We start from the raw sequence: 58,980 nt of genomic DNA on the forward strand, positions 1-58,980 counted from the left end.
ATTCCTCCGCTCTAGGTCTGGCCGACACCCGACTCCCTCTTCTCTCTGTGCTCACGACCCGCCGCACCTCTGCACAGTGCCGACGCCACTGCTTAGTGCTTTCTGCCCTTGTCGACTAAGCCTCAACCCTAGCATCGGTTGCCATGAGTACTAGCTGAGTGTTGCTGTTCATTGGTCCTGGCTGTCGGAAATTTTGGGTTGTTGAGAGTCATCAGTAGACACTTAGGGGTAAGTGTGGATTCGATCTCTTGTGTGATCATTTTAACGTCACTAGAATCCTTATGCTGGCTGGAATATTTGCAGGTGTTGGCGATACAGACAGAACCTAGAGAGCAGTGAAAGGTAAGGTTCTTGTTTAACGGTTGGGTGGATCTAGGTTTTTATGTGGACAAGTTAATTGATGATCAATTAAGGTTAATCGACAATTAGGGTTTCCTAATTGAATTAAGAGTCTGATTTAGTTATTTGATACAGGTTGAGTAACTAAAATTATTTGTGTTTAATTAGGTAGGTTAATGATTATGACTTAGGGTTTTGTCCTAAGTTGTGTTGGGAATTTTATTTAGCAATTCATTAGAATTTTTAGCTAAATAAAATATCTGTGTATTGGTATTTCAGGACTTTGACGCGAGACGAGTATCTCGATGTCGGATTTGGACATTTCTATTGGAGGCGGGTACTTTTGACTTTTGTTGTCTTTGATATGCTTAGTAATGGAATTAACATGTTTCATTAATTATGTTTCTTATCTATTTCGGTTAATCACTACCCAAATCTTACATGCTTGATTGATTGATTGGTTTTGCATCTCAGGTATATTTTACCTGTTTATACATGCTTATAGGGGGTAGTGATATGCCATGCTTGACCATGTTCAGGACCTAGGTTTTTATACCTTCTTTGTACCTTGATTTGATATGATTCTTTGACCCAGGGTGCACATTTCTATATATATGGATTAGGTCAGGATGTTTATATGGTTATTGCCATGCATCATTTGCATGATTGCATGCTGTGCGATAGTCCGCTCCATTATTGCTGAGCACATCGCCAGTTACATGGATCTGCACACACCACCACTCATGGGTTAGTGGTCGATTCAGGCTGAGTGTGTCGCAGCAGGGACTCTGTTAGGCACCGTTGGTCCGCTCATGGGTAGTGTGACACAACGAGTTATCCGACAGGATTCCTCCCTCTTTGAGTACCGGAGTTGAGAGCATTGCGCTCCCCATCTATGATTTGGGGTAGGAGGATAGGTGTACTCGACAACATCCCGTCCACTCGGTCACTCATCGGGAGTAGTGACGACAGAGTGCACGTTACAGCCCTACCCACTCGGCCTCACTTTGGTATGAGATGATCGATGGCGTCGGGTGACCAGACGCATCATTGGCATCATATGCATGATGCATTTATTGCTGTGTTTGTGTTTTTGCATTTATATGCTGCATATTGTTTGGATGCCTATGTTTGACATGCATACTGAGTCTTATACTTTTGGACTGGACCTTATACTCGGGACACAGGTTAGTACAAAGATTCTCCCTGCTTACTTGATGCATATTTATATCTTTCTTATAGCAGGAGACTGTACGCATGATTAGTGTTAGGTGTTATTTCTTTACTTTGCATATCAATTGTACCTGCTGAGTGTTGGACTCACCCCGCCTCCATTGTTGATATTTTCAGGTTGATGCTGTCAGGAGAGAGTTCCAGTTGCTGGTCCCTGCAGACCTCGAGGATAGGATTTGGTTTCCGTTTTGGTTTCTTTTCTGTTCTAGACTATTTAAAACTTGTTATGTTTTAGATTTATTCCACCTATGGACGTTGTATGGATTTTATGATGTCGATGAAATTGGATTTGGTTTTATTCTACTACATGCCTGCCTGAACGGCAGAAGAGGTAAGAAAAATCGGATTTGGGCTTTACGAGTGTAGTTGAGTAGGGTGGATTTCGAGTCAGAGTATTATTACTGCGTGGTTGTGTCAGCCAGAGGCTGAATATATATATAAACTGCGTGGTGATTGATTTTATTTATTGTTATGATTCCAGCCGCCTGTGGCTGAGTATTTAGTGCTTGTAGAAATTTTTGATTGTCCGTCGTACAGGGGAGATGCTGCCGAAATTTTCTCGGACAGGGACTCCTCTGGGGGCGTGACAGACATCGGATGTATTTTAGAATTTGCCTTAAATGAAAATTCCACTTGTTGCATTTAACAGCAGATATACAATGTAAATCCTTTTCCCCTCTTGTCTTTCTAGGAAGAAAATTGGCCCCGGGGCTATGGTGCATAGATAAGAGCGCTCAGTTGTCTCTCAAGCACCCACAGTTTGATTCCCAGCTATGATGTATTTATAAAAAATTTTCCTCCAAATGGGACTTCTTGTTAGGATCGTTGGCAGCCGACTAGAGGGGGATGAATAGCTCCCTCACAAATTAAACAAACAGAAAGAACTTTCTCGGATTTACAACTTGATTAAAAGAACACTTGCATAAGTAAGAATAAAGAAGAAACTAAAAAGAAAAAGATACCGAGATTTTACTTGGTTACAACCGGAGAGGTTGTTAATCCAAGGAAGTTAAACCATACTAATTTCTCCTTCCGACGGAGAAACCTCTTGTAGTATTCAAAGATCACAAAACAAAGCTAAACAAGAACTAGGAAGTGTATAAGTGTTGTTTCAGACTATTCAGTTGTTCTCCTTAGTTTTTGGGAGCAGTGCTGCTTATATATCCCTGCTCGGGGTGCCTGGAATGGGATAGAAATCTATCCCCAACGCAACATTCAAATGGCATGTTGAATTGGATAAAAATCGGGTTCCGGCTGCCCCGGACTGGTTCGGGCTCCCTGAACTGGTCCGAGCACCCCAAGGCCAAAAATCAGCAATTTTTGGTCCCGGCCTCCTGCTTCGGTTCCGCTCGCATCAATCCGGATCTTCCGCTCTGGTTCCTCTCATTTAGGTGATTTCTGTCATCCGGAATAGGGCTCGCCCGAACCTAACTTCCGGCCTTCTCGAGCAAGCTTTCGCTCCGGCTTCTCGTCTCTCAAAAATGTCGCGCACCTCCTCATCTGCCCACGTACTTTTCCGCAGCACCTCGTACCTCAGACGCACCGAACCCGTCGGCTCTCTCCAGTGTCATCCTTCTCACTAGTTGCGTCTTTTGCTTGACATCCTGTGCTCCTAAGTTTCTACACACTTAGACATGGGGTTAACCATAATAAGACCTAACCTAACTTGGTTGATCACATCAAAACTACCTTGGGGTACCAACAATCTCTCACTTTTTTATGTGAGCAATCCAAATTAAGTTAGGGTATGTCAACATAAAGTAAAAGCAATAAATTTTGCAATTAAGTGCAAAAAGTAAAAGAATTTAAGCTACCTCCCCTAAACTTAATCTTTCCTTCTCCTCCTTTAATCACATAAAAAATGGGGTACCTCAAAAGTCTAAGGGTTAAGTTTCTTAACAAAAACTCTGAATTGTTAAAAAAACTTTAAAAAAGATTTTGGTAAAGCACAGATAAATTTAAAAAACTTTAAATTTTGTTAAAATTTCTAAGTTAAGTTAAAAAAAAAATATTTGAGTAACTTTTTAACGTATTATTTAATCACAATAACATACTTTATCATTTAATTAATTAAATATTTTATTTCATTAATTAGCTTCCAGGTTGTGGCGAGGCACTAGGCCTTCTTAGTTATTAGAGCAACAATCACTTTATAGGCAAAGCCTTTTAAGGAAATCAAACATTTAATCTACTCTCTGAAAGCCCTAAGTTCAATTTAAACTTAATTTATACAGGTTTTTTGGAACCCAATATAGGTTCCTACCAATTGGATTAATCAGAAATTTCTTTTGGAACATATTTTCTAGATAGTTTTCTGATTTAGCCCTTATGAAATCTAAAATGTCAGCTTAGTCTATTATAATTTTGGGTTTAAACATTTAGGCATGCTCGTTTTGTCAAGTCTTCTACTTGTATTTTTAATTTATCATTTCTAATTTTAATTTATCAAAATCTTATACTGAATAAGATTTTTCTAAAATCAATTTCAATTCATTGTTTTCTTTTTCCAACATGCAACAGTTTTTCGATAGTAATTTAACAAACTTGAATAATTTTTCGGGAGGAAGAGATCGTACCTGACTTACCTTGTCGATCCCATTATCCGTAGCTCCCCCTGAACTGCTGCTTTCTTCCAATGTAGATCTCCTTCATCGATGCTCTCAATACTCATTTTGGACGAGCTTGCTTCATGTTCATCTACTTGATGGCTTGCGATTAACACAAGTCAAGAGAAAGCCTCAATTTCTGATTCAGACGACGTTTTGTCCCACATTGCCTTCAGGTTTTTGTGCTTGTTTGTTTGGACGAGCTTCTTGTTCTTGCCCTTGCCCTTGTTCTTCAATTTAGGACAGTTGTCTTTAATGTATCCTTCTTCATTACAGTGGTAGCATCTGATTTTTCTTCTCTTCTACCCTGTAGATGGTTAGATTTTATAGATTTGAATAACTTTTTAAATTGATTTACCATCAATGTCGTTTCTTCGTTATCGAGAGAGGATTCTGAATCTAGTTCATCCATCTTCGCCCTGAGGGCAATATTGTGCTTCGGCTCCTTCTTTGAATTTGCACATTTCGTTTCATAGATATCAAATGTTGAAAACATTTCTTCTAAGGTGACAGATTCTAAATCTTTAGATATATCGTAAGCACCAATTAATGATGCCCACTCGGTAGTTCTAGAAATGCATTAAGTGCGTACCTTAACAAATCTCGGTCGCTTACCTTTTCTCCGAGATTCGTGAGTCCGGTGATTAGTTCTTTCATTCTCAAGTGAAGATGTGCAACGGTTTCTTCTGCTTCCAATTTTATGTTACTTAGCTGGTTTTTTAGCAGATCCCGTCTCACGAGATTGGCTTCGGGTGTCCCTTCGTGTAGCTCAAAGAACTTCTCCCAAACCTCGTTTGCTTAGTTGTAAGCGTCGATCCGGTTGACTTCTTGTGGCGGTAGGACGCTCAACAGATGAAACTCTGCTTTGTCGTTTGCCACGAAGTCGGCCTGTTCCTTCTTCGTCCACTGGTATTCTTCCTTACCTTCAGGTGCTACAAAATCGAATTTCATTATTAAAAGCAATTTAAAATCAATTTTAAAGAATACCTCTATTTTCTTTTTCCAGCTCACGAATTCCCCCTCGAACTTCGGTGGATGGATGCTCGATCCGACCATCTCGTGTGCTTCGTTCGACGGTTAGTCCTCCTGAAGTGAACCCGCTCTGATACCACTTATTAGGACCGTTGGCGGCTGGCTAGAGGGGGGGGATAGCCCATGCACAAATTAAACAAACAGAAAGACCTTTCTCGGATTTATGGCTTGATTAAAAGAACACTTGCATAAGTAAGAATAAAGAAGAAACTAAAAAGAAAGAGACACCGAAATTTTACTTGGTTACAACTAGGGAGATTGTTAATCCAAGGAAGTTAAAGCGCACTAATTTTTCCTTCAGACAGAGAAGACTCTTACAACATGCAAATCTCATAAAACAAAGCTAGATAAGAACTAGGAAGTGTACAAGTGTTGTTTCAGACTATTCAGTTGTTCTCCTTAGTTTTTGGGAGCAAGGCTGTTTATATAGTCTTGCTCGGGGCGACTGGAAGGGTTCCAAGCACCTGAAATGAGATAGAAATCTATAACCAATGCAATGTTCAAATGCAACGTTGAACTGGATAAAAATTGGGTTTCGGGTGCCCCGGACTGGTCCTGGCTCCCCGACCTGCTCCGGGCGCCCCGAACTGGTCCTGGCTCCCCGGACTGGTCCTGGCTCCCCGACCTGCTCCGGGCGCCCCGAACTGGTCCTGGCTCCCCGGACTGGTCCGAGTGCCCAAAGGCCAAAAATCATCTCTTTGCTGATTTTTGGTCTCGGACTCCTGCTTCAGTTCCGCTCGCATCAGTCTGGGTCTTCCGCTCGTTTGGGTGATTTCTGTGATCTTGAATAGGGTTCACCTGAACCCAACTTTTGCTCCGGCTTCTCGTCCCTCGGAAACGCACTACAAAAAAATAGGTGTTTTTGAATCGATCTTTTTGAAGCGTTTGAATAATTGCATCGAATGAGTAAAGGTTTAGAAGCGGTTACGTACTTTCCACTGCGATAGATCTTCCGTAGAAGCGGTTATGATATATCGCTTCTATTTAGTACATTTAGATGTGGTTTTACATTCTGCTTCTAAAAGACTCCTTTTGAAGCAGTTGAAACCACTCCTAAAAGTAATAGGTTTTATTTTAAGCAAATATAAATAGAAGAGTTCACGCTCATTTAGACATTAACAACTCACCTATTTTATTGCTTCAATCGGTCGACCACCAAGTCCATTGTAAGAAGAAATTGTTTTTCTAATTTTTAGATAATTTCTCAACTTATTTTTTAGATCAATTATTTTATTTCGAAAAACTTGAGATGATATTCAAATCGATTTCCCTTCATCTACCGATTTTTTTGATTTTATTGTGTCCCATTGTTAGATTAATTGGGAGTGAGGTTGATAGATATCTTTAGAGTTTTGGCACGTATTGTAATTGTTGATGCTTTATATTATTAAATTTTTTATATAAATGATTTCAGTACATGTTCAAAATAAATATAAACATTTGTATCTAATATGTTTGTTTAAATGACTAAAAGAAGTGTTTGAAATTTTTATTTCTTCGCATACCTATGTTGTACCGTTTTAGTGTTTTAGGACTGTACAATAGTGAAATTGATTGTGAATGATTTATATTACACTTTAAATAGTGAATGTGTATGAAACTTGAATGAGTTGATAGACTGACTCATGCTTAGTCATGTAAACATCTTCCAAAGTGATTTTATACTAGAGTGAGTTCTAATGCTTAAATAAAGGTATACATGCTTTATATTAAGGTAGTGCCCTCTGTTCTAAACAGTTGCTAATTAAAATAATTATGTATAAATCATGGTGTTTGGATATTGTAAATGATAATAATTGTACTACAAACTACAAGGATATGATAGAATATTTAAGTAGATGTAAGAAATAGAACAACTGTACAGGATATATGGTGATTGAAATTATGAATAGGGCATCCATAACATATGCATTTCATTTAAAAATTAACAAAGTTATTTATTATATTAATTTCTTCATGAATTCTTTCTAGTCAAATAAATTCTTAAATTTTGTAAATAATTGAATAGGTTCAAATAATGAAGGCATGGATAGATTCTCCCCGTGGTAGTCTGGAGTATCAGGTTGAAATTCAAAATTTTTTACGTTATGCATTTGCTAACACGACTAATGAAGTGACGAAACCATGTCCTTGTCGTAAATGCATCAACTCATTGAATCATGACTATGAGACAATATATGAACATTTGATGATAAACAGTATTTTACAAGATTATCATATTTAGAATTTCTATGGAGAAAAGTTGATCGTACAATCTCATGATACCATGAGAGATGAGCTTCATGCCTTACCAGAAGTTTATGAGACAATTAACCATGAATCAATGGTCCAAGATGTTGGTGCAGGAAGCATCCGACAAATGAACCTTAGTTTTGATAATGACAAAGGATTCAAGGTTAAGTTGGTTTGTGATCTAGCATGCTTGACTGAGTGTTTCAGGAAAGTCCTAACTGCGGTTAGGCAGGTGAAAATCCTAAGGGGTGGTAACCTTAGGTCCTAGGGGACGATAACCCTAGGTGGAGGAAAACCCTAGGGGGTGGTAACCCTAGGTCATAGGGGGTGGTAACCCTATACGGAAAGTCTTGGTGGGTTGAGTGCTTCAGGCAAAACTCCTAGGGGATGGTAACCCTAAGTGGAAAGTCCTGATGTCGCGAACCAGGTGAAAGACTGGACCAGCCGGGAAGCGGAAGTCTAGCAGAAAGTCCGGGAGCATCAAGCGCCAAGCAAAAGTCCAGTCGATCTAGAGGATCGCACTGGCATCAGGTAATCTCTCCTGAGGGGAGTAGGTGAGGACGCGTTCCCCGCTAAGGGAACAGTAGGCGTCGGGTCGACTTAGGATTTTCGGTCGGAAATCCGAAGTCAGACCCGGATAGTCTGATGACTATCGATAATATTTTGTTACTTTATTTATTGCTTTATGTGCTAACTTTGTGTTGCAGGATATTGTTTGGGACTAACATGTCTTGCAGGTACAAAATAATGAAGTCTTCCCTCGGATGAACAGTGTCCGAGGCGCCTCGGGTGCAAAAGCTGAGCTGGCCGTGAAACAGGGCTGAAGGCGCCTCGGAGGGTTATGGAGGCACCTTGGAAGGCGCCTTGAAGACTCATGAAGGCGCCCTCTAGCAGATAGGTTTCGACCAGTTCGTCACTGATCCACGCATGCAACTTGGGCGAACTGGAGGCACCTCGGACGAGCTTGGAGGCGTCTCCAGCATGCTTTAAAAGCAGGTTTCGAGCAGCACCTCCAATCAACAATTCTAAGCCTTCTCTCATTCACGTGCTGCTCCAAAAGACGCTTCGAAGTGCTCCTACTCGTGCCCGACGACCCAGAGCTCCGAGATTTCATTTTCCGTCGTTGGTATAGATTTATTTATTGCACTTATTGTAATACTTAATTTGTAATAATCGTGCTTATAGTTGTTGCCCACCGAAAGCGATCAAGGATCGCGGGCCTTCGAGTAGGAGTCGATCTAGGCTCCGAACGAAGTAAATCGTTGTGTTCCTTCTTTGCATTTATTTCATTTCCGCTGCATTTGCTCTTAATTTACGATTCCGATAATCGATAAAACGGAAATAGCCACAAGCGCTATTCACCCCCCCCCCCCCTCTAGCGCTTCTCGATCCAACAGTTGGTATCAGAGCGGGGTCATTTTGAATTGGTGCAACCACCATTCAAAACAATTTTTCGTGGTAGTTTCAGATTTTCGGAGTCAATTAGAATTTAGCTTTATAGCTATATTCTAATTCTTTTCTCGAATCGGTTTTTGCTCGAGGTTGGTGCAACACCACCCGAGTTCGTGTTCTATTTTTAAATACTTCCCGCACTATTAATCCAGGACCAAGTCCTGGAATTTTCTTGTCATTTATTTTCTTCGTAGTTAATCTAAAATGGCCCAACAAGAGGGTTATAGCACTGTCCGTCCCCCGCTCTTCACCGGAGAGGACTTTGGTTACTGGAAGGGCAGAATGAGAACTTCTTGAAGATCCAGTTCGAAACCTGGATGATCATCAAGACTGGTTTGGATCTGCCAACAGATAAAGACGACAATCCTACACCCTGCGAAGATTGGGAACCTGCATTAATCAAGAAGGTGGAGGCAAACGCCAGAGCAACTTGTACCCTCCAGTGCGGACTAACAAAGGAGGAGCTAAACCGCGTCGGTCCATTCTCAAGCGCCAAGGAGCTATGGGAGAAGCTGATCGAGCTTCACGAAGGGACCTCCGATACCAAAGTAAGTAAGCGTGATTTACTATTCAATAAATTGTATAACTTAGAAATACAGGAAAATGAGACGGCAAGCCAGCTACACGCGTGAATTCAAGACATCCTTAACTCCCTTCACGGAATCGGACAGAAGGTAGAAAATAGGGATATAATAAGGTACGCTCTTAACTCGTTTCCAAGGAGTACATTGTGGGCATCAATGGTAGATGCCTACAAAGTCTCCAAGGATTTGTCTTCTTTAAAGTTAGATGAATTATTTAGTGAATTTGAACTTCATGAACAGACTAATGCACAGCCAACCGAGAAGGGTATTGCTTTGGTTGTAGGTACCAATCGAACCCGCGATCCGAGATCACGGCGAAGAACTGAACCGGAGTCGGAAAATGAACCCGACTCAGAAGATGAAGAAGACGAACTGACAACCGAGCTCGTGAATCTCGTGAAGAAGCTCTACAAAAAGAAGAAAGGCTTCAACAAGAAGGACGCAAAGAAGCAGAGGAAGAAGAAGGTGCTGAAAGCTGTTGGTGCAACATCCCTCAGGTCAAGGTTGACCTGGTTGACCAAGCTTGAGTCTTGGTTTGGGTTTCGATGTTTGACAATGCAAGGTTGATTGAAGAAGAGTCAAGTAGGTCAAGGATGACCGGATACTTGACTGGGAAGTCCTAACTGGGATGTTAGGCAGAAGGAAAGACCTAGTGAGTGAAGCTAGGCAGTGAGGAAAATCCTAGTAAGTGAAGCTAGGTGAAAGTCCTGGTGAGTGAAGTCAGGCAGAAGAAAATCCTGGTGAGTGAAGCCAGGTGAAAATCCTAGTGAGTGAAGCTAGGTGAAAGTCCTGGTGAGTGAAGCCAGGCAGAAGAAAATCCTGGTGAGTGAAGCCAGGTGAAAATCCTAGTGAGTGAAGCTAGGTGAAAGACCTGGTGAGTGAAGCCAGGCAGAAGAGAAGTCCTAGTGAGTGAAGCTAGGTATATTGGAAGTCCTGGTGAGTGAAACCAGGCAGAAGAAAATCCTGGTGAGTGAAGCCAGGTGAAAATCCTAGTGAGTGAAGCTAGGTGAAAGACCTGGTGAGTGAAGTCAGGCAGAAGAGAAGTCCTAGTGAGTGAAGCTAGGCAGATTGGAAGTCCTGGTGAGTGAAGCCAGGCACGGGGAAATCCAGATGGGTCAAGATTGACCAGACATCTGGTGAAAGTCCAAGTAGGTCAAGGGAGTGACCGGATACTTGGCATGATGAAGGAAAGTCCAAGTAGGTCAAAGGATTTGACAGGATACTTGGCAAGAGGAGAAAAGTCCAAGTAGGTCAAAGGGATTGACCGGACACTTGGTGAGGGAGTCCTAGCAGGTCAAGGAAGTGACTAGATGCTAGGCATGACGTACCAACAGGTTAAGGTTGACCGAATGTTGGTTTTGGGTAAAAACCAAGAGCTGGATCAATCAGTGGATCAATCAGTGGATTGATCAGTGGATCGATCAGTGGATCGATCCAGGCAGTTTCCCAGCGCACAGAAAGCCTGTGGATCGATCAGTGGATCGATCCAGAGGTCTCAATCGATCAGTGGATCGATTGGGACACTGCTGCTTCACACGATAAGCGCTGGATCGATCTGTGGATCGATCCAGGTGTTTTTCCAGAGCACAGAGGCGCTCTGGATCGATCCGTGGATCGATCCAAAGCCTCCCCGATCGATTGGGAGCATTCCAATCGATCGGGATTCGACCGTTAGCGTCGATTTAAGTCGCAGGCGTTCATTTCCTTCGGCATTACTTCACGATTTCATCTTAGATCAACACAGTGACTTCTCCACACTTCTCTCAAGCTCAGATCGCCAGTTCTTGAAGGTTCTTGGAGGTTTCCCAAGTCAAGAGGCGGATCAAAAGCAAGAAGAAGAAGTTAGGGTTAGGGTTTTTATTGCACATCTTGTAAGCTTTTGCTTATCTTGTATTTCCCTTTCTTCTTCTTGTATTGAGAGTGTTGTAGGGCTTCTCCCCTTTGGTAGTTACCATAAAGGAGTGTTATTCATAGTGGAGGGTGCGTGAGTAGGTGTGGATCCTTGGACTAGTCACCTCTTGTGAGGTGGATACCAAGTAAACCATCCTTGTTAGCGTTGTATGCTTTTGTTTCTTATATTTCCGCTGTATATCTCTGAAGAAACTAGCAACGCCGACGACGAGGACGCGAAGAGCTATTCACCCCCCCCCCCCTCTAGCTACTTTTCGGTCCCAACAAAAGCAACTTGGGACGAATCCTCAGAAGAGGACACCGACGACGAACTCGATCAAACAAGTTTACTTATGCTGATGGCCCGGGACCAGATCAACCTATCCGAGAGCGAGAGCGAGTCGGAAGCCGAGTCCGAGTGAAGCCACGGATCCGTATCCGTTTCCGAAGGGCCCGATCCCTCTGTAAGTATTCCTAGACTTAATAACTTAGTTAATTATTTACTTCGCAAATTAGCTAAATCAAACCTTAAACTAAAGTCACTTCTAAAGGAAATAGCAGTCCTTAAAGAAGTGACTAACTCCAAATTCTTGCCTGACCCAGTTCAAACTGGAGATTCAACTCAGGTCCAAAAACTTGAGGAAGAAAATTCCAGTCTGAAAAATCAGATCAAGGATTTAAAGTTAACATTAGAACGGTTTTCTTTAGGATCCAAGAATCTCGACCTAATTCTTGGGTCACAAAGAGTCGTCTACAATAAAACTGGGCTAGGATATAAAACCAAAAAGAAATATAAATCTTATTTATCTTTAATAAACAAACCAAATAGTAAATCAGTCCAAGCATGGGTCCCCAAGTCCAAATTGGTCAATCAAGTTGGACTTGGTCAATACTGGATCCCGAAGGATCAAATATACTACCTCGATAGACCATATCGAGGCTATGATCCAAGAGGAGCAAAAAGAAAAACGATCTTAATAAAACGAAATTCAAAATTCAAAATCAAATTAAAAATTCAAAATTAAATTATAAATTCAAAATTCAAAATTCAAAATTCAAAATTCAAAATTCAAAATTCAAAATCAAATTAGAAATTCGAAATTAAATTAAAAACTCAATTAAAAATTTGAAATTAAATTAAAAATTTGAAATTAAATTAAAAATTCAAAATAATTTGAATTCAAATCAAATAAAATATAGATGGAGGATCCAGAATAGCTGGCACCCCCAATTAAACTACCCGACTGGGTAACCGAACTTAATCTACCCGAAATGGGTAAAACAAGAGTAGACTACTCGGTAGGGTAATTAAGGATAGATTAAAATGGACTAGGTTTAACTTGACTCATAGTACTGGTGAAGTTTTTAGATGATAGTACATTAGGGAAGCTTGGGCATCGCATGTCTAGGAAGATATGGTTTCGACCTGGTGCATTTGGCCAAGTGGAACTGACCGAAGCTACCCTTAAATGGATCCTAACCAGTTAGACCAAGGTTTAGTATTAAGTTCAATGGGTAGGACTATTTGGAAAACCTCGAAGGCATGGTTACTTTAATGAGTTCCTTGTGACTCACCATAGTCCAGAAGTTTATCCAAAGAATGCTTACTTGTTGAACTCAAAGCTAAACCTGAATCTAACACAAAGTTAAACCAAACCCTTAAATTGAACCTCAATTCATCTCACAAAAATTATAGGATTCCCTGATTGAAAATTTAGATCGGGTGAGATGACCAAGGAATTCAAAATTGAAATTCAAAATTAAACTCATAACTATAATTAATTCAAATTCTATAATCAATTAATCAATTTTAAAAACTTATTTTAAAAACCCTTTCAAAAACTCTCTTAAATCTTTTAAAAACTTAATTTCAAAATTCCTTTAAAAAATCTCTTAAAAATTATTTTATAAATCTTTAAAACTTAATTTCAAAATTCCTTTAAAAATCTTTTAAAAATTATTTTAAAAATCTTTAAAACTTAATTTCAAAATACTTTTTAAAATCTTTACAAAATTATTTTATAAATCTTTAAAACTTAATTTCAAAATTATTTTAAAAATCTTTAAATTCTTTTTAAAATCTTTTCAAAATTATTTTAAAAATATTTAAAACTTATTTTCAAAATTATTTTAAAAAACTTAATTTCAAAATTCCTTTAAAAATATTTTCAAAATTATTTTAGAAAAAACTTTTAAAAACTTAATTTCAAAATTCCTTTAAAAATCTTTAAATTCATTTAAAAATCTTTTCAAAATTATTTTAAAAATCTTTAAATTCTTTTAAAAATCTTTTCAAAATTATTTTAAATCTTTAAAACTTAATTTCAAAATTCTTGTAAAAATCTTTTCAAAATTATTTTAAAAAACTTTAAATTCTTTTAAAAATCTTTTCAAAATTATTTTAAAAATATTCAAAACTTAATTTCAAAATTATTTCAAAAAACTTTTAAAACTTAATTTCAAAATTATTTGAAAAATCTTTTAAAATAATTTCAAAACTTAAATTCAAAATTATTTCAAAAATCTTTTAAAACTTAAATTCAAAATTATTTGAAAAATATTTTAAAATCATTTCAAAACTTTATTTCAAAATTATTTCAAAAATCTTTTAAAACTTAATTTCAAAATTATTTAAAAAATCTTTTAAAATCATTTCAAAACTTAATTTCAAAATTATTTCAAAATTATTTCAAAAATATTTTAAAACTTAAATTCAAAATTATTTGAAAAATCTTTTAAAATCATTTCAAAACTTAATTTCATAATTATTTTAAAAATCTTTTAAAAACTTAATTTCAAAATTCCTTTAAAAAATCTCTTAAAAATTATTTTATAAATCTTTAAAACTTAATTTCAAAATTCCTTTAAAAATATTTTCAAAATTATTTTATAAATCTTTAAAACTTAATTTCAAAATTATTTTAAAAATCTTTAAATTCTTTTAAAAATCTTTTCAAAATTATTTTAAAAATCTTCTTAAAAACTTAATTTCAAAATTCCTTTAAAAATCTTTTAAAAAATATTTTATAAATCTTTAAAATTGAATTTCAAAATTCCTTTAAAAATCTTTTAAAAAATTATTTTAAAAATCTTTAAAACTTAATTTCAAAATTCCTTTAAAAATCTCTTAAAAATTATTTTATAAATCTTTAAAACTTAATTTCAAAATTCCTTTAAAAATGTTTTAAAAATTATTTTATAAATCTTTAAAACTTAAATTTAAAATTCCTTTAAAAATCTTTTCAAAATCTTTAAAACTTAATTTCAGAACCAAGTGAAAACTGTTGCTCTCTAGGCAAACTGCTAGTAACTAATGGTTAGACATGTGGACAAAAAGTTAAGTGCTTGATTTTTTTTAGGGCTTACTCATGCTTGGACTTTCGGGCTCTGATACTTTACTAAAACAAAATTTGCAATCTATTGGACATTAAGGTTATTGCTTCTCCTTTGCCTTAAGTATTTTGAAATTCATTTTCTTTAAGCAGTTTTTCAAAAACTTTTTCAAATTTAAGACTTTCAAATCTTTTCTATTTAAGGTGAAAAATTCTTGAAGTTGGAAAATTTTTGGAAACTCCTCAAAATTTAATAAGTATTCTTATAAATTTTTGAAAACTTAGCTAAGTATCTTTCCAACAATTTTTTAAAATTCACCTAAGACTCTAACACAAATAGTACGTTGGTAAGTGAAAATTAAAATAAAAACTTAGCTAAGAATCTTTTCAGTGACAAACAATTATAAAAAGCTAAGTGTAAAATGTTCTTATCCCTCTTTAAAAACCTAAGTTTTCAAAATTGACTAAATTAAAAAGAGTTGCTTAATACTAAAAGTTTTTTTTGCTATATTACAAAGAAAAATCTTTTTTAGCAAAATTAATTGATAAAATTTTGCACTTAAACTATGTTCCTTAGCAAATTTTCTTCTCAAAAAATGTTGCTATTAAAACCAATTTTAAGTGTTGGTTTTCACTTACTCTTTTTGGTCTTGCCTAAGTTAAGATTTTAAAACAAATTTTACTAAATTTTGTTTTGAAAAAATAAGTTTTTCAAACTAGTTTATTTTGATATATGGCAAAGGAGGAGAGTAGAGAAATTCAAAGTGAATCAACCCAATTTAAACTTAAAAGGGGAATTTATATTAAGGGGAAGCTATAAAAGGGGAACTTATATTAAGGGGGAGCTATGCTTATGCTTATCTTGCTTAGTCTCACACTTGATGTGTCTATCATGCTTATGATTATCTTCCTTGTGCTTATACTTAATTGCATATTTTTACTTAACTTTGAATTTCGGTTGCCATTATCAAAAAGGGGGAGATTGTTGGTGCGGGAAGCATCCGACGATCGAACCTTAGTTTTGATAATGGCAAAGGATTCAAGGTTAAGTTGGTTTGTGATCTAACATGCTTGACTGAGTGTTTCAGGAAAGTCCTAACTGCGGTTAGGCAGGTGAAAATCCTAAGGGGTGGTAACCTTAGGTCCTAGGGGGCGATAACCCTAGGTGGAGGAAACCCCTAGGGGGTGGTAATCCTAGGTCATAGGGAGTGGTAACCCTATGCGGAAAGTCTTGGTGGGTTGAGTGCTTCAGGCAAAACTCCTAGGGGGTGGTAACCCTAGGTGGAAAGTCCTGGTGTCGCGAACCAGGTGAAAGACTGGACCAGCCGGGAAGCGGAAGTCCAGCAGAAAGTCCGAGAGCATCAAGCGCCGAGCAAAAGTCTAGTCGATCTGGAGGATCGCACTGGCATCAGATAATCTCTCCTGAGGGGAGTAGGTGAGGACGCGTTCCCCGCTAAGGGAACAATAGGCGTCGGGTCGACCTAGGATTTCCGGTCGGAAATTCGAAGTCAGACCCGGATAGTCTGATGACTATCGATAATATTTTGTTACTTTATTTATTGCTTTATGTGCTAACTTTGTGTTGCAGGATATTGTTTGGGACTAACATGTCTTGCAGGTACAAAATAATGAAGTCTTCCCTCGGATGAACAGTGTCTGAGGCGCCTCCATGGAGCTTGGAGGCGCCTCGGGTGCAAAAGCTGAGCTGGCCGCGAAACAGGGCTGAAGGTGCCTTGGAAGGTGCCTTGAAGACCCATGAAGGCGCCCTCTAGCAGATAGGTTTCGACCAGTTCGTCACTGATCCACGCATGCGACTTGGGCGAACTGGAGGCGCCTCGGACGAGCTTGGAGGCGTCTCCAGCATGCTTTAAAAGCAGGTTTCGAGCAGCACCTCCAATCAACAATTCTAAGCCTTCTCTCATTAACGTGCTGCTCCAAAAGACGCTTCGAAGTGCTGCTACTCGTGCTCGACGACCCAGAGCTCCGAGATTTCATTTTCCGTCGTTGGTATAGATTTATTTATTGCACTTATTGTAATACTTAGTTTGTAATAATCGTGTTTATAGTTGTTGCCCACCGAAAGTGATCAAGGATCGCGGGCCTTCGAGTAGGAGTCGATCTAGGCTCCGAACGAAGTAAATAGTTGTATTCCTTCTTTGCATTTATTTCATTTCTGCTGCGTTTGCTCTTAATTTACGATTCCGATAATCGATAAAATGGAAATAGCCACAAGCGCTATAACGACCCAATTTTCCTCATTAGGAGTTTTAAAAGTTCTTAAAAATATTTAGAAATGCTATAAAAATATTTTAGAGATTTTTAGAGTATTTTTATGTAATTTTTGGAGTTCGTTTGGTATTTTTACCAAGAGGAAGAAGTTTAAAAAAAAAAAGTGTTGAAGCCGGGTTTTGAACCCAAGACCTCGGACTTGGCCCGAGTCTAAACCGTATCCAATCAGCCAACTGATTTGTGACCTGTTTGTGAACATATATGGGATGAAATATATATAAGCAGTATTTAGGAACGTTTAAATAAATTGGAAATAAAAAGTGCGCGGTTGAGGAATCGAAGCTGCGACCTGGGATTTGGTTAAAACCGAGCTGACCAAGTGTGCTAGCGATCGTTTGTTATTAAAGAAGGAGAAAAAAATTCTATTTAAGCAGTAGTTAGGAAACAGAGAATAAATAGGAAATAAAATGGTTGCAGCCGAGACTCGAACCCAAGAACCAAGTTTTAAGCAGAACGCAGCCAACCAACTGGCCCGCAGATATTTCGTGAAAAAGTAAGGCACGAAATATTCTTAAGCAATAGTTGATAACGGAAATTACCTTAGGTTATAAAAAGAGGGCTTAAGTGATTTTCGAAAAAACCTAACGTTTCCTTTCTCCTCTCCTCGCGTCTCTCTTCTGCGCGCGACGGTCATGCTCGGGCGGAAGGCAAGGAAGGTTAGGGCTTCACTCCGGCGGCCGATTGAGGGAGTTTTCCGAGAGTTCTCCACCTCCTCACGATCCTTTCGTCGAGGAGAGCTTGTGGGCACAAAGAGGAGCCGAATTGTTGAGTTCTCCAGAAGCCCTAGAAGCATTAGAAGCCTTCTTCTCGATTGTAAGTCCAAGAACGCTAGGTAAGTAGCTTCTCACCTGCGGTAGGAGTGGTTTTCGGATTGTACCTTTCCTTGTTTTGAATCTGCCGTGAGTTTTCCTTGATTGGATTATTGCTGCGGTGTAGATTTTATTTACATGAATAAAGATGAAACCCTTAGATACATGGTTTTCTCTGTTTTAGATGATTGCTGCCACTTTTTTTTTTCTACCGTGAATTGATGGTTAGGTAATTGTTGTCCATGTGTTTCTATGGGCAGACAGTGAGCACAAAGAAGAGCATGACTAGTTTGTGGGTTCTTTGTGGACACTGCAATGGATAGCAACATGTAGCACTTAGGTCTCTTTCGTTTATTTTTCCTGCCGTGCCACTAAACCGAAAGAAACCTTTCAGATTTTGGGTAGCAAATCAAACTTTCTGCGTACTTAGATTTTATGCTACTATTATGTCTACTTACACAGTTTCTGTTCCAGATTCTTACCACAAATGTTTGGTCACTGATCTAAGGGTTAGGACAATTTCCTAATTTAATTAGGGGCACTTTGATCATGTATAGTTTAGAGTAACAATGTAAATTTAGTAATATGATCTTCCATCTCATGTAACAGATAAGAAAAATTGATGTTACACCTTCTTAGTGGTAGAGGATAACTCGTACATTGGTTCAGTTAATGTTTCACATGTACTTAGTTTAATGTTTTCCTTGTTAATGTTTAAAGGTTTGCTAGTAATGAATTATTTTACATGTACCACAAGTAGGAGTAGCCATGACCGAACTATGCTAACATGTATATGTATACAAGTTCTAAATGCCTTGATGGAAACATGCCATTGCACCTTGTTTGAATATAAGGCTATGATTGATAAACAAGATTAGTTTCACATAGGTTTTAATTCCAGCAAGGTTTAGATTTAGTTTGAGTTTGTATGTAGATTTCTTAGAGCTTAAATGCAGATTTTTAATTAAGCTTATAGTGCATATTTTTATGTAGGCTTATAGTGCATACTTTTATTAAGAAGAGTAGTGTAGATTTTTATTGAGTAGAGTAGTGCTGATTTTATTGAGTAGAGCATGTGCAGATTTTTGTTAAGTAGTGCATGTGCAGATTTTTAATATGCATTGCAATGTAGATTTTTCATTAAGCATTTCAGTTACAAATTTTGAGTTTAAGAAAAGTATAAGAAAGATAAAGAAAAGAAAGAAAAGGCCAAGGCCTTAAATAGATCCCAAAGTCAAGACTTTAGGGATTTTGGCACACGAGGTGCTAAAGAAAATGCCGAGGCATTATATATTAGAAGTATTAAAAGATAACAAGTATTTTACTTTTATCAGTGGCACTGTACTGGACTCTCAGTTGTCCTTGGGTTGGGCTCCCATAGTCGTCCCTAGGTTTAGATAACCTAGTAGTAACGGCACGGCCGACGGTCGACGGTCGACGACCCGAGGGTCGCCAAATGGGTCGGGTCGTTACAAAAGTAAAAGCAAGTACAGTTGTCGGGCCCAAGAGAAGTTGATTACTATTTTGAAGTATTATAAGTATAAGTTTTTGAACAAGTAAAGTAAGTTTTACATAAGTATAAAAGTATTAAAGAAGAAGTTTTTAAACAAGTGAAATAAAAGAATAAGTTTAGAACAAATGAAATAAGTTTCATTTTGTTTTAAAAGCAGCAAGTTGAGTTTTCTTTTATGCTAGCATGTTATTTAGATTAGCTTACTGTTCTTTGCTATTTTCTGAGCATGAGTAGCTTTACATGTTTAGCATTTCAGCCTGTTTGATTCCTTTATTATTAGATGAGCATGAGTAGTCTTCAGTAAGTAATCAGTTAGATCATGTTATAGATATATGTACATGCATATCGAGATTTTGTGAGTTAGATAGCGCTTACTAAGCATTTTGCTTATAGTTTGCATTTCCTCTTACTGCAGATACAGGAAAAGAAAAGTGTTAGCAAAGGAAGGCGACAAGGAGGTGCGGATGGTGTTGGAGTGTATACTGAAAGCCTAAGCTTTTGTAAACATTTATGTTAAATAAAGAATTACATTTGGTTAATTTATTTACATTTGTTTGTAGTTGTTCAATTAATTTATATTGTAGATAACATAGTATGTGGTGTCACATATAGAAGATGATGTTATCAGTACCTTATAAATTATAAACAGTAGCTCACGACCAAAATGGAAAGGAACAAACCATTGGAAGGTCGTAGTGTAAATAGGAATTAGTTTATCTTGACTATATAATTACACTAGTACACTTAGAGTGTATTGAGTAGGACCATTTGAGGTCGTTTCTTTTATACTGACTTTATAAAGAAACAAAGACCTCGGTTATTATGGAAGTGTGTGCTCTTAATCCTAATATAATAACAAGCACATATATTTGATATTTATTTCTTTAATTTATCAATGGGTGAGATTTAGTTCGATAAATCAATAAGCCCGATAAGTTGGGAAATGGTATCACTTATAGTGTGTGTTGTTGATTATAGAAGGAAACTGTGTCCTAGAAATAGTAGGTTGATAATGTCCTCAAGAGGAGCTCATAAGGATTGTCATGTTAAACCCTGCAGGTGGACTTAGTCCGACATGACGATAAGGTTGAGTGGTACTACTCTTGGACTAAGATATTAATTAAATGAGTTGTCAGTAACTCACTTAATTAGTGGACATTCAATATCTTAAACACAGGGAGACTAACACACTCATAATAAGAAGGAGCCCAAAAATGTAATTTGGGATTGGTGCGGTAGTTCAATAATAGTTCTCTAGTGGAATGAATTATTATTGATAAAATTAAGTTGTGTGTTCGGGGCGAACACGGGATGCTTAATTTTATCGGGAGACCAAAACCAATTCCTCCTCTCGGTCCCTATCGTAGCCTCTTATTTATAGAGTACTATACCCACCTATACCCACCTTCTATACCCACCCAAAGGGGGTCGGCCAAGCTAGCTTGGGAACCAAGCTAGGGCCGGCCTAGGTATAAATTGGGGTGGCCGGCCCTAGCTTGAACCCAAGATAGAGGGGCCGGCCAAATTAAATTAAAAAGGAATTTTAATTTTTATTTTTATTATGTGGAAGATATAATTAAAGATAATTAAAATTAAAATATCTCTCTTGTAAAAGATCTACAAAAGATTAAAGAAAGAGATTAAATCTCTTTCCTTATTTGTAGATTGGTGAGATATTTTATTTTCTCTTTAAAAATTATTCACATGTTGTTAAATTAAAATTATAGAAATTTCCTTTTATCAACCATGAAGAGATTTTTGAAGAGAAATTTTATTTTTAAAATTTCCGGAAACAAATTAGGAAGTTTTAATTTGTTGATTAAAACTTGTCTAATTTATTTGTTTGATGTGGCCGGCCATTAGAGATTAATTGGGAAAATTTTATTTTATTTTTCTCAATTAAATCATGTCAAGGGAATTAAGGAAATTTTATTGTAAATAAATTTCCTAATTTGCCTAGGCCAAGGAATATAAAAAAAGGGGTGAGGGTGCCTTCATGAGACACAACCTCTATTATTTCTCTCCCTCTTTTATTCCTTGGAGTGGCCGGCCATTATCATCATCATCATCCTCTCCCTCTCTTCCTCTTGTGGTGGTCGAACCTCTCTTTCCCCTTGGAGCTCTTGCGGTGGCCGGATACTACTTGGAGAAGAAGAAGAAGAAGGAGAGAAAGCTTGCATCTCTTGGAGCTTGGTTGGTGTTTTGTTCTTCATCCTTGGTAAAGCTTCTTTGTGGCCGAACCTAGCTAGGAGGAGAAGAAGGTGGTTGGTGGTTTCTCATCTCGGAAGATCGTTGCCCACACAACGTCTGAGGTTAGAAGAGGAATACGGTAGAAGATCAAGAGGTCTTTCTAGAAGGTATAACTAGTAGTTTTTCCTTTTCCGCATCATGCTAGTTATTTATGGAAATAATACCAAATACAAGAGGCTTACGATTCTAGAATTTCGAATATGTTTTTCGATGTTGTGTTCTTTTATTTTTTCTTTTCCTTGTGATTTGATTGTTCTTTTCGGTTAACCTAAAGTTATTTTAGGAAATTAAATATTAGCTTTCTATAAAAGGTTTTGTCTAGTTGGTGGTGGTTGCTCCCATATCCAAGAAGGTCATGTGCCTCGCCACGTCAGTACTGGGAACCAATTATGGAAATTAATATTTAATGGAAATTAATATTTAATGGAATTAATAACTTAAGGTGATTTGGGTCGAACGTGTTAAGTTCCGCAGGAGACCCAAGTCAAAAACTAAAAGAACGAATAGATTAAGTTTTGGATCAAACGTGTTAAGTTCCGCAGGCGATCCAAAATTTAATTTAAAAGAACACATGGTAGCTAGGAAAAGGTTCAGACCTTTGTACAAAATTTTTGTACAGTGGAACCTCTAGGTTTTCCGAGTAGCAACCAACAGATGGATGTGTGATGCCAGGACTATGGAGAGACCTGGGAAGTTTTGAGTTTTCATGTTTAGTGGATAGAAATAGTTGAGTTGTATCTTATGGTTTATGTCCTTTTTAGATTATATTTTCATTCCGCATTGTTAGTTTGGTTATTTTCCACTGTTAGAGTTTTATTCATTTGTTATTGCTAGAATAGTTATTTTTTTTAGTTGTTGTGTCTTATAATCTGCGTGGTTGTTTGATAAATGTTCCAGCCGACTGTGGTTGTGTATATTATGTTATGTATTAATGATTATGGCCACCAGTACAGGGGAGACTCTGCCGAAATTTTTCGGTAGGGATTCCATGTGGTTTTTAATTATACCGGTTAAATAGAGTTAGTAGTTAAGTAACGATCACTCTTAGAGAGTAGTAGAGTATTAAGAAGGGTGGTCGTTACAGTTGGTATCAGAGCAGTTCCCATTCTCCAGCATCACACATCAGCACCATCCTTGTCGTCTTCAAGTAAGAAAATATTTAATTTTTTTCTTTTATGCTTTCTTTATTATTTGCACTATAGAGTAATTGCTTATATGTGCTTTAGTAAGATAGAAGTTTTGTTTCTTTTTTATTCATATACATAAGTATGTTTAGAAAGGATAGAGAAGATATCAAGTCTTCCAAGGACCACTAATGGATACGATGCAATATGAATAATAGAGAACCGAGAAGTTAAGAGACTAAAGAGCAAAAAGTACCATTAGTGAAAGTCATTTAGAACCAGAAGCACGAGGAAGTTACTTGGGAGTGTAAGGACAGTATAAGACAGAGATGTCCATAATTATTCTAAGTTCGAGGACGAACTTTTTATAAGATATGGGGGATTATAACGACCCAATTTTCCTCATTAGGAGTTTTAAAAGTTCTTAAAAATATTTATAAATGCTATAAAATATTCTAGAGTTTTTTAGAAATTTTTAGAGTATTTTTATGTAATTTTTGGAGTTCGTTTGGTATTTTTACCAAGAGGAAGAAGTTTAAAAAAAAAAGTGTTGAAGCCGGATTTTGAACCCAAGACCTCGGACTTGGCCCGAGTCTTAACCGTATCCAACCAGCCAACTGGTCTGCAACCTGTTTGTGAACATATATGGGATGAAATATATATAAGCAGTATTTAGGAACGTTTAAATAAATTGGAAATAAAAAGTGTGTGGCTGAGGAATCAAAACTGCGACCTGAGATTTGGTTAAAACCGGGCTGACCAAGAGTGCTAGCGATCGTTTGCTATTAAAGAAGGAGAAAAAATTCTATTTAAGCAGTAGTTAGGAAACAGAGAATAAATAAGAAATAAAATGGTTGCAGCCGAGACTCGAACCCACGAACCAAGTTTTAAGCGGAACGCAGCCAACCAACTGGCCCGCAGATATTTCGTGAAAAAGTAAGGCACGAAATATTCTTAAGCAATAGTTGATAACGGAAATTACCTTAGGTTATAAAAAGAGGGCTTAAGTGATTTTCGAAAAAACCTAACTTTTCCTTTCTCCTCTCCTCGCGTCTCTCTTCTGCGCGCGACGATCGTGCTCGGGCGGAAGGCAAGGAAGGTTAGGGCTTCACTCCGGCGGCCGATTGAGGGAGTTTTCCGAGAGTTCTCCACCTCCTCACGATCCTTTCGTCGAGGAGAGCTTGTGGGCACGAAGAGGAGCCGAATTGTTGAGTTCTCCGCAAGCCCTAGAAGCATTAGAAGCCTTCTTCTCGGTTGTAAGTCAAAGAACGCTAGGTAAGTAGCTTCTCACCTGCGGTAGGAGTGGTTTTCGGATTGTACCTTTCCTTGTTTTGAATCTGCAGTGAGTTTTCCTTGATTGGATTATTGCTGCGGTGTAGATTTTATTTACATGAATAAAGATGAAACCCTTAGATAAGTGGTTTTCTCTGTTTAAGATGATTGCTGCCACTTTTTTTTTTCTACCGTGAATTGATGGTTAGGTAATTGATGTCCATGTGTTTCTGTGGGCAGACAGTGAGCACAAAGAAGAGCATGACTAGTTTGTGGGTTCTTTGTGGACACTGCAATGGATAGCAACATGTAGCACTTAGGTCTCTTTCGTTTATTTTTCCTGCCGTGCCACTAAACCGAAAGAAACCTTTCAGATTTTGGGTAGCAAATCAAACTTTCTGCGTACTTAGATTTTATGCTACTATTATGTCTACTTACACAGTTTCTGTTCCAGATTCTTACCACAAATGTTTGGTCACTGATCTAAGGGTTAGGACAATTTCCTAATTTAATTAGGGGCACTTTGATCATGTATAGTTTAGAGTAACAATGTGAATTTTGTAATATGATCTTCCATCTCATGTAACAGATAAGAAAAATTAATGTTACACCTTCTTAGTGGTAGAGGATAGCTCGTACATTGGTTCAGTTAATGTTTCACATGTGCTTAGTTTAATGTTTTCCTTGTTAATGTTTAAAGGTTTGCTAGTAATGAATTATTTTGCATGTACCATAAGTAGGAGTAGCCATGACCGAACTATGCTAACATGTATATGTATACAAGTTCTAAATGCCATGATAGAAACATGCCATTGCACCTTGTTTGAATATAAGGCTATGATTGATAAACAAGATTAGTTTCACATAGGTTTTAATTCCAGCAAGGTTTAGATTTAGTTTGAGTTTGTATGTAGATTTCTTAGAGCTTAATGCAGATTTTTAATTAAGCTTATAGTGCATATTTTTATGTAGGCTTATAGTGCAGATTTTTATTAAGAAGAGTAGTGCAGATTTTTATTGAGTAGAGTAGTGCTGATTTTATTGAGTAGAGCATGTGCAGATTTTTGTTAAGTAGTGCATGTGCAGATTTTTAATATGCATTGCAATGTAGATTTTTCATTAAGCATTTCAGTTACAAATTTTGAGTTTAAGAAAAGTATAAGAAAGATAAAGAAAAGAAAGAAAAGGCCAAGGCCTTAAGTAGATCTCAAAGTCAAGACTTTAGGGATTTTAGCACACGAGGTGCTAAAGAAAATGCCGAGGCATTATATATTAGAAGTATTAAAAGATAACAAGTATTTTACTTTTATCAGTGGCATTGTACTGGACTCTCAGTTGTCCTTGGGTTGGGCTCCTATAGTCGTCCCTAGGTTTAGATAACCTAGTAGTAATGGCACGGCCGACGATCTACAGTCGATGACCCGAGGGTCGCCAAAAGGGTCGGGTCGTTACAAAAGTAAAAGCAAGTACAGCTGTCGAGCCCAAGAGAAGTTGATTACTATTTTGAAATATTATAAGTATAAGTTTTTGAACAAGTAAAATAAGTTTTACATAAGTATAAAAGTATTAAAGAAGAAGTTTTTAAACAAGTGAAATAAAAGAATAAGTTTAGAACAAATGAAATAAGTTTCATTTTGTTTTAAAAGCAGCAAGTTGAGTTTTCTTTTATGCTAGCATGTTATTTAGATTAGCTTACTGTTCTTTGCTATTTTCTGAGCATGAGTAGCTTTACATGTTTAGCATTTCAGCCTGTTTGATTCCTTTATTATTAGATGAGCATGAGTAGTCTTCAGTAAGTAATCAGTTAGATCATGTTATAGATATATGTATATGCATATCGAGATTTTGTGAGTTAGATAGCGCTTACTAAGCATTTTGCTTATAGTTTGCATTTCCTCTTACTGCAGATACAGGAAAAGAAAAGTGTTAGCAAAGGAAGGCGACAAGGAGGTGCGAATGGATGTGTGATGCCAGGACTATGGAGAGACCTGGGAAGTTTTGAGTTTTCATGTTTAGTGGATAAAAATAGTTGAGTTGTATCTTATGGTTTATGTCCTTTTTAGATTGTATTTTCATTCCGCATTGTTAGTTTGGTTATTTTCCACTGTTAGAGTTTTATTCATTTGTTATTGCTAGAATAGTTAATTTTTTTTAGTTGTTGTGTCTTATAAACTGCGTGGTTGTTTGATAAATGTTCCAGCCGACTGTGGTTGTGTATATTATGTTATGTATTAATGATTATGGCCACCAGTACAGGGGAGACTCTGCCGAAATTTTTCGGTAGGGATTCCATGTGATTTTTAATTATACCGGTTAAGTAGAGTTAGTAGTTAAGTAACGATCACTCTTAGAGAGTAGTAGAGTATTAAGAAGGGTGGTCGTTACAAGCGCTATTCACCCCCCCCCCTCTAGCGCTTCTCGATCCAACACAAGAAGCGTTACATGAAGTATTTGGGATATCTGAAGGATCACCTATGAGGAATGAAAACTACACTGGTGCATTAACTAGTCATACATCGATGGAGTCTAATGTGAAAGATTTCTATAGATTGGTAGAAGAAGGAAAAAAAACCATTATATGCTGGATGCACTGAGTTTTCTAAATTGACATTTCTTGTTGAGTTATTTCAATTGAAAGTGAGTGGAAAATGGAGTGATAAGTTCTTCACAACATTTTTGAATTTTCTTCGACGAGTACTTCCACCTAAAGCACAAGTACCAAATTCTTTTTATGAAGTGAAGAAACTAATTTCTAATTTGGGACTTCACTATGAAAAACTACATGCTTGTCCAAATGATTGCATGATTTATTGGGGTGAGGATGCGAATGAACAAGCTTCTAGAGTATGTAATCTTTCAAGATGGAAAAACATGTAGAAACAACAAAAGAAGTCACGCAAAGGTGGAAAAAAAATCCTTCAGATGAAAACTCCAGCCAAGGTTTTATGGTATTTTCCATTAAAACTGAGATTACAACGATTATTTATGTCATCTCAGACGTCTGAAAATATGCAATGGCATTCTAAGAAACAGGTTTCAGATGGAATTTTAAGGCATCCGGCTAATTCGCCAGCATGGAAGGCATTTGATGAGTGACACGCTGAATTTGGAGTAGATCTTAGAAATGTACGTTTAGGACTCGCCACTGATGGATTTAATCCATTTTAAAATCAAAGTACGTCACACAGTACATGGCATGTTGTTCTAGTGCCTTACAATTTGCCACCTTGGGAATCTATGAAGCCTCATTCAATTATTTTATCCACCTTAATTTCAGGACCTAAAGCACCTGGAAATGATATTGATGTATATTTACGTCCCTTGTTGGCTGAATTGAAGGACTTATGGGAAAATGTGATTACCACTTATGATGTTTGCAACAAAGAAATGTTTCAAATGCGGGTTGTATTGCTTTGGACCATTAGTGATTTTCCAGGTTTGGAATGTTTGTCTGGGTGGAACACATATGCCAAGAATGCTTGTCCAACATGTGCTGATAAGACAGATGCAGTGTACTTGAATAATGGAAGAAAATGGTCATTTAAAGGGCATCGCCGCCTCTTATCGACAGATTCAAAAATACGAACTATGACAAGTTGTGGCAAGCCAGAGAAACGTGAATTAGATTTGATACCATTGTCTGTATCTGACGTTCTACAAATGACCCAAAACCGAAATGTGGTATTTGGTAAGAGTAACATATTGAAACCATTGGTGCGAGCAAAAACAGGTTCCACTAAACAAATGTGGAGGAAACAAAGTATTTTTTTCACTTTGCCTTATTGGGAGTTTAATTTGATAAGACATAATTTGGATCCTATGCATATTGGGAAAAATGTTTGTGATAATATCCTTGGAACACTTTTAGATGATTCTAGCAAGAGCAAAGATAACGCTATTGCACGTGGAGATTTGAAAATATTGGAAATTATGAAGCAATTATGGTCACAGCCACAATCAAATCGTACAAAATATTTGCCACCAGCATGTTATTGTTTGAACAAAGCTGAAAAAAGTTGTTTTGTTCAGTGTTGAAAGATATTTGTGTCCCTGATGGTATGTCATCTAATATTTCAAAATGTGTAGATGTTGGACGTTGTAAGATTTTGGGTCTGAAAAGTCATGATTGTCATGTCATAATGGAGCAATTTCTTCCAATAGCTCTTCGTCATATGTTATCAAAAAAGGTAACTGCACCATTAATTATTTTATATGAGTATTTCAGAGCAGTGTGTGCAAAGTCACTACGAGAAGATGAATTAAAAAGGGCTGAAGAAGGAGTTGTATTGGTCTTATGTCAATTAGAAAGAATTTTCCCCCATCATTTTTCACAATAATAGTGCATTTGGCGGTGCATTTGGCGTATGAAGCAAGAGTAGTCGGGCTTGTACTTTTAATATTAACTTTTTATATATATCTCGTAAATTTCATTATTTCTTCAAAATCATAAAATATTATATTTTTGGAATCATGTACAATAAATTTACAATTTTTGGAATCATATAGCTAAAATTCTGCATATACTATTGCCATATTTTCTCATATCTAATTTAATAATCTAATATTTTATAATGTTAAAAATCATATGCCTTAATTAAAAAGAGAATTTGGAAAACGAAAAGGCTCTTATTTGTCTGCTAAAAGAACTTGGGAAAATGAAAGGGCTCTTATTTTTCTCCTAAACCCTAAAACTGCCACCTTATTTTAGAATCCCACGTTAGTATTTGATATTCCCGCTTGTAAGTTCCTTTTTTTGAGAAAATCCACCTATAACGTAAATCTACCTCACGATTGATTTTTCCCATCTTGTGTAAACAAAATCTATGTTTTACCGTAAATTACAATTCGTTTCCAGATTTTGGAGGTAAATTCTCTTAACATTATGTTTTAAACAAATTTGGTGTTCAGATAGCTTAGAATGGACTTTTGTAAATCTTCCATAAAATTTCTTTTATGTTGTGAAGGATTATGAGCAGTGATTATTTTAATATTGTGTTTGTTCTTTATTTGGTTGCAAATATTTTTCGTTTGAGATTGGAATGTAGAATTTGTTCGCTATGAGAGAAATTATCATATGTGTTATTATCCATCCAAATTCATGACCAATGTTGATAGAAACAAACAACCTGTTCATCATGATCTTTTTCTATATCATGTATAATTAAAATAAAGAACTCCACCATATCAGATATATCTATCATACTGGTCCAAAAAGTCTTCTTTATCTCTATAATTGTCTACTTGTTTATTGTTTCTATAATTATTTGTTATGTATCTTTACCATCTTGCTTAATGTTGTAATTTTATATTATTATTATTATTATTATTATTATTATTATTATTAGTAGTAGTAGTAGTAGTAGTATTATTATTCTCAGGTACATATGAAAAATGACAAACAAAATATTTCAAAAGTTGATTAAGAATATCAGAAGGAATAATAGGTGTGACGATGAAGTTGAATCACAAGACACAACATCACATTCACCATCAGAAACCCAAAACAATGCACTAGAATCACAACAACATGATGAGGAGTTCCATGAGGAAGGTTGGAAATATATTTTTAATATATTTAATTAAGTTTAAAGCATGACAAAACAATCATATTTTGCATATATATATTTATCAGGCGAAGATGCAGTGTTGCGTTCGCAAAGGCAGGCGAATAGATGTGGGAGGACTATAATGAAGGATGTTCATGCATTGCATCACGATGATTTGCTACATGTCACATTTAATGAAAGAGGTCAGCCTTATCACCAATATATGTGGGAGGACTATAATGAAGGATGTTCATGCATTGCATCACGATGATTTGCTACATGTCACATTTAATGAAAGAGGTCAGCCTTATGGTGATTTACAGTCGGTACTAGCAAATTATGGGGGGGCAATAGCTCGGAATAGAGTTTTGTTGCCCCTTGATTATTTAGACTGGTGAAAAATTCCAAAGCATCGGTTGGAGGAGGCATGGAAACTTGTTATTGTAAGTTGAGAAGTACTTAATATCACACATGAATTTCAAACATTAACATATTTAATTTTATGCTTATAGGCACGATTCATAATCTCCGATCAACACCGAGATTTTGTGATGCAAATGATGGGAGTTGCATAGAGGCAATGAAGGACCCAAGTTAAAGCTACGTCTTCTGACTCAAATATCCCATTAGAGGAGCTTGTGTCTATTTGTCCTATTCCTCATGGTCTGCCTACAGAAGTCTGGGAAAGATTATGTGAGCACTAGAAGGTTACTGAGGTAATCACGAGTATTGATAATTTTTTATATATAGTTATGGGTATTCCTAGTAAAACTTAAACTTTTTTTTTCAGAAAAGTTCAAAAATAAATCGAGAAAATGGAAAAAAATAAAAAAGGAACTCATGCAAGGGACGAATAAGTATTGCTTCTCTGGAAGACAAATTTGTAAGTATCAAATCATAATTTTTTTCTTTGCAACAAGTTTCATATTACCTATTTGTTGTTTAAACTTTGATGTTATAAATAGCTGGTGTTATATGCTTCCATGGTGTTGTAAAGTAACTATAGATTAACAATGATATAGAATGTAGTTAAACTTTAAAGATATGTTGTTAACGATTGCTTCTACTTTTTCTTTTCATTTATTTTGTAATTTGTGAATGTGTGAATTAAGAGTATAAGTTTTGTTTGCAAAATTTCAGCTGTCACATTTGTTGTATATGTGTTATTGTTCTTCTATTAGTTGAAAGAAAATGGTAGGAAGCCGACTCGTATCGAAATAATGCATTTGAGTCAAAGAAGTAAAAAGAAAGGAGGTGCTCTAGTTGATGCTGAAGCCATATGCTATGAGGTACTGATTTGTTACAATTTTTTTAAAATGACTTTTGAATAAATTTTTCATTTAATTGATGTTTTGTTTGTTAGCATTTGTTGGATGAGACTGTGCAAATTCGCCTACAAGACATGCATGAGGGAACACAAACAATAGAAGTGCATGAGGATGCATTTCGGTTATATTTTCTTTAAAATTTGATATCATTTTTGTTAAGGCTATTACAAAATGTATATCTATTAATTATAAATTTTATGCGGTGATGTATTCAGAACTGAGCATTCTGGTCGAGTTCGATGTCTAGGAGAAGGAGCACTACCTAGCCAAATCTTCCCTGAACAATGTAAACGTAGCTCATTCTATAATAGGCAAAACTATCACTCCACTACGGATATAATAGATAAATTCAAAGCAATGCAAGAACAAATGAACAAAGATATGGAGATGCGTAAATCACAGTTGCGAGCAGAAATGGAGGCACAAAAAGCACAATTTCAAATAGAAATGGATCAAATGAGACAAATGCAAGATTAGTTTGAAAATTTTACACGTGTTATGCAGAGTACGGTACATGGAACTACTGGAGGGTCTAATGGACCTGAATTGTTACCAACACAGGTATTTACATATTGTATAATATCAAATTAACATGTTGGTTACTCGTTCAAATCTATGATTTTAATTTTGATTTATTTTTACAGATGGCAATTGTAATGGCAAACATCATTTAGAAACACATGCATGCCACATCAAATCCAAAAGAAAATGATACCTCTCCCAGAAGATTCGTCTAATAATTAGATATTGAAGGAAAAATATATTCTAGTTTGTGCCTTCATTTGTAATCATTAGTATGCTTTTGTTTTTAGAATTTCATGCTTCTTGAAACTTAGATACTCATTTGTGGATTGTTGGATTTTGTTTGGTTTATATCCTAGTAAATGACAATTCATTTTTGTTATTTTTTAGTTATTTCTCTTAAATGTACCATGTTTTCCCCATTGTGGAGTTGCTTGTGCAGTAGGAACGGAATAGAAAAATCTAAAAATATTTTTTTTAAATTACTTCTGAAGCGGTTAACAACCACTCTTAGAAGGGAAAATGTATTGCAGTGCCTATGGCTATACAATTGGTTTACAACAGCTTCAGAAGTTTGTACAAGCGTTCTGAATAACCGCTCCTATATATTAATTTGAAGCGTTAGTTAACCGCCTCAAGAACAAAGCAACCACATCGCTAGAAAACCGAATGTGATGCATGTTTATAGGTCCGGTTATCAACCACTTCCAAAGACTAGAAACACCAGCGGTTAAACAACCGCTTCTGTGACTACCTGTTGGAGTTGTTTATAACCGCTTCGAATAATGCTTTTAGGAGCGGTTATTCTTGTTTCACCACCGACTGTTGTTGTGGTACAATAGATGCTAGGAGCGGATGAAATTGAGCTAGTAATGGAACCACTTAAAATTTATTTGAAGCGGTTAGAATACGCTTCGAAAGGTCCCAAAAACCGGTTCTAAAGCCCTTGTTTTTTTTGTAGTGACGCCGCACGCCTCCTTCTCATCTGCTCGCGTACCCTTCCGCTGCACCTTGTCCCTCAAATGCACTGAACCCGTCTACTCTCTCCCTTACCGTCCTTCTCGCTAGCTGTGTATTTTGTTCGACGTCTTGTTCTCCTAAGTTTCTGCACACTTAGACACATGGTTAAACACAATAGAACCTAACCTAATTTGATTGATCACATCAAACTACCTTGGGGTACCAACACTTATAACTAAGGGATGTTGGGCTTCTGTGTCGTCCACCTCAAGTGCTTATTGATTTACCCTGCTGACCGGTGGAAAACTTTCATGGGATCAGACCAATCATCACAGGCTCGACATTACCCAGCCTGATTAATCATTTCTAGGAAGAAAATTGCTCATAAAATCTGTGCACAATTTATATGGTGGTGTTCCAGAAGTGAACATGAGATACATCCACAGCGCTTCCATTTTTTCTCTCTTTGTTTTTTTAAAATATAATAATGCCCACCGTAACAGCAAGCTATTGCAAGGCAACATGGGTAAACTATATGTGGATGTTTCTCCGCGGCATGTGTTTGTGAGTTTAGTTTGTTCTATGACTTATCTTGAACAAATGTTTACTCAACAATCAGATAAATCACCAAAAGCCAGTACCTTTTCGTCTAAGCACACTTCTCGATCTACAAATAGAAAAATAGTAACTCAATATCTAGATGCGAAAATCCACCCTAAAAAGGTGTATTAGTAAAGAAAAGGTAAAATCCCAACATGAGCCTGATATGAATCATATCAGGCCCAACATAGGTCTAATATAGTTTCATATCAGACCCAACATGAGTCTGATATGGTTTCATATCAGACCCATATTGGTATTTTTTAGTCAATTGTTTCATTAATACTTTACAAGTTTCGAGAAGCTAAAATAAGCAATGGATAAAACCGTTTGACTTCTTTCTTGTAACCTCAGAAATCTACAAGACTTAAACTAGGTCCAATCGGACTTGTCTAGATCCATTAGTGACTTTCGGTCAAAATCCACTGATGGACCTATACATGTCTGATTGGACCTATTACATGTCTTGTGAATTTTTGCAGTTGCAAGGAGTCAGGCAGTATCATTCATTGCTTATTTCAATATCTTGAGAGGTGTTAAAATGTTATTGGAAGAATCAGTCAAAAAATTCCAATGTGGGCTGGATATGAATCTTATTAAGCTCACGTTGGGCCTTATATGATTTCATATCAACCCCACGTATAATTCCATATCAGGCCCAACGTGAGTCTAATATGATTTCATATCAAACTTACGTAGAAATTTTTTAACCAATTGTTCCATTAATAGTTTAACATCTCCTGAAATGTCGAACTAACAAATGGATATCATCGTTAGACTCCTTGTAGCATCAGAAATCTATAGGACCTAAAATGGATCAAATTGTACATGTCTAGGTCCATCAATGGGTGTAATCGAAATCCACTAATAGACTAAGACAAGTCTGATTTAACACATTTTAGGTCATGTGGATTTCAAAGGTTGCAAGGAGTCAAATGATACTATCCATTGCTTATTTTGGCATCTCAATAGGTGTTAAAATGTTATTGGAAGAATCAGCTAAAAAATCCCAACGTGAGCCCGATATGAATCATATCAAACCCACATTGAGCCTGATATTATTTCATATTAGGCCCACGTTGAGCATAATATAATTTCATATCAAGCCTAAAGTGATCATGATATGATTCATATCAGGTCCACATTAGGATTTTTTTTAGCCGATTGTTCCATTAATATTCAAACACCTCCTGGTAAGTAGAAATAAACAATGGATAACACTATTTGACTGATTGCAACCTTAGAAATCCATAGGACCTGAAATTGGTCAAATCGGACTTGTCTAGGCCTATTAGTGGATTTTGGTCAAAATCTACTAATGGACCTAAATAAGTCCGATTTGACTCATTTTAAGTTTTATAGATTTTTGAGGCTACAAGAAATCAAATATTATTATCCATTACTTATTTTGACTTCTCAGGTGTTAAAATATTAATAAAATAATCAATTAAAAAATATCAATGTGGGCCTGATATAATTCGGGCTCCCGTTGGGATTTTACCTCTTCTTTATGAATATACATTTTTTAGGATGGATTTTCGCATCTAGACATCGAGTTTCTATTTTTCTATTTGCAGATCGAGAAGTGTTCTTAGATGAAAGTGTACAGCTTTTTAGTGATTTGTTTGATTGTTGAGTAAACATTTCTTCAAGATAAAGTCACAGAACAAACTGAACTTACAAACACATGTTGCCGAGAAACATCCATATTTAGTTTATCCATGTTGTCTTGCAACAGCTTGCTGTTATGGTGGGCTTTTTTTCATTTTAAAAAATAAAGAGAAAAAAATAGAGGTGTGATGTGGATGTATCTCATGTTCACTTCTAAAAACACTTCCACATAAATTGTGCATAGATTTTAGGACCAATATTCTTTCTAGAAAGACAAGAGGGGAAAATGATCTACGTTGTATATGTGCTGTTAAATGCAACAAGTGGAATCTTTATTCAAAGCAAATTCTAAAATGCATCCAGAGTTGGCGATGTCTATTACCAGGTTGAATCAAAATTGGACTTTTATTTATATATTGATAATTTCTAAATATTATTGTGATTTTGTGATTGTGATATGATTTCATATCATATCAACGTTACGCCTGATTTAATTCTATGTTAGGCCTAATGTGGACCTAATATGATTCATATCAGGTCTAATGTGTGTCTGATATGATTCATATCAGACCTATATTGGTAGTTTTTAACTGATTCTTCCATTAACATTTTAACACCTCTCAAGATGCTGAAATAAGAAATGGATAACACTATTTAACTCCTTGCAGCCTCAAAAATCCACAGGACTTGAAATGAGTCTAATCGGACATGTCTAGGTCCATCAATAAGTTTTGATCAAAATATACTTATGGACCTAGATTAATCCGATTTGATCTATTTTAGGACATGTGGATTTCTAAGGCTACAAGGAGTCCAACGATGTCCTTCATTACTTATTTCGACTTCTCCCGATGTGTTAAAATGTTATCAAATGAATAAGCTAAATCCTAAACGTCGTGGGTCTGATATGATTTTCATATCGGACCCACGTTATGCATGGATGCATGCAAAAGAAAAGAGAAGAGAGGTTGCATACATATGAAGAGAGGAAAAAGAAGAAAGAGAAAAATGAGAGAAAAGAAAAATAGAAAAATTAGGAGGGTAGAACGGGAAGACAAAAGATGCATCCTTTGATAAATATCAAAGTAACGTTTATTTTTTGTTCAATTTAGAAATGTAAGCGTGCCTTTTGATAAATTACTGAATAGTTTTGTATGTCCTTTAATATAAACTTGGAAGTCTCCACCTTGAAGTTGTGGTAACAAGCACATTTTCACTCATGGTTTTAGCATCTTTTCTTCACTTAGATAATTTCACAAATACTTTGCGAGTAAGAGAAAAAGCATGAAGAATGCACAAAATCATAAATGTTTTGATCCTACGTGTTGGAAGAGCCTTGTAAGTAGCATTTTATCGAGCCAAAAACAGAAATCTAGTGACCTAATGCAAATTGAGAAGAAAGTAGACAATCAATCGACCACAAATGTAAGGGGTTCGGTTCGCCATAATGGACAGTGTCTTGCTTAACAATCCAAAATAATACAATTAGTAATGAACTTCTCCACCAATAATGCTCCCTTCCTCAATAGCCTGATTCTTGAAGAGTGCATGCTTTGTGATTTTGCTAAACACAAAAATAAATAGATGCTTGTGTTCTCTGGGTTCCTTCCTACATTTTGGCTCATTCACCATGACAAGAATAGAACATAAATTGCGTCGATTCTAAACCTGAAAGCTAGAAGCCTACATTGTCGGATTGCTAGTCACTGACGATGAATCGATAAATTTTGAAAAGTGAAGATGGGAGTATGTTACATACCTTTTGAGTTTCTATTTTTCATCACTAACATCTCAAAGGAGTTATAACTAGTTGAATCTCAAACTAGTTGAATCTCTTGTTCTTATGTTGGACAAAATCAATTACTTTTCAATTTTAATTTGCTAAAACTAACCAATGAATGTGCATAAACTGTATTCAAATTTACCTAATAGACAAATCAAAAAAAAAACCATTCACCACCAAAATTAATCAGATGAAATTTAAACACCTTACTTATCCAAAAAAGCAAAAACTTATCTACTCAATTCTAGTTAAGTGTTACAAACACTAATTCATTAAGCCTCTTCCACCATCAGGGCACCACCACTTTTTCTTCTTCCTTTCCACAAACCAAAACAAAAGTAAACTAAATAAAATGTTTCGACTCAGAATCGTTCAACACAGTAAAATGGAAAGAAAATGAAAGGGGCCGACCTATGCATACAAAAACTGAAATCCATTAAGCAAACTTTCTCGGTGTGTTATCGGCTTCTCTCCATTGTAGCAACGGGAAAGCACAAATGACTCAAAATTCTTAAAACGACCAACTGCTTACCATGAGTAATGCCCACAATATCATCAGCCAATATTGACCCATCCAATATTAGTCAACATACAGTAGATAATTGATAAGTCAACAGCAAGAACAGCACAAGTCCCTGAAGTTTAAAGCTCTTAATATTGAACATAATTAGATGCATAATGCAGCAACCGAAACCAAGTCCACGCTTGAAATCTAACGTGGAGGATAGCCATTAACACGACGCCCAAAGGATGCTCTCTCTGGGCTTCTATAACCATAAGGAGAAAATGACCTTGATCGTCCTCTTCTGTACCTGCTATCATAATAAGGTGATCTCCGAGGTGAGTAATCTCGCCCACCTCGATAAGGAGAGTGTCTAGGAGATCTACGGTAACCACCGCCATACTCATCACGGCTGTAACCTCCATAGTATCTGTCTCGCTCACCTCTACGGCCTGTCAGAGACACATTAGAATCAGGATTAGAGAAAAATAATTGAGTGTTTCAGGAATGATAGTTGAACACTATAAGAAACATGAATAGTTATCCCTGATAAATTCAAGATAGTAACTGATCAAATTTTAGTTAGGATAAACTCACCATCTCTCGTGCTAACCACGCCAAGGTATTTTCCAGGTGTAGGTGTCCGTGCTCGCCCCCTCCTTGACTGAAAAGACACAAGAAACTAGGTTATTTCTTTACACTTACCTCCAAACTCAGTAAATCATCTTCATACAACAAAGGTATTGTTGCATAGATCTACCAAAAAAGACCAAGGGTAACACAGCTTGGTCACTCGAGCAAATATTAACTGAAGCATTCAAGGCTTAGAGAAACATAATCATGCCGCGACAAACAGCCGTATCTGAATGCCACAGATGAGGTACCATTAAGTCCAAGTATGAGTTGGTAATGTCCGTTGATTAGTTGTGAGAGTGGTGAGAGTTGAAGAAGAATGCTGAAGTTGTTAAGTTGGAAAATTTTGATATGTTTAGTTGATCTGATGCATGGAAAATTTGTTAAGCTGGCCATTCATCAAGCTGTGAGAGTTAAGTTGATATTGATGAACACATCATCTTTGGATGCTGCCAACAAATCTGACGCAAATTCTGAATGTTACCAAAGAATCTCCAAGTTAAAGAATGAGAAGGCCATGCCCCACAACTATAATAGTCAACAAAGGTATGGAACAATTCTACCTTCTCCACTGTTATGTACCGGCCTTCGAGGATTGACTGGTTGAGGTACTTGATACAACGATCAGCATCTTTTGCAGTCTCCATAGTCACGAATGCAAAACCACGAGAAGCACGTGTCCGAGGTTCAACAACTAAGTGACATCCCACAACCTAAGAAAAGGAAATCAAGGCCTTACACAATGATAATTATTGAAAATAGAAAATAGAGAACGCAAAATCAACATGCCTTTCCCTCCCTAGAAAAGTGATGTTCCAAATCCCTGTCTGTAACCCTGGATGAAAGACCAGTTATATAAAGAGTATTTCCAGTATTCACTGCTTCATCCCTGCAGTCAACTTGGCAATGAGCATAGATATCAAACAGAAAAATAAAACATACCACAAGAACTTAAAGTTCAACGTGAGAAAAGACAAACCTGTCACGACTTCCAGAGGGAGATCTTGCTCGATTCCTAAGTGGAGGAGACCGAGATCTTGAGCGAGACAAATCCCTAGGAGGAGATCTTGATTTGGAGCGACCTCTGTAAGGAGATGGCGAACGAGAGTACCTAAGAAAGCAATAAGCAGAGTTTGACATGGTAAAAAAATGAGGGATAAAGCGCCATTGGAGTATATATATATATAATGCTTATTCTAAGTCTAGTGATTGCATTTACAAGGATATTCAAAGAGAGTAGTGAAAGAAAAATACAATTATGAAAATAAAGCACAAATAGACTCATAGGACAGTTGGATACAACAATGAATAAGATGCAAACTACTACGTTTACGTTCAAGTTCAAGTAGTTGAATAATCTTCTTTGCTGATCTAATGAATGACATAATGATGTCCTTAGATTACACTTTCTTTGCTGAAATGATAAACTATTTCTATTTGTTTAGTCATCTCATGAAAAAACTAGATTAGAGCTTATGTGCACAAAAGTCACAATTATCACCCACAGTATAATTTCATTGGCTCAGTAGGACTATTCAATTTAATTAATTGCTAGAGCAAAATAAGCTCACAATGTGGTGAGAGTCAAAGCCCTATATTTTTGTCTCTGCCCTTGATTTGACTACTCCAGTATGCAGTTTTGCTTTTTCAAGATATACACCTCATAGATGAACAGCAAGGGCTGATGTTGATATAGGAAAGTCTAGATATTTGCCTCTGCACTACCAAATAAATAGAGGATTGTGATGAACATGAAAAGTTGAAAGATATTGTGCTTCCTAAAATGGATTACCCAGTTTACAAATCAAATTTGGAAGATTGTTGCATAAGTACTTCATATTTCACTTATTGATAAGTGTTTGCTAAATTATATGTGTTCTGTCACTCATTTAGAAAATAAAACTTATAAGATAGTTGGATGTTTTCAAATCAACCACAAGTAACCAGTTAGATAGTGTTAACTTTTTTTTTCTAGAATAAGCATAAAAAAGAAATCACAATGTAACATTGAGTAACAAGAGAATGCATCTTGTTCAAGATCATGGCACCACCTGGGCCTCAGGTGCGACAACCTAGCAGATTCGACAAAAGATGACACAATGGAGTATATGGCAAATGCAGTCTACATATCGGTTAAAAAAACATGATTTTCCATGTGTCATGCATCATATGATCACACATTTTTTTGTGGAAAGATAAATCAGATATATCAAAATATACTCTTTTTGTATATATTAGTCATTTTTATTGATATAAATATTTTTAAAACTGATCATGTATGGCCACATATTGCATATGCACTATATGGGTTGACCACATATTGCCTGCATTAGCTTGTTCACATCTTACTCAAGATCAAAGGCTTTCTTCATTAATGCTACAACTAATGATAGTCCAACTAATGTGTGATGAACTTCAATATATGGACTATCTTACCTAATTGACACAGAACCAGACAATGATACAAAGAGGAGAAAGATAATTGCACATACGACAAGAGCAATTCTAGAGGAAGGAGAAACATGAGAAGAAAGCAAAGAAAAAGCAAATAGAAGAATTCCAAGTCTATAAGAGAACTAATATTATCCTTTTCTACCTGTCTCATCGTACCTCAGCTTGGTATCAGAGTTGCTTTTTGCAACACCAGCATTACTATATAGTTCACGAATCAAAAATCCAAAATTCCTAGTTAGGTAAGTGTTGCCATATGTACTTCCTCTTAAGTTAGATAAGAGTTGTGCGTCAAAGATAATTCGCAGCGACAGGAGAAAGCATGAAGTTTCTTATAATCATGTCCTTTATAAAGGGGATCTGAATCATCAACCGCCTACTGAGAAAGGAACCATCACACATATTCCAAGCGTGAAAAAATAGATAGCCACAAATCGCAGCATGAATCAAAACATGGCACAAACAAAAATCTGACGACTAAAATAACCAAGACAAAATAGGAACGATCCGAAAGGAAAAAATGAGATCGGCACATACTTTCCGCGTGGAGAATCCGCCTGCAAGTGGACAGAATACGTTGACGTGAGAAGGATGCAATAATAAAGAGAAAAAGGAAGGATGACGCAGAGAGGGGCAGAGCATACCATTCCGATTAGCCAACGCGACGAGGGGAGCGACGATGGAGGAACGGAGAAACCCTCGAGAGCTGTCTAGGGTTTGGCCTTCCCTTTTGTTTGGGGATCCTATAGGAGAAAGGGACAAACCTGATATTGGCGAGATAAATCAGATGGCGTGGATCGGCTCGATGATAAAATATATAACTATTTGGCGGCGGTTTAAAACTTCTGCGGATTGGGCCGGGCCGCGTATGATTTGGTCCGTCTTTGTGTTGATGCCGGGTTCAATTCGCGTCTCCGATTAGGTGGCAAGGTTTGGTTCGGGCTGGCTGAACCGGACATGATCCACGTAAAAAATAAATAAATAATAATAATAATAGTAATCTTGATTTTATAAAAAAAATAATATCTACCTTTTATTTTTTAATATTTTAAATATTTTATTTATTCAATATGGATATCACGGGATTATCACTTATGCCCTATTTACTGGACAGGGATCCTCTGATCCAAGATCCCTAGACCCTTGTATGTTCATTGGATAGATGGATTGTACCTCACATGTTAAATAAATGGGGTACAATTCATCCCACCAATGAACATACAGGGCCTCCTCTGGTCCAGAAAATTTTAGACCAGAGGATCTGGCCTCCTATTTACTAAACAAGGAAATCACAGTATAGATCTCCTGGACCACTTTTTTGTGGTCCAGGGGATGTGTCACTTCCATTTGCGGTCGGATCATGATCGTGATCCAGCCACAAATAATTACGATCCCTTCTAAGGTTCATTGTTCCCACCAAGTTATAATTTTTGTTCGGAGCGGGTGACCGGAGGCCGCCCCCGAAGGCCTCCAGTGGTGGATAAGTAGTCAGATTACTGAGCGCCGAGCGAGGATGTCCTTCGAACGACCTCCAGCCGTCCGCTCCAAACAAAAACTATAACATGGTGAGGACGGTGAACCTAGAAAGATATCACAACCATTTACAACCGAATCACAATCGTGATCCGACCACAAATGAAAGTGACACATCCCTTGGACCACAAAAAATGATCCAGGAGATCCTGCCTCAGGAAATCAGTGTTAAATTTTTATTTTATTTTTATCTTAGTGGAATTGTGTTGCCCGAGCAAAAATACAAAGAAAAAAATAAATAAAGTTTCTTAAAAAATAACAAACTTCATCATTCAACCACTCACTAATTTACTCATAATTTAGTTATTAAATAGGAAAGAATACAGGTAAAAAAAATGAACATTTCTATCAGTATTATAACAACGATAAACTAACTTGAATGTGTCTGCAGTTAACGTCTGCTAGAACAGGCACAATCCAAATCTCCTCTCCTCCATTTACATCGCTGAGGATTACATTTACTTAAACAGAAGCAACAACAGGTTGAGATTTAGGGGGGTATTGTATAAGGGACAGGGGAGCGGAGCTTGCAGGCCCGGTGATTCCGCCCCCTTTTATCGAAAGAGAAGGCCCCCGGTGTGAGCTGGCCCTGCTAACGAGGTTGGAGTCGAGGAACACAACGACGACAGTGATGTCGTCGTGGAAATGCCGGCGAACGCCACGGTCGATCTTCTGTAGGTCAGAGTATCTCATCTCCCTTTTCTTTGCTGCTTCTTGAAGTGCAGCTTTGATGAGTCGCCGGGCACTTCCCTGCAGGAGTTTATACTCAGGATCATGTTGTCTAACTCAGGAATTAATGAGTTATTAGACAGTATTGACAAGTAACAATGCCAAAGAATGGTAAAATGAGCTGATATTCTCAGGAACACTACATATAGGGATTTCTTTGAATCACTTTATCACGATATGATATTGAGATTGTTTTTGAACAATATTCTATTTTCACTTGTAAGCAAATGGTTGTAACAGGAGTGAGGGTAATGAAAAACAACCAAGTCATGAGCTTCCTCTCAACAAATTTGACTTTGAGTTCCCTCCCTCTCACATGAAAGCTTCCGATCTCACACGCCATTCTGGCATGTGACATGTAACATCTTTGGTATCTGGTAACTTCTTCAGGAAAAAAAAAAGAAAAGTGCCAAGACAATCAGAAGAGCATTGGATTTGTGCAATTTACAGTTAGTGGCCCTTCTTATAAACAATTACTATGTAAAAGAAGTTGAAGGATCAGAATTTGAATAAGCTTAGGCTTTTGAGCTTTAAGTCAGGATCCAGCCAGTAATCAGAGATTTTAGGAAATGAACTAGTGAGACAGAAGGGAAATTGTGCAAGTTTAAAGATAATGTCACGTCGCATGGTCATTGCTAAAGGATAGACAAAACAAGAACTGGAACAGTGAAACTTTGAGGAAGAAAAAAGGAGATTAATGCCATCTCCCCTTCGAGACTTGGCAATGAAGGAATTGGTGCAAGCATCAGGAGGATACATCAGATACTGTAAACAAGGAAAGCATGAAATCGTATTGGAAGAATGTGACCCATCTTATAGACTGGAATGAGTAGTTGTTATGAACCTTTTTTACCCACAATATTAAAGGATTCATTCTTGCCTGCTTGAATACACAGGTCTCCCTGAAACTACATGATCAGTAAGGTCAAAACTACTTGTTCTTAAATAATCAATTTCACTGATTTTAACACATCCCAACCAGCTTGTTATACAATTCAACGTTTATGTGAAGAAATTTTGTTTATCACCAACATGAAAATTTGACCAGAAAGTACAAAATTGTCCCCAATAAGACAAGAAGATCAAACTACTTATTCCTAAACTATGACAAAGTTTACTGATTTTAACACGTCAGACAAGTTTGTTATGCAATTTGCATTTATTATGAAGAATACTTTGTTTGTTAACAAGAAAATTTGGCTAGAAAATACAAATTTACCCCCAATAAGACAATGTTCAAAAGAGCACATATCGCCTCATGAAAGCAAATGGTTGTCTTCTTATATACTGTCTTAAATTAATGCTAGTGTAAATTATAGGTAGGAAACGTACACTGTGAGGGTTATTGTGAACAATATCAGCAGCTTCTTGGTTGCTGAGATGTTCCCAGAGGCCGTCTGATGCAAATATAAGAAACAGGTCTTGTGGTTGCAATGGCAGCACAGAAATGTATGGTTCTGAGCTGAGTATAGGCTTTTTGAAAGTTTCTCGTAACCGGAACTTTGCAAATAACGGTTCCCTGTTAAATTCTGCCTTTTTCAGGTAGACATCGCCTATTGACCTAGAAACCTATATAAACAAGAGAAGAAGAAGAGTACATTTAATTAAAAAGAATATTATTTGCAATGTTCTATGTTGATTACATGACATAGACGGTCTGCAAACAAAAGAATGGTCATGACAAAGATCCATTAATTGCTTGTCACAACAAATAAACAATATAAATCATGAAACACGTGCAATCATCATTCTAAAGCCATGTTAGTTCCAATTATTTATGATCAGCTAAAAAAAATTTAAGTTACAGAATTTAGATAAATTAAATTACATTTTCTCAGTAACAATATTCAGATCAATTAAATCATTTCTCTTGCCTTTGATCTCCCTCAACCCCTTTCACCTTCACTTCCAAATCACCTTCACTTCAAAATCTATCATTATTGCACATGGCACTTCAAGGAAAGAATAACCCAGGCTTTTGTTTTATTTCAGTTATTTGAAATGAAAATGGAACGCACTTTTCGTCAAGAGAAAAGGAATCACTAGTATCGAATATTGATTGTACATAGCAAGAGGAAATGTCGTCTGGAATGTATATTGGTAGGTGCAAGTAATGAAATATTTTATGTAAAAAAAATTAAAAACGAGAAACCACCAACGTTAGTTCCTGTTGTGAAACAGGAGTCTTCTCAGAATCAGTAGAATACAATTAAACCAAACAAACAGCAATTTAAAACTATCTTGTGGCATCCAAATCCACATAGATGTGACACCATGAAGCTCCCACACTGGTATAGTTAACAAGTTGAAGAATGTGTTATTGATTGAGGATGCTTAATGCTCCAACAAAAGAAAAAGGTACATCTTCACAGGAAAAGATGAGCGACATGTGCACCAAATAGTGGAGAGAGGACAAAGAAACAAATGCATCAGAACTTCACTATACTCAGCCCTGATTAGTCCTCATTAAATACAGATAAAAATTATAAAATATTAGAACCGACAGAAACATAGCAACTGACACTACTCAAAACAAGACTGATTAAGCAAAACAAACAGCTTGAGTCCTGCCTGAACACCAAGTCCACAGTCATTTGAGTAGGCCAAACTAAAAAAGAAAAACACCAATAAGAACAGTGAAATTATGATACATTACCAGAAATGGATGTGTCCAATAATTCGGTTAATTACATAAATTATAGATGATTTATAGCCAAAGTTTCAGTTTCGCACACATACTTTTATGTTTCAATCAAGTACACAAACATATAGGAGTAAGGCAAACTTATTCTCGTGCATCTTTGTACCATATCTAGAGGTTCTTATTATTTTGAGCCATTAACATACCCCGCACTATTCTTTCTTGCCTCTTTTGGCCTTGTTGATCTACTTTATACCGCCAGTGTGGAATGATCTGTTCAACAGGGCACATGATCAGCATATCAATAGGATCAGTTATAAAACCACATCTTATCATATGTTCACCCTGCAAAACTAATATATGTGACTCCCAGGTGGTATGTTGTTCTCACTCATGCAAGCAATTGCTTGGGCAAACGATGCTATCAACTACCATTTTTCTGCAACTATGTCTTCCTGGCCTTCAAGAAAGAAACTAATTGTTATATTTGAACCTTTGAATTTCCAAAATATAACACTTTTATTGTGAAATATTATTCAGCTTTGAGATTTTTGGAAAATTGTATATGTGGAACCTCAATTTATAGTTATTATTCGGAACTTTTTGATCAATGCTGAGCTAATGATCTCTAGGCAAGTCAATATTAGATTATCCCTAACCTAAAATCCACTTGTTCAAGATTTACTGAGATTGTTGAGTAGGATGTTACATTAGGCAGATGCCTTGAAGCTTGCACTTTCTAATATAATGGCTTCTCACCAAGTCAATCATAGGCCCCTGATGAATTCTCTCCAAATTGGGCAACATAAGTTGAACTTGCAGCATTTCACAAAATCATCCAACAACTTCCCTACTAACCACGCCTCATATATCATACAAAAGTCTGATAGATAATCTATTTTTTGAGTCAGCAAAGAACTCAAGAGCTTTAATAGCATAGGAACAAGACCAAGCAATCGGTCTTCAAAAAAGGAAGCCAGTCAAAATAAAAGTAAAGCAATTAGTAGTGTTGATATACTGTGTAACTTCTGTCTATCTAACATATAGGTTTACCTAGAGTTATTCTGAAATCTGAATCTCAAAACTCCTTGCACACCAACTCTTTCAATGTATGTCTCATCTGAATCAGATACTGAATCAAAATCTATGTTATATAGGTAATTATCTATAATAAGGTACGATTATTGTTTTCCATATGCATGCAAGAACTCCCTTGTTTATGTCCACCTTGATACTAAACACATCATCATCTGCAACATCATTGTCCTGGCCATGAAAGCCACTTTCACTGCCATCACTCTCATCCTCACTGCACTCAACAATAACCTTTGTTACATTTAAGGGTCAAAAACCAATGTAATTGTCTCAACCCCTTACTAGGCTCAGTTGCAGTTGCAGTTGCAGTTGCTTCATCCGCTATTACTCTCCGTACTTCTCGAAGAACCTTGAACTTACCTGAGCTTAAGAGACTGAAATAACTGTCCCAATATAGAGTTGCCCAACATGATCTGCAGATTATCTGCCTACCATGTAATGACAGTGAGGATTCATCCATCATTCTAATCACTACCTACCATGTAAGGGCAGAGATTCACGCAGTATTCTCTCCGCCCTTTACCCACTAGATCATCCAAAAGAACACAAGAATGAAGGGCCCAAGCTTATATTCATAGTCAAAGGTATGATATTTTTATATAATCTCATCCATATAAAGTAGTAACCTTGTCTTGGATCACAAAAAGAAAGAAATTTAGGATCGTACACTAAGGGGTGCATACAAGATGCCAGTGCAACACATTAGTTGGACATGAGTCCTGTGTGGAGAGATATGCATACAAGAATGAATTGCTCCTAGATGGCCAATTGGGAAGGTTTGGACTCCATCTAGCTTCTTAGGCTAGCATGGATTAGAATAAGTTAGTATCATAGTTGAGTTAGCACTTTTGTGACTTGCGAGATGTAAGTCTCAAAAAAGTTCATATTATAGGTGTAACTCCATTAACTCTAGGTAAGCATGAAGGGAATTTCTTGGTGTGTTATACACAACTTAGATCCACATAAGCATATGCAAAGGCCATTATTGTGGATATATAAAGTAGCTAGCCATTTGTTTAATGGATTAGGCTCCACCTAACTTCGTGGGTTATAAGGGTAGTAACAATTAAACACATAGATATGAAGAAAAATGATGAGACTAAATGTTACATGAACTCAGGTCGTTTACTGTTGGTAAATTATTATTTAATCACCTGGATTAGGCCCTTCACACGCCAAACATTATGCTTCAACACAACAATTTGTTTATCTTCTGGGTGCATTGACTGCAACTCTTGTCTCACAGAGTCAATTCCTACATTGTGTTCAGCTGACAACTGAACCGCCAAAACTTCTCCAGTCGCTTTGACAAGTTTCCCAAGAACAACACGGGAGTCACCAAGATTGGCAGTATACAGCATACCACCAGTGACAACACCAACTAAACAACACGAGCCAACAGCAGCAAGCTGAGGTTTTGTTGACCATTGTTTGGCAACCAGTGAGGTAAAGCCTTCTTCTGTAGCTTGATATGCCTTTCGTATTACATCCACAGATATTGATTGATGTTCAGCTGCAAATCCTGAAAAAAAAAAAAAAAACAAATTGTTCTTACACGTCAATGTTTATAAAAAGGCAGAACATTTTGCAGGGGACTCTGATCATCAGCATGCAAACATAAACTGCACGGAGACACAATCATAAGCTATGTTTCAGCACCGAAGTGATTCCTAGTTGATAAGACTACCTATTCTGGACTTTTGTGAAGAGAATATGTTGTAAAAGGATCATCCAAGTCAATTTGTACTACAAATAATTACCATAGGAGTAGAAAGGCATTCAAATTCTTTAATAATAAAAATAAATTTTGAGTTTAGTGAAACTTGGGATACAATCACATATTAATAATTCATCAACATTGTGTAGATAGAAGTAGCAGAGTCTAAGCCAAAGCTTTCAAGACAGAACATTGGAACTTACTCTTAAGATGCTGAAATAGATGGTCATTGATATAACGGGATGTTTCTGGACCGCCATGACCATCATATACACCAACAAAGGTGCCATAGGGACCTGATTCAAGCAAGCTCAGTGGCCCAGATTCAATCTGACACTGGTCCTCAAGCAAGTTGTTTGCTTGGACCACTGCCATGGAGAATTCGCCATTAAAATGCAGACCACTGTCCTTATACCATAGAAGTCCATCCTGCCGACCTACAGCATCAGAACCTAAATAGCCATATCGGTCTGACGGCAGCCAGCAGGAACTAAGCAGGTTCATTAATGTGACTAACATCTTTCATCTCATCCTGGCTGTCTTCCACTTCAATCCGTCTGTCAAAAATCAATGGAACACCCAGACGTCCAAAATCCGAATGTTTCCTCCTGGGTCACACGAATTTACACATATCAGTGGCAATTACAAAAGAGATGATCAACTTGAATGAAATAACCAGCGTGGAAACCATTAAAAGGTTCCAACTTTGCATTCTTTAGTAAAAAATCAGAAACTTCTTTTTGATCAGGTAAAAATTAATAGCTTCGGCGAGTAAAGTAAACAAATCGAAATTGATAAGTCAAAAGATGAATCTATGGAAGGTGGAAATTAAACAGGTCACAGGCTCAAAGTTATAACCAAAATCAGAAACAAACTTATTGGTCCGTCTTCTACGAACTCGCTCCCTGAAGCGGGGAGCCGCAGAAGAGACGTCTCAAATAGATCCTTCTGGCACGGGATAGAAGATAGAGACCAACGAGATATTGTAGGCATGGTCCATCTACTCCTAATTCTGTAAACTACATCTTGAATCATACCCTATCGTCTCTCACCTGTTCGATCGTAAACAAGAGGCGACGACCAAAAATATTACCTTTGGAACAGGATTCACTCCGATCTTAAGCGATCAGCTAGGATGGGATTTCAGATCTAGAGACGGCGTTAGGATTCTTCTCATAAGGCTTCGAGAAGAGTCGCGATTATCCTACAAGCAGCGGATTTGGAGTGAAAGGAGACTCCTTTTTCGTAGCGCAGCGAAGGTTCAGCAGACAAAACACCACTGAGAGCAAAAGAGCGAAAGGAGGAAGGTAAAATCCAGAGAAGAACAGGAGCAGCGAAGGGCTCCACCGCCAGCGTCACTGCTACGACGCCGGCTGGGCGAGAGAGATGCTGGCGGAAGAGGAAGGAGAGAAATTAGGCAGAGAAAAATCGTCGTGCAACGGCAGATTCAGCAAGCAGATAAGCCGTGACCAGCGCCAGCATTCATCTGGCGCCCTACATTTCCCATATTTTAAAATGTGCCCTCCCACTTTCGGATCACTCTTTTTGTTCATTTTTTTAAGTTAATAGTGGCGAAAATAAAAAACAGCGCACTTATTTTTATTATTATCAAAAGAATACTTTGATTTTTAAGGAAAAAAAATTTTAAAAAAAAAGACGTAAAATGTTGTTTTATTTTCTCCGTACTGAATTCATATAGTAAAAAATAATTTAAAATTAAAATAAACTGTTTTATAAATTATTAAATGATGTTTTTAATAATTTATTACTTTGAACCAATAAAACTATATTTCTAAAGTTAGTTTTACATATAAAAAATTAGTTAAAATATATTTTTTAAAATTATCAAATATTTTTGTGAAAACTATATAGTAATTAATTTTTAAATTTTTTTTTAAAAAGGAGTTGAAATTGTATCATTTTGAAAAATATATCATTGGAAGGTATTGCTTTTATCTAAAATTATATGCGGTGCGGTGCAGAAGGGTATTTTATTATTCAGATATTCATACATGTCCCATCCCAATTACAGCATATTTACCTAAATATATTTTTAAAATAAAGTATTTAATCATGGAATGATAAAATTCTAGGCATTTTATTCCACAACAGTACATATAAGAAAGGTCAAATATTCATGACCCAATAAAATATTTTACACCCTCTCAAAATTGACCTTAACATTCATATAGATATTAATAAATATTTTTAGTACAAGTGATCAAGACATAGAAAAAGATAGAAGATAATCGTTAATATAAATGATCAAGGTACGAAAGAGAATATGCTTAGATGTATCAAATTTTGATTCCAAAATTTCATTAAAAATATTCACGTCTGTTTCAACCACCGTATCGTTTAGAGGGACACGATCCAAGCTCATCTATGATCTTAGATTTTGAACTTAATAAAGATACAACCATCGAAAAATTAATTGATAATTGAAGAGTACATTATCGATTTAAAGCGTCTCAAAATCAATTTAAATATGAGAAAGGCATGACCATATAGTATTTTCATCAAAACTAACTGTTTCATATCAAAATACCATTAGTGTAATCATACGATACTATGAATTCTCATAGTCGACTGTATTATTTTAAATATACTTAACAAGGCCGTTTAAATGATGTTAACTTATCTTATATTTCTAATGTGGATGCTCAATTATGCATGAATGGCTGGATTAACAAATAATAATAATAATGTCGATGTTCACTATAATTATGCATCGGCTTAGTATAATACATATGAAATTCATGGAGTTCGTGACTCGATGAGCTTAGTCATGCCTCTGTGCGGACAAATTTGTGTAGCTCAATGACTCAAAGTCTGTTAAAGAGGCAGTGCCGATGATAATTAGAATAGGGCGAACTACATAGGTGAAATATAAACGATGATATAGAAAATGAGTTGTTAATTTGGTGCATTTAATATTACAAAAAAATTAGTTTATTATGATTAGGGCTAAGCATTCGGTCAAAACCGAACCGACCGAACCGAATAGATCAAAAATCGAATAAACCGATTTTTTTTTCAACCAACCGAACCGATCGAATTCTTTACAAAAACCGAACCGATAAAAGATCGGTTAATTCGGTTTCTGACCGAATAAACCGAATTTTAAAACTTTATTTGATTTTAATTAAAAAAAAATTATTTTATTTATTATATTTTTAAATAAAAATAAATTAATAAATATTTTTATTCAGTTTAATCAGTTTAACCGAATTACAAAACTTAAAATCGAAACCGAACCGAATTCACCGAAAACCGAACCGAATTTAAAAAAAAATCGATAACCGAATTAACCGAACCGAATTCCTAAATTTGATCAGTTCAATTCGGTTAATTCAGTTTTACCGAATTTTTGCTCACCCCTAATTATGACACATATAAATATTCTTATAGTATAGTTATGATGACACTAATATTTTGATCACCCTTTTCAATTTCCTAACATTTTATAATATTGTTATACAATACAATGTTAACATCAAAAATGTCACAATTTAAAGATATAATGACACTCTATTATAATGTCAAAAAATATTTTTTTAAGAACATTTATATATTTCGTATTATCATCATAACAATGACAAAACTAAATGTCAACAAAACTCATTTATTATGTTATTTATATTTTCTATAAGGACAATAAAAAGTGTTAGAAAAGATAATTTATTAGATCAATTAAATATCACATTCACTGATTTATAATGACATTAATAAATCTCATTATAATAATTTATAAATATATTTAAAATGTTCATTAATATTTATTTAGAATATATATATAACATGAATTCAATTTTATATATCATCAAAGATGGAATATCATACCAAACCAAAAGATATAAAGTATCATTTCATATTCACCTAATAGTAATCTTTACTTACGGTTAACTGAAATACATTTCATATTTATTTAAAATTATAATAAGATGATAAATATAAAAAAATAATAATATTTTAATAAAAAGTTAAAATTGTACCAGGTGATAAGATCAGGTTATCATTCCTCCAAATGTATCATCAAACTTCTGTAAAAGATCATAAGGTCTAATCAAACTCTCTTCTGGTTCTAGAATAACTTCTATTCTTACTTCACACCAATTTGATCCTAGTGTTTGTTTCCCTACTATAGTATTTAGATCTATGCTATGGAGCACTCCTTGTAATGGTCACCCTTCTTACTATACTATACTACTATCTAAGGATGACCGTTACTCAACTATTAACTCTACTTAACCGGTGTGATCGAAACCACGAGGAATCCCTACCGAAAAATTTCGGCAGAATCTCCCCTGTACCAGTGACCATAAACAGAGATACATTCATATATACTTCAGCCACAGGCGGCTGAAACATGTATCAATCACCCATGCAGTTTAATAAGTGTCAAAAACTATAATATCTACTTATTACATAGAAACTCATCACAGCATGCAAACTAAAACACGATTAAATTCAATAGAAACATAGAATATAAAATACAATCTCAATGACATCAACCATGAAGTACAACTCATCTATTTCTCAACCACTAAACATGAAACTCATAGCTTCCCAGATCTCTCCATAGTCCTAACATCACACACATCCATCACACATCCTCCTTGTCGCCTTCCTCTTTACACTTTAACCTTTCCTTTATCTGCAGTAGGAGGAAAAATAAATCTATAAGCGAAACGCTTAGTAAGTACTAATCTATCTCACAAAAAACTCGAAAGTGCATAAGATGCAAAGGATACTGAAACTGAAATGCTAAAAAGAAAAGCTAAACATGCTCATCTAATAGCAAAGCACTAAAATAAACTGCATACTCATGATATACAAGAATAAATCTGCGTGCTGGAAATAAAGCTAATTATGCTCAATAAACTCATAAGGAAAGAAATGAAAACTAATACTGTATGCTTAGCATTATAAGAGCTAATCTTGGCTAGTTCTAAACATAGGTGATACTTGTTTCATTTACTTATAGCTTTATACTTGAAATTAATTCTTAACTTTCTTCTTCTCTTTCTTGGGCTCAGGCTTAGTACCATCTTATGCGCACTCTCTAATAGTGACTGAGGTAGCGAGCCTCCAGTCCTATGAGGATAAAGACCTTGGCCTTACCAGGGGCAAGACTTCGGAATTGGTCACCTGGATTTGTTTAACGATAACCTTGAAAGTCGAGTACTAGCCTCTTACTTTAATTTACTTGTTATCTTTTCTAACTAGACCTTGGTCTTTTTCTTACTTGTAGCTACTCATAATCCTCTAATAGAGCTTACTAGATCACTGTTAGTATGTCTAACAAGTAGAGAATTGCAACTAACTGAGCATGCTATAAAAATAAAGCAAAGCCAATCAAATTCTGATACTGCTTACTCATTTTAAGTGGTTGTTCATGCTTGTTCGACTACACAAGAAACATACAACTAAGAAATCTAAACTGTATGCTAGGATAACAAGACTGTTCATGTTCATGGAGGTAGCAAAGCACAAGTAGAAAATCTGTACAGCATGCTTTAATTCCAGAATGCAAAGATACGGCAGCAAGCACAAGTAGAAAATCTGTAAGCAATACTTATGAAAACCTGCCTATTAAAATATGCATCCTATACTTATAAAAATCTGCTCATGCTCTATTAACAAAATGGAAAACTGATCATGCTTAATTATTAGCAAATGGAAAACTGAAATGCTCAATATAATACAGTTTGGGTCTGGCAACTTTAAGGAACGGAACTAGCATGTGCATATACATGTTTATCTTAATGGATAAATCTACTCTGCTACAAAATTGTCTACTGCAAATCCGAAACTAAAATACTCAAACCACATGGTAAGGTGATCTAAAGCTACGTGTTAACCAAAAGGAAATGACAACAGATCCAAGCACTTGCTAAAAGGACCACTACAAACAAAGAAACTCTAATCCGAATCTTACGAAGGAAATTCAGGTTCAATATCACAGCAACAGAGGAACCCAAGCCTAAATTCTGCATGGTCCTAAATCATGATAGGAACTAAAGCTCTATCAATCCTCAATTCTTTCTGTACGACAAGTTTCAAAACAAAGGAAATCTAAACAACAAGTATCTAAAGTTACACTACACGCTTTAAACTAGAATAGATTTAAAACCATTCAAATCCCTTCACAGCAAACAAATCGTCCCCTGCCTATGGTAGCATTCAAAGAAAACATTTTGTCAAGCAACATAAGGGCACCCAAAACCTGCTGCATCACCCACAAATCCGAACAGAAACTTCGTTACAATGAGCTATCCCATTACTATCTTGAAGAAACAACTCATCTACTGAATGTATCACCCAAGACCCAGAATTATCTGATGCACAAGAACTAAATCTGCAGGGCTAAAATCTAGGCCGATCATGCACATTAAGGTAGCAAGGAAAAAGGAAACATTCTTCTCAGCATGCTTCGAAGATAAAAACGGAAACGAAGATCCAAAGAATTCGAAGCAACTCCTACCACAGGTGAGTAGTACTTACAATGCTTTCTTGGACTTACTGCCGAAGGAGAAGAATTCTAGGGTTCGGAGAAGTGAAGGTCTCGGCGTCTCCTTCGGGTCCCCGTGCTCTCCTCAACGAGAGGGTCACGGTTGAGAGAAGACCGGCCGGAAGAAGCTTTCGCCGGCCGCCGAAGGGAGGAAACCCTAGGTTTCCTTCGTTTCCGCCCGAGAGCCGTCGCACACCGTTCGCGAGCGAGAGAGGAGAAGGGATTTTAGGTCACGGGATAAAACCTAGGTTCTCTTCTTATAACTAGGATTTTTATCATCTAACTATTGCCTAAGTATTATTCACTCTTTCCTTAATTAACACCGCCCGTCGGCACACTTGGTTGACTACGTTTTCGCCCGAGTCTAAGGTAGTGGTTTCGAATCCTCAGCCGAGCGTTTTATTCCCCTTTTATTTTAACTGTTCCTAACTACTGCTTAAATGCATTTCGTTCCATATTCATTCACAAAACGTTTGTAGAACATTTGGTTGGCTGGATTTGGTTAAGGCTTGGTTCAGGTTTGAGATCCACGATTCGAATCTCGGCTTGGATGTTTTTTTGTCAAAACTTCTTTCGTTTAGTAAAAATACCAAACGACCTCCAAAAATTACATAAAAATACTCTAAAAAACTCTAAAATATTTTAAAAGCATTTCCAAATATTTTTAAGGATATTTAGAACTCGAAATAGGAAAAATTTGGTCGTTACACTCCTTTTGTCACATCCATTGGCATAAATAAAGCAAGCCTAGAATAATTCAACTCTTGATAGAATATGACCATTTTCTTTTTCTTTTTGTAAATATTCAAGTTCAACCCAATCTAATGAGTATGTTTTTCACCTTTAATGACTTCAATAAAACTACTTAGTAAAAGTTAATAAACATGTACTTTGTGATACTAAATCTTATGCTTTCTAGCCGCTTTATTTTTTTCGCTCTTTTCCTAATATATTATGATACACAAAACAAAAATCTATATACGATTTGAATCAAAATATATTCTAAATAAAAAAATATTATCTACCTTTGATTTTTCCTTATTCCAAAAAGTAATTAGTCTCATATATTGTTCTACGTGAACTTTCTCATCTCTTTGTTGTAAAAGAGCTTGAATTGATAATTTAGGATTATAGTACTTTTTTTTAAGTTCTGATTTGCAGTTTCTTCATTTTTTTTACTATTGAGTGTAACGTCCAATTTTCTATCCCAAGAGGAAGATCATACTTTTCCTACCAAAAATATTTAGATAAATTATGATTACATAAATTAAAAAACTTAAACACTAAAATAATTTATGAAGCAAGGATTAACCGAGAATAGTAAATAATACAAGTCTGTCAAATAGAACATGAGAAAACAAATCAACGGTGTCCTCCAACCACTCAGTACTTTTATCCCAGTCTGCCTCTCAATATGAGCTACCAACATCACCTATTCAATCGCTCTATCAAGTGTTACTAGGCTTAAAGAGCTTGCTAGTTTGGCCAGCTCATTTGCATACTAGTTGTCCGTCCAGGGGATCTTTTGCACGATGACTTATTGGAATTCTGCCTTCAATTTATCAAAGGCTTCCTCATATAATTTTAGTTTGACATTATTTATTTCGAAGGTACCAAGTTGTTGGGCTACCAGTTGGGAATCTGAATGGATAAGGACCCGAGCAGCCCCTACATGCTTAGCAGCTTGCAGAACGACTACCAGAGCTTCATACCCTGCCTCATTGTTAGTAGTTCGGTAGTCTAACTGAACGGATAGTTGCATCCTATCTTCTCATGGTAATATTAAGAGTACTCCTACTCTGTTGCCCTGCCGGGTGGACGACCCATCCATATATTCTCTAAGTTGCTTCTGGCTCGACATTCTGTATTTCAGTCACAAAACGGCTAAGGTTTGCTCCTTGATGGCCGATTTAGAATGGTGTTGTATATCGAATTCGCTTAGCTTTGTAGTCCATTTGATCAACCTCCAAGGTGCCTCCGGGTTGAGGAGGACTTTTCCTAGTGTGCTGTTAGTTAACATAATTATTAGATACAAGAGAAAATAAGGGCATAATCTCCATGCGGCGAGGACCAGCCCATATGTCAGCTTCTCAAGACAGGTGTAGCGACATTCAACGTCTTTTAATAAATGACTTAAGAAGTACACCGACTATTTTTCAGTGTCGTTCTGTCGCACCAACGTCGATCAACTGTTGATTCTATGGACGAAGAGTACATTTAAAGCGGCTCGTCAGCGATGGGCTTTGCCAGTATAGGTAAAGAAGTTAAATAATTCTTGAGTTCCTGCAGCGCTTTGTCGCATTCCATGTCTTATTGAAACTTAGTAGCTCAACGTAGAACTTTAAAGAATGGATGACTCTGATTGGATGACTTGGAGATGAATCTTGACAAGACTGTAATTCGTCCGATCAATCGTTAAGCTTCCTTCAAATTGTGCGGAGGGGGCATGTCCTGGAATGCCTTTACTTTGCTCAGATTTGCTTCGATTTCCTGCTCAGTCACGATGTAACCGACGAATCATCTCCTCTTTGCTCTAAATAGGCACTTGCTAGGGTTAAGCTTGACTGTGTACTTCCTCGACGACTAGTAGGTCTCCTCTATATTTGCATAAAGGTTAGCAGCTCAGAGGGATTTTATCAATAGTCATCAACATATACTTCCATATTTCTACCGATCTGCCTTCGAAACACCTTGTTCATCAATCTTTGGTAGGTGGCCCCGACATTCTTCAGCCTGAGCGACATTACGTTGTAGTAGAAGATCTCATCTGTCATGATAAAGCTAACCTTTTCTTGATCTTCCTTGGCGAGCAGAACCTGATGGTAGCCCTGATACGCATCCAGCATGCAGATCAGGCCATAGCCCACTATGGAGTCCACCATCTAAACGATGCGTGATAGTGGGTAGTAGTCTTTTGGCCAAGCTTTGTTTAGATCTCGGAAGTCGATACAAACCCGTCATTTGTTGCCCAGCTTGGAGACTAGTGTCACATTAGTGAGTCAGATCGGGAATTGTAATTCCTGGATATGCCCTGCTTCCAGCAACTTCTCTACCTTCGTTCAGATAATCTAATTTTATTCCGAGCTGAAATCTCTTTTCTTCTACTTCATTGGTCTGACGTCTGGTCTGATGTGTAGCTGGTGCTACGCTATCGTTGGTGAGATACCCGGGAACTCGTGGGTTGCCCATGCGAACACATCATGATTTTACCTTAGACGGGCAAGAAGCTATGCCTTCTTTTCCGTGTTCAGATCGGCCGCGATAAAGGTTGTAGCCATTGGTCAGCTGGGATGCACTTGAAATTCCTCTTTCTCCTCATAGACCAGCGTAGGAGACTCCTCTAGAATTGCATTTACCTCCAGCCATTGGGCCTTCTAGGCGGCTCGCAATTTAGTCTTCACCATTTCCACATAACCGATGAGCTACTAACTGGTTACTGTTGGTGTGGTTAGCATTAACGGTCTAACTCAGTTTTGATGAATGACAAAGTAGGCTAAGTTAGTTTCATATAAATCTAACACTTCTACGAAGTGTCCAAGAGAAGCCCAGACGGGTCGACGACACGAAGTCTAGCTAGGTCGACTGGCCGACCGGATAGCTGGCACGAAGTCCAGACAGGTCGACAGGCTGAATAAACGTTTGACACGAAGTCTAGCTAGGTCAAAGGGTTGATCAGATAGCTGGCACGAAGTGCAAACGGGTCGAAGGACCGACCGGACGTCTGGCAGGTAAGTTGAGGTAAGTCACTAGAGGGGAGTGACTGTGAGGACGTGTTCCCGGGAAGGAAACATTAGGCATCGATTTAACTTAGATCCATTTCAGAAATCTAAGTTGAGATCGTGACTAGATTTTGGTCTCGAGGAGATGGAATCTAACTACTACTTTTGTTACTCTTATAACTTAACTGTGCTAACACTTTGTTTTGCAGGGTAGTTTTGCATTTTGCCTCGGACTAATGTTTTTTGCAGGTTGCTGAAAAAATAAAGGTCCGGACACCTCGGATGCAAAAAGTTATCCCCAGCAGCGTCGCCACATGGAGCTTCATGTGTGGACGAGCTACATCACACTCCAGGCGCCCGGAAGGGATTAGGGCGCCCCGAGCCTCCTATATAAGGAGGGTGAGGTCTGGAGCAAAAAACAACGAATGACAAGATCTCCCATCGATTGCTCTACTGTGCTCTTGCGACGCTACGAAGGCTCTCCGACAAGTGCTATTTTTTTCTTCTAAATTATTGTCGGTATTATTTTTACTAGCATTTCTATACTTTACTTTTGTAATCAACTTTTCGAATTGTTAGTGGATTGCCCAACGAAAGCACTCAATGAGTGCGGGCCTTGGAGTAGTAGTCGCCGAAGGCTCTGAACCAAGTAAAAATTACTTGTGTTAGCATTGTTGTTTTCGTGTTTATTCCGCTGCGTACTCTCGCTAAATTTTTTAATCGCTATTCACCCCCCCTCTAGTGAATTCACGATCCAACAAGGGGTATCAGAGCAGGTACCACTCTGATTTGGTGTAACCACCAATCAAACAGGGGCGAAATTTGTTTTATTTTTTTGGTTTTTAGTTTTGCGCTATAAATCCAAGCTGGTATTGTTGCCAGTTTTGGGAAAACAAATTTCGTAGTAATTAAGCTAAATTGGTGCAACACCAATTCAGTTTCTTTCTTTAACTTTATTCCGCACTGCTAATCTAAGATCAAGTCTTGAGATTTTTTTTCTTTTGTTTAATTGTGTGCAGGACAAAGATGTCTCAAATTGAAGACTTCAGCACAGTACACCTTCCCTATTCAACGGGGACGATTTTCTGTACTGGAAGAAGCGGATGGAGGTTTACCTGAAGACTGGTTTCGATCAATGG

The 58,980-nt window shown here is 36.6% G+C and overlaps 2 protein-coding genes across 2 annotated transcripts; both read right to left on the reverse strand.

Annotated features, from left to right (window-relative positions):
- Positions 1 to 36,845: 36,845 nt before the first annotated feature.
- Positions 36,846 to 40,687, reverse strand: LOC122020173 (serine/arginine-rich splicing factor SR45a-like). Its single transcript, XM_042577965.1, has 7 exons — positions 40,538 to 40,687; positions 40,431 to 40,450; positions 38,422 to 38,553; positions 38,232 to 38,331; positions 38,006 to 38,155; positions 37,407 to 37,473; positions 36,846 to 37,261 (listed from the first exon to the last, which is right to left on the reverse strand). The coding sequence occupies exons 1-7, from the start codon at positions 40,538 to 40,540 to the stop codon at positions 37,020 to 37,022; spliced, it is 714 nt and encodes a 237-aa protein (XP_042433899.1). The 5' UTR covers positions 40,541 to 40,687; the 3' UTR covers positions 36,846 to 37,019.
- Positions 40,688 to 41,753: 1,066 nt separating this feature from the next.
- LOC122019844 (probable protein phosphatase 2C 60) lies at positions 41,754 to 49,090 on the reverse strand. Its single transcript, XM_042577406.1, has 5 exons — positions 48,702 to 49,090; positions 47,812 to 48,216; positions 47,046 to 47,413; positions 43,488 to 43,724; positions 41,754 to 42,176 (listed from the first exon to the last, which is right to left on the reverse strand). Exons 2-5 carry the CDS (start codon positions 48,125 to 48,127, stop codon positions 41,889 to 41,891), a joined length of 1,209 nt encoding a protein of 402 aa, XP_042433340.1. The 5' UTR covers positions 48,128 to 48,216; positions 48,702 to 49,090; the 3' UTR covers positions 41,754 to 41,888.
- Positions 49,091 to 58,980: the final 9,890 nt, after the last annotated feature.

This window comes from Zingiber officinale, chromosome 9A, assembly GCF_018446385.1.
Source record: "Zingiber officinale cultivar Zhangliang chromosome 9A, Zo_v1.1, whole genome shotgun sequence".
Lineage (NCBI taxonomy): Eukaryota > Viridiplantae > Streptophyta > Magnoliopsida > Zingiberales > Zingiberaceae > Zingiber > Zingiber officinale.

Bases quoted from the DNA above. Each gene is read 5' to 3' on its own strand.
- LOC122019844 (XM_042577406.1), bottom strand. From the start codon at position 48,127: ATGTTAGTCACATTAATGAACCTGCTTAGTTCCTGCTGGCTGCCGTCA. The intron at 47,414-47,811 runs GTAAGTTCCAAT...TTTTTTTTTCAG, and splicing joins TCTATTTCAGCATCTTAAGA to GATTTGCAGCTGAACATCAA. The intron at 42,177-43,487 runs GTACGTTTCCTA...AAACTCCTGCAG, and splicing joins TTCACAATAACCCTCACAGT to GGAAGTGCCCGGCGACTCAT.
- LOC122020173 (XM_042577965.1), bottom strand. The intron at 38,554-40,430 runs GTATGTGCCGAT...TTGCTTTCTTAG, and splicing joins GCGGATTCTCCACGCGGAAA to GTACTCTCGTTCGCCATCTC. The intron at 37,474-38,005 runs GTAGAATTGTTC...GTGTCTTTTCAG, and splicing joins GGTACATAACAGTGGAGAAG to TCAAGGAGGGGGCGAGCACG.